At 48.8% G+C, this 72,089-nt stretch overlaps 1 protein-coding gene and 1 pseudogene across 1 annotated transcript; both read left to right on the forward strand.

Annotated features, from left to right (window-relative positions):
* Nucleotides 1–387: 387 nt before the first annotated feature.
* On the forward strand, nucleotides 388–52,406 carry ankrd2 (ankyrin repeat domain 2 (stretch responsive muscle)). The gene is made up of 9 exons (XM_070874942.1): nucleotides 388–523; nucleotides 5,389–5,493; nucleotides 14,253–14,402; nucleotides 17,699–17,806; nucleotides 23,258–23,356; nucleotides 27,229–27,327; nucleotides 35,822–35,920; nucleotides 38,127–38,225; nucleotides 51,585–52,406. Exons 1-9 carry the CDS (start codon nucleotides 446–448, stop codon nucleotides 51,657–51,659), a joined length of 912 nt encoding a protein of 303 aa, XP_070731043.1. The 5' UTR covers nucleotides 388–445; the 3' UTR covers nucleotides 51,660–52,406.
* LOC139260608 (U2 spliceosomal RNA) lies at nucleotides 18,656–18,893 on the forward strand (annotated as a pseudogene).
* Nucleotides 52,407–72,089: the final 19,683 nt, after the last annotated feature.

Here is a 72,089-nt window from a genome sequence, read left to right on the forward strand (position 1 = left end):
CAAGCAGTCATTGTGTGTGTCCTTTTATTCCATAACCGCACTACCTTGCTATGGCAATGCAACGAGCTTGTTGAATGACCTCAAAGTCATTGCATTTCCCGCACGCCAGGGCTGGTTTCCAAAGTTGTGCCAAGGCAGCAGTGCCCCACCCCCCTCCCCCTGCCTCTGCACCCCCCCCCCCTCCCCCGACCTAACCCAACCAGCAGCGGCCAGAGCCAGCCTGGGCATGTGTCCATTCGCAGAGCACACCTGTCGGCCAGTGTGACTGCCAGGCAAACCACGCCCCCACCAAACCTCCCTCCACCCCCAGTGTTAGCACTCCAGCCAGTCAGCAGCTATAAAAGTCTTAGTGGGGCCCCGTGTCTTGTAGCACAAGGGCTCGCTCGCTGCACAGCCCACAGAGCAGTTTTTGGTCTCTCTCTCCGTCCAGCGACTCGGGAAAGGCATGGACGTCGACGTGGAAATCAGCACGCTGATTGACAAGGTGGACTTGAAGGAGAGTTTGGAGAGAGCGGAGCAGGATGTACGTATTATTGAACGCAGATATACAACTGAAAACCTCTGGGAGTTGGATGTATACTTGGAAAGGAAAGAATTTGCAGGGCGATGGGGAAAGAGCTGGGGAGGGGGGCTGATTGGATCATTCTTTCAAAGAGCCGGTACAGGCACAATGAAAGAGAGAAAGACTTGCATTTATATCGCGACTTTCAGGACCAGCGGATGTCCCAAAGCGCTTTATAGCCAATGATGTACATTTGGAAGTGTAGTCATTGTTGTAATAATGTGGGAAACGCGGCAGCCAATTTGTGCACAGCAAACTCCCACAAACAGCAACGTGATAATGACTAGGTCATCTGTTTTTTTGTGATGTTGATTGAGGGATAAATATTGGCCCCAGGACACCGGGGATAAGTCCCCTGCTCTTCTTCGAAATAGCAGCATGGGACTTTTTATGTCCACCTGAGAGAGCAGACGGTGCTTCGGTTTAACGTCTCTTCTGAATGACGGCACCTCCGACAGTGCGGTGCTCCCTCAGCACTGCATTGGGAGTGTCAGCCTGGATTGTGGGCTCAAGTCCCTGGAGTGGGACTTGAACCCATGACCTTCTGACTCAGAGGCGAGGCGAGAGCACTACCCACTGAGACAGGACTGATGCAGCTGATGATGGACCGAATGGCGGCCTCTTGTGCCGTAAACTGCTATGAAACTTCTAAAATTATTCTTAATAGATGGACGGAGGACGTGAAATATATTCTATAAGGTGCACCGTGCGCCGTAGTGAACTTCCAGCTGTCGACTTCCTAACTTTGGCTAATGGGCTGGAGAATCCCGGGAAAGTGCTACTGACAGCGACCCCCGCCCCCCCCCCCACCCCACCGCCTCCCACCCACCGACCCTGGCTCTTCCGCCAAGGTTACCAAAGGCGAGCAGGAGAACGCCCCCCCACCCCCCCCTCCCCCCCACCAACCCTGAGCCTGTCGAAGTGTGAGTACTGCATGCTTAAGCGCAGAAAAGAAGGCTGGGAGACAGGAGATATTAGTCAAGCTTTCAAGGTCCCTTGAGGGAATCAATATAAACCGAGCCCCGATATTACATCTGGGATTGGTAGCAGGGGTAACGCGGGGCCCGAGCTCGGCACCACACACAGTTGTAGATATCACAGCGTTACATGGAAGGTGGGGCATGTGCAGAATGGATGGCCTAGTGAGACGGATGTTGAGGGAGCTTTTAAGGATTGAAAAGATGTGTGAGGGCGAGGATGGACGATTGAAGGTGTACTGTATTGGCTAACCTTGGTACGTTGCAGCAGTTCGCCGATGGTGATGATTGGGACGCCTTTGTGAAGAGGCTCGACCATTTCTTCACAGCGGGTGACAATCCGGCCACACTGGCTGATAAGCGCAGAGCTATCCTGCTAACCAGTTGTGGGCCCACTGTCTATGGCCTCGTCAGGGACTTGCTGGCACCAGCAAAGACAATGACCAAGATGTACAAGGAGCTTGTAACGCTGATCTAAACAACTCAAGCCCAAAGAGAGCATCCTCACAGCCAGACGTCGGTTTTATACACACCGGCAACCCGAAGGCCAGGAAATCGCGAAATATGCTGCAGACCTCAGGAGGCTGGCAGCACCGTGTGATTTCAGCGACCACCTCACCGAAGCGCTGCGGGATCTCTTTGTTTTCGGAATCGGCCATGAGGGCCTTCTTCATAAGCTACTATCTGTGGATACCACAGTCACACTGCAGAAGGCCATCTCTGTGAGCCATGCATTCATGACCTTGACTTGATGCTCTAGGCGGATGACTCATCCTCAGGACTCAAACCCGGCAAGTACTGTGCACAGAGTGGCGCCTTTTAGAGGCTGGACTGTAGAATGTGAATCTTCTCAGGAGAGAGAGAACAGGCCACCGAGTCCCTTAACTCAGAGTCCGCCGAGGGGACTAATCGAGTAGCTCCATGCTGGCGTTGTGGAGGGAATCACAGGGTTCACCAGTGCCATTTTAAAGGCTATGTATGTAAAGGCTGCAGCACAAAGGGCCACCTCCAGCGAATGTGTAGAAGAAATATGACTCAGTGTGTTGATGAAGTGTCTGCAGAGGGCCATGAATCCAGCGCGGATTATGAAACGATAGTCAGAGTGGTAGCTCAGCCCCACGATGAGGTATATGGCATGTTTACCTGCACCACCGAATGTTCTCTGTTGAGGATGGAAGTCGAGATAAATCGTGTTCCAGTCTTCATGGAAGTGGACACGGGGGCGAGCCAGTCAGTAATGAATCAAGTCAAGTCTATGCGAGGCTATGGGACAATCAGGCTGAACGACCCAAGTTGCTCCTGGTTCACCTATACTAATGAATTTATCCCGGTCGTTGGTAGTGCGGATGTAAAGGTACTCCATGATGGCGCAGTGCACAGGTTACCCCTGTGGGTCGTTGCAGGCGCTGGACCAACGCTACTCGGAAGAAGGTGGATGGAGAAGATCCATTGCAGTTGGGAAGATTTCATCCCTCCAGCTATCGATGTCCTCCGCGCTCAGAGGCAAAGCAAACCCTCACCTGAGGTTGGATCCGGCACCAGAGAGCAGGCCAGCACAGCACCCGAGGCACAGACCACCCAGCACGACTGTGTGGAGATGATCCAGCTGGGACGACCCGAACGCACCTTCCCGGCTCCAGTGGCAGGACTCCAGAGGAAGAAAATCTGACCCAGAGGCGACTTCCCAGCTTCGGTGGCAGAACCCGGGGAGAAGAGGATCACAGCAGTTGACATCGTGGATGGAAGAAAGATGGCGCCCAAACCACGAGGTGATGCGCTGAAGAAAAAGATGCCAGCGGCCAGACCACGAGGTGCAGCGCTGATGGGGCCACACGTGGCACCAAACGAAGAAGAGGATTGGGGTAAAGATAGCAAGGCTCTCTTAAAGGAGACCTGCAACTCAACACACTTAAAGGGACAGTTCCACACTCTCAATCAATGTCATAGCAACTGTGAGTTAGATGTAAAATGTGTAATTGATGATCAGAGTTGTGTACATGCAATAAGTAAAGAAAAAGTCGCGCGATTGCGATTGGAGATGCAGATTATTCACAATAAGTAATGAAACGTTGTGCAATGTAGGATTTCAACTGCATACAGTCAATGCAGCGGGAAAACACCCATTGGGAGCACACAGGTCCAGCGAGCTACCCAATGCTGTAGCCTGCGTCCCTGACCAGAGTGATGCATGACAGAGTGCGGCCACAAGCAACTAACATATACAAGCTGCAGAGCAAGCGATCTCAGGAGGGCAACGGCACCGGTATCGATACCCTGCCCCCGATCGGCTCCATCTCTCAGGCACCCGATGGCACCAACCGCCACGAGCCTGAAAGAGCAAACTGTGCTAAGGCGCAGCCCCCAGACCCTATCGCCACCAAGGCCACACCCGGGAACGAAGGGTCACCCGCAACGGTTCTCCCAAATGGGACTGGGACCAGCCAGGATCCCAAACCAAATAACACCCAGGCAAGCGAGTCAGCAGTTCCCTGTGCACTGGTAGACGACTGCTCCTCAGGGAGCAGCAGCTACCCGGGGCACAAGGAGAGGACAGGGAGGTCACAGGCATCTGTGAACCTGCCCGACGCTAGGAGCAACGGCAAAAGCCCCGAGAGCAGGCAACTTGAGCCAACCGGGTTCCCACTGCCAGCACTGGGCACCGCGCCGCCACCAGACAACCTGGTCACCATCCAACAGTTCTGGTACTAGTTTGTCCTCACACACCGGTGCTGACCCCAGCACTGACTCCAAGTATGTTCCAAGAATGTACCTCACCATTCAAATGTATTTACCTCACTACGGTACCACGAATGTAAGACTGTAAATGCAAATTTTTTTGGGGGACTTGGATGTATATGAATTTAATGAGCCAACTGCATAATCTGTATGTGGGGGCGGGGGGGGGGGGGAGGGGAGGGGGAGAGAATGGAGTGGTCATGGACGCACGAACAGAAACCACCAGCACCTCTATTGTCAACAAAACACCACCTACTCACCCAAGATGGAACCGATCCTCCAAGGGTCAACCAGATAGAGCTAAGCCCAGAGCACAGTCAATGCAAAGGCGATTTGTACTAAGGACTTGGGGGAGAGTGATGTCATGTATCCTACATGGTTACTGTTTGTACTATTACAAGGTGTGCCACCAGAGGGCACTGCAGTGGGAGACTTGTAGGTTACCTGTACAGGTGTGCCAGGCCTAGTATAAAAGGCAGGTTACCATGCGTGATCCTCACTCTGGAGTTACATTAAATGGACTAAGGTCACTACAGTCCAAGCACAACACATTGTCTCATGGAGTCATTATTAGAGCATCTGAAGGTATAACAGTTTGCATAATATTCCTCTGTGTGCTTCTAAAATGTAATCCTTAATTTCGTGCTTTAAGACAGACAAAAATTGACATCAGCCCAAAGGAAAAAGACTTGCATTTCTATAGCGCCTTTTCAAAACCTCAGGATGTCCCAAGGCGCTTTACAGCCAATGAAATACTTTTTGAAGCGTAGTCACTGTTGTAATGCAGGGACAGCGCCAGCCAACATACGCACAGCAAGCTCCCACAAACAGCAATGTGATAATAACCAGATCACCCATAATTTCTTCTTATGTGGCTCGGTATCAAATGTATCTGTTTTGTCTTAGAACACTGCTGTGAAGCGCCTCGGGACATTTTACTATGTTAAAGGTGCTATATAAATACAAGTTGTTGTTGTTAGCTGTTGCTTGGCACAGAGAGGAATGTCTGCAAAAAGGGGAGTGAGACTGAAGTGAAAACTCCACAAAGTAAAGGTGCGCACGTCCCAATAAAATACAAAAACTAAAACTCTTATTCTTTCCCCATTGTTGTAGAAGACCCGGTGTTTCAATGTGGCAAGCAGCGAAATGGACGCAGTGGATCTGGAAAAGGAGAAATACAGGGAGCCGGTGAAAAGCAGTAGGTTCCTGGCAGTAAAGGTAACTGTCACTCAGCCACACCACTGAGGCACATTAAACCCTCACTGGGATGTGAGTGTCACAGAATAAACACAGCAGTGAATCTCCTGTTACAGTATCATTGCAGAGAGGGTCAAGTGACACAGTATTGCTGCAATGTGGGTCATGTGATACAGTATCACTATAATGTGGGTCATGTGATACAGTATCACTGTAATGTGGGTCATGTGATACAGTATCACTGCAATGTGGGTCATGTGATACAGTATCGCTAGTGGATCATGTGATACAGTATCGCTGTAATGTGGGTCCTGTGATACAGTATCGCTAGTGGGTCATGTGATAAAGTATTAATGCATTATGGGTCACGTGACACAGTATCGCTGCAATGTGGGTTATGTGATACAGTATCACTGTAATGTGGGTCATGTGACACAGTATCCGGGACAGTATTGCCGCTAGCAAATAATGAATACTGATACAACAGACACCAGGAATAGCAGTGCCCTACACTGAGTCCAACACATCCCCTAAAGTCCCCCATGTGTGCACTGTCCCGGGAGATCAACTAGCAACCTTGGAAACAGTTATCAGGCCACGTCAGTATCTCCTCTTCTCCCCAAACGAGCATGTATGTTGCTTTAACAGTACGGTAGCTTTGTTCAACAGCTGTTTTAAGGCGCAGAGATTTATTCAGTGACCTTTGTTTTAATTTCACGCTGCCAATAACACTTGCACCTGCCGCTACACTCAGGTCTGGAACTAAGCGCGGGGGGGTGGGAGCGGGCGATGCAGTGCGTTACCATAAGGACTTGGGCATAAATCCAACCTCAACTCAAGGCATGAAAGTCTGCTAATCTCTCAGTAAGACTCTTACTTGGGAAGTCTCACCCAGCTCCCGTTGCCTGCAGAACCACTAGTCATAAGCACCACTATCCCGTCCACTGAATCATTTCCAGCACAGGCATGATGGGCCGAATGGCCCCCCTCTGCACTGTATGATTCTATCAGATCACTTTTAGGGTGAGCGGCGTGGGCAATGGGAAAAAGGGTCCACTTCTGAGGTTGGGATCGAGGCAGCTAGTTGGGTCAGAGTAACGATAATTTATCGTTTGCCTCACCCTGCGATAACCCTGGGAGCGCTGGGTTTAAAAAAATAATTCATTCTTGGGATGCGGGCATCTCTGGCAAGGCCGACATTTATCAGCCTAGTTTCCTGGAGAAGGTGGAGGTGCAGTGGGTCTTCTTAGAAATAGAAATAAGAAATAGGAGCAGGAGTAGGCTATACGGCCCCTCGTGCCTTGAACCGTTAGCTGGTTTGTTACAACTGAGGGGCTCGCTAGGCCACTTCAGAGGGCAGTTAAGTATCAGTGCATTGGTGTGGGACTAGAGTCACATGTAGGCCTAGACCGGGTAAGGACAGCAGGTTTCCTTCCCTAAAGGGACATTAGTGAACCAGTTTGGGTTTTTCACAACAATCCGACAGCTTCATGGTCACTTTTACTGATGTCAGCGTACCGACACTGGGTACCGGAAATGGCAAAGCTTCCCATTCCCCCCAGCACTGACATCTCTCACTTTGATTAGCATGACTTTCATAAGAATATAAGAAATAAGAGCAGGAGTAGGCCACGCGGCCCCTCGAGCCTGCTCCGCCATTCAATGAGATCATGGCTGATCTTCTACCTCAACTCCACTTTCTCGCCCTGTCCCCATTTAAAACTGAGATGAAGATGAATTTCTTCTCTCAGAGGGTTGTGAATCTTTGGAATTCTCTGCCCCAGAGAGCTGTGGTGGGTGGGTCATTGAATATATTTAAGGCGGAGATCGACAGATTTTTGAGCGATAATGGAGTCGAGGGTTATGGGGAGCAGGCAGGGAAGTGGAGCTGAGTCCATGATCAGATCAGCCATGATCTTATTGAATGGTGGAGCAGGCTCGAGGGGCCAAATGGCCTACTCCTGCTCCTATTTCTTATATTCTTATTCCCTTAGTGCCCAAAAATCTATCTATCGATCTCAGCATTGAATATACTCAACGACTGAGCCTCCACAGTCCTCTGGGGTAGAGAATTCGAAAGATTCACCACCCTCTGAGTGAAGAAACTTCTCCTCATCTCAGTCCTAAATGGCCGACCCCTTATTCTGAGACTGTGACCCCCTCCAACCCGGGGAAACAACCTCTGTTTTCCTTTATCAAAAATATATTGTTTCCAAAGAGAGGGAAAGATGAACCCTTCTCCCTTCAGCTAACACAATGAATCTGGGTCTATGCCAGGACCAGACAGAAGGCCCTTGAGATTTGGTTTTTGGCAGGCGTTACCAATCACGGAGTGTGGCATGTCAAAAACAGATTTTAAATAAACTCATGACGAGGGCAGTGGGGGTCGACAGTGCAGGATTAGAAGTGCAAATCGCCGCTATCACCACGGCCCCTGGTGATTAATCTGTCCGTGGTGACAATGATTTCAGTCAGCCTGAGGCAGCGCCGCACTACACTGTCCAAGAGCACAGATACTCGATCACGACACGGCCAATCCGATCTTCTCCCGCTAGTTTCTCCAATCGAGGATGTCAGTTCCGGAAAATGAAGCATCTCCCATTTCCTGACTGTGGTGTCAGCATTGAGTGCTCTCCCAGCACGGGTTAGATACAGCGTAAAGCTCCCTCTACACTGTCCCATCAAATACTCCTGTTTTTCTCTTTTCGCTTTGTTGCTTTTAGCGTCAAATTACCGCACACTCAGTTGTAGAAAAGGCAGGATCGGGGCTTTTATTTAAACATTCATACTAAACAAACCAAGTCTGAAAGTTACCGAGAACACTTCACAAAGGCAGCTTGCTTCGATTTCCGTGGCTGCTTGAGACACACACTTTCCGAATGTCCAGTGTCTCCACAGTCCATAAGAGTCTGTGTGACAAAAGCCAGTTCCATCTTTTATATCTAAAAAGCCTTTGAACTCTTATTCTTTGCATTTAGACAATCATGACTAACTGCTTTCTGAATCGTTTAACATACAGACTATCATTCCCACCGTAACAAGGTTCTCAAATAGTTAACATTGATTGTTAAACCTACAGGTGTCATTAAATAGTAACAAAGGTACAATCAAATACTTAACATACAGAATCGTTTCCTCGCATAGTAACAAAGTTACACTCAAATACTTAACATACAGACATCATCAAATTGTTTAGTCATGAATTTCCATTATTCCCACCGTAACAAGGTACTCAAATATTTAACATCCAGACATGACCAGTCACTCATCTCACTGGCTGGAAGGCCCCACATTGTCTAACAGTCTCTTTTCGATCCAAACTTCCAATCTTCTTGTTTTTTAATCCAAACTTCAATCTTCCTGTTTTCTTAATCCAAACTTCAGACCGCGGGCTGAAGCAAAGAGTTCAGAAATGCGGGACTGTGCTCCCACATTCCCCCACTTCTTCTCCTTGCCTCTCTACAGGTCTTCTCTGGGTAATATACATTTGCATGGTCTCTCGAGCTCGTTCAACAGCATCGTCCAGTTGTAGTCCTTGTTTGCGAACACGACATCCGCAGTAAATCAAAATGACCAGCACAATCAGCTGGAACAGCACCAGCATAAGGACAGGGTGTATCATAGTGTTCATCACTTCTGTTGCCATTGGGCTCCATCCGATCAATGAATCCCACAAGCTTACATGTCCAATCTGGTTCAAAGTTGTGCGAATGTTCTCGACTTACGCAGTGTGATGGTTAATGTCCACAACGATTGCTTGATTCAAACTCTGTAGCTGTTGAAATTTTGTATTCCATTTCTGCATTTCCTTCTTCCAAATAGCAGCGTGCTTAGGGTCAAAGTAGGGTTGTTGTAGATTCAAATTCTCAGGGTGTCATTTTAAAAGCCAACTTTCAATTTTTGATGTTTTCGACTGAATTTCATGCTGGTTACATTCAGAACTGTAAACTCGCAATCGGTGTCTTCGACCAAGACTGTTGCCCTCTGCACAGGTTTTAACAATTTTCTCTGCTTTGTGGGAGAAGTGTAACAGCATAGAGTAAAGGATGACGGAAATGCTGAATAGTCAGTCGAGAGACCCAGTCCTTCTCTCAGTTCACCCTTCGGAACTACTGTCATTTCCTCTCTCCACATTTGCAAAGCTCCAACTTCTATTTCATATCCTTTAAGATCATGTTTGTAACTCCCACATTTGAGCTTTTCACTGAACATCTCATCAGTTCTGAGACAGCCCATTCCTAAAGAAACTTTAAATGCTTCTGGACATTCTTTGAATGTTCAGTAAGTGCTCTTCGTACATCTGGGATTTTGGGGTACTGTCTCTGAAGAGGGGAATCCCCTTCCTCCAGAAGCACCTCAACCTTCATTTGTCCGGCAGACCCTGTGTCAATTACACAAGCCTCGATAAGGGTATGGCCACCCCTATCCTGAAGTAAGGGTCCGAAAGAGATGACATGCGTGGTTGAAGCGCGGCATCCCTATAGGGATCCTCCCTCACCTGCGGAATCAACCCCTGACCTCATCAACTGAACCGAGGTATCATTCCTGTCTGTGACTCTAGCTTCTCATTCCTGATTCTTCAACTTTTCTTTTAACTTTTCTAATTCTTTTGCCAGTCTATCTCTGTCCTCTATCAACTGATGGGTCAGTATCCAGGCACCACCTGGTCCTGCTGCTCTCATACGATTCATCCCGGGATTTATCCACTCAGGCCCTTCTGCCTTCCATCGCTGTAACCCCTGTCTCACTTCCAGACATCTACTTCCAGAACTACTGAAATGGGTAGGAGAGTCAAAATAATATGTGTATCATCTCCGTAATGACTGATAATCAATCCAATTACTTCCCAAACTTTTACACAACTGGAATATACGTTCCCCCACTTCCCTGGGTCCTTTCCCTGGTAATAATGCAAGCCGCTTTATTAACTGTGGTCTTGAGTGAGCACCAAAGATTGCAGCTATTATTCTACCAAGCAGGGACCTGGAAGTTGTTTCAAAACCTACTACCTTTCCCCGGTGATTCCCTAAAGCTTGCAGAATCATGTGAACCATCGGTTTCTCTGATATGTTCCCTGACTGCCACCATCCCAGAATATTACACCATCATTGGGCAAACTTATTAAGATCCTGAAGGGGTACAGGTCCCACTTCACTAAGGATAGCTCTCATGTCCTGTAACTTTACCCCTCCTTGCCCTCCTTGCTCATACCAGGAATCCCCAAAAACTACTTAAGGTAGTGTTCCCTTCATGAGCTCCATAGGGAGTAGAGGAATCATCCTGCTCTCGCCTTGTCTGCCTGAACGTGCTTCCCCCACTCTCCACATTACCGGAAGATCGTGTGTAATGTTGTGAAGTGTGAAGCGTCTGAGGAACCGAAGAGGCATCTAACTGCTCCACCTCAGTACCTAATGTTGTCACGTGAACCACACGGGTTCGAGGCTCCGAAGTCAGAGAAGACAAAGGAGCTGCAGTTGGGAATGGTGGGCATTCTCCCTGTCCCTTAATCCCCTTTTCAACTCTCAGACCTGGGGAATCCTCTGAAAAACACCTGGCTTTATCAATTGCTGTCTCCACTGGGCAACCGAATACCACCATCTACTGCAGCTTAGATATTCCTTTCTCTGGATCTTGATTACGATTCTGTTCATCAGCAAAATGCTGATCCAGCGTCAGAACAGTCCTGGCTGCCCCGAATGCTTGAAATCGCCAATTCTCTACTTCTTTACTCACTGCTGTTAGCTGCTCTCTGAGATCTGAGACTTCCCTATCTCTACCTCAACCTCTTCTCCTAACTTTTGAATCCCCAGCTTTAGACACTGCAACATTAACGCTTTTCTCTTTTTATCACTTTTTAACCCAAACACTTTAACCTTTTTTAACTGGACACTCTCCACTAAGGACTGCCGTGTCTCTCTCCATCCTCCTATCATTGTTTCCTGCCTTATCCCAAAAGGTCCCCCTTTCGACTCAATCCACTCATTAAGAAATGACCGGAACTCAACTGGAATATTCCCTGAGCCTCCCATTATTAACTGAAGATCCCTTTAAGTCACGACAACTAAGAGAATGCTCACCCCTCGAACTGATGTATGGGAAACACTTCTTCGAACAACTCAGCCAACGAACTTTTGAAAATCATGTCGGGATCTTCGAACAACTCAGCCAACTTTCTGCTTCACGTTGGGGTCTTCAATTAAGCCAACGAACTTTTGAAAAGCATGTCAGGGTCACCAAAATGTTGTAAGCCGCTGTCTTGCTCTTTTCGCTTTGTTGCTTTTAACGTCGAATTACCCGCACACACTCAGTTGTAGTAAAGGCAGAATCGGGTCTTTTATTTAAACATTCATACTAAACAAACCAAGTATGAAAGTTACTGAGAACACTTCACAAAGGCAGCTTGCTTCGATTTCCGTGGCTGCTTGAGACACACACTTTCCGAATGTCCAGTGTCGCCACAGTCCATAAGAGACTGTGTGACAAAAGCCAGTTCCATCTTTTATATCTAAAAAGCCTTTGAACTTTTATTCTTTGCATTTAGACAATCATGATTAACTGCTTTCTGAATCGTTTAACATACAGTTTTTTATTCCCACTGTAACAAGGTTCTCAAATACTTAACATTGCTTGTTTAACCTACAGATGTCATTAAATAGTAACAAAGGTACAATCAAATACTTAACATACAGAATTGTTTCCTCACATAGTAACAAAGTTATACTCAAATACTTAACATACAGACATCATCAAATCGTTTAGTCATGAATTTTCATTATTCCCATCGTAACAAGGTACTCAATTACTTAACATCCAGACATGACCAGTCACCCATCTCACTGGCTGGAAGGCCCCACATTGTCTAACAGTCTCTTTTCGATCCAAACTTCCAATCTTCTTGTTTTTTAATCCAAACTTCAATCTTCCTGTTTTCTTAATCCAAACTTCAGACCGCGTGCTGAAGCAAAGAGTTCAGAAATGCGGGACTGTGCTCCCACAACTCCCAGGGCAGGTAAGTACGGGTTAGATACAGAGTAAAACTCCCTCTACATTGTCCCATCAACACACCCAGAGCAGGTACAACACGTGTTAGCTACAGAGTAAAGCTCCCTCTACACTGTCCCATCAAACACTCCTAGGGCAGGTACAGCACGGGTTAGGTACAGAGTAAAGCTCCCTCTACATTGTCCCATCAAACACTCCCAGGGCAGGTACAGCTCGGGTTAGATACAGAGTAAAGCTCCCTCTACACTGTCCCATCAAACACTCCCAGGGCAGATACAGCACGGGGTTAGATACAGAGTAAAGCTCCCTCTACACTGTCCCATCAAATACTCCTAGGGCAGGTACAGACCGGGTTAGGTACAGAGTAAAGCTCCCTCTACATTGTCCCATCAAACACTCCCAGGGCAGGTACAGCTCGGGTTAGATACAGAGTAAAGCTCGTTCTACACTGTCCCATCAAGCACTCACAGGACAGGTACAGCACGGATTAGATACAGAGTAAGACTCCCTCTACACTGTCCCATCAAACTCTTCCAGGGCAGGTACAGCATGGGTTAGATACAGAGTAAACCTCCCTCTACAATGTCCCATCAAACACTCCCAGGGCAGGAACAACATGGGGTTAGGTACAGAGTAAAGCTCCCTCTACACTGTCCCCCAAGGATCTATCCTTGGCCCCCTCTTATTTCTTATCTACATGTTGCCCCTTGACGACATCATCCGAAAACACAGCGTGAGTTTCCCCATGTACGCTGATGACACCCAGCTCTACCTCACCACCACTTCTCTTGCCCCTTCCATGGTCTCTAAATTGTCAGACTGTTTATCCAACATCCAGTTCTGGATGAGCAGAAATTTTCTCCAGTTGAATGTTGGGAAGACCGAAGCCATTGTTTACAGTCCCCGCCAGAAACTCCGTTCCCTAGCCACTGACTCCATCCCTCTCCCCAACTCCTGTCTGAGGCTGAACCAGACTGTTTGCAACCTTGACCCTGAAATGAGCATTAACCACATATGTGCAGCCTAATTAGGACCGCCTATTTCCAGCTCTGTAATGCCGCCCATCTCCACCCTTGCCTCAGCTCATCCGCTGCTGAAAACCTCACCATGTCTTTGTTACCTCTCGACTTAACTATTCCAACGCACTCCTGGCTGGCCTCCCACATTCTACCCTATGTAAACTTGAGGTCTTCCAAAACTCGGCTGCCTCGTGTCCTAACTCGCACCAGGTCCCGCTAACCCATCACCCCCTGTGCTCGCCGACCTACATTGGCTCCCAGTTAAGCAACGCCTCAATTTCAAAAATCTCATCCTTGTCTTCAAATCCCTCCATGGCCTCGCCCCTCCCTATCTTTGTAATCTCCTCAGCTCCACAACCCTCCGAGATGTCTGCGCTCCTCTAATTCTGCCCTCTTGAACATCGCTGATTATAATCACTCCACCATTGGTGACCGGGCCTTCTTTTGCCTGGGCCCAAAGCTCTGGAACTCCCTCCTTAAACCTCTCCACCTCTCTACCTCTCTCTACTCCTTTAAGATGCTCCTTAAAACCTACCTCTTTGACCAAGCTTTTGGCCACCTGCCTTAATTTCTCCTTATTTGGCTCGGTGTAAAATATTTTGTCTTATAGCACTCCTGTGAAGCGCTTTGGGATGTTTTATTACGTTAAAGGCGCTATACAAATACATGTTGTTGTTGTTCTCTTTGTTTCCCGGCTAGTTACAGAAACCCAGAGATAATCATCGGGGTCACGCTGATCTTTATTTTGTTGTTATTAAGGGTGAAGAAAGAGTGAGGAAGAGCTCACGGGATCTGCGTCAAGAAATAATCAATCTGGGTGGAATCGAAAATTTAATCGAACTTCGAAAGAAGAGAAAAAGCAGGAAGAAGGTTCCAGCTCCTGAACCGGAGGCAGAGCCAGAGGAAATTGTAAGTGTACAGTTAAAAAATATACAAGGACAGCTATTACTGCTGCAACATTAGTGAATGATCTCTTTTAACACTGTGTGCGACATCCCTTCATTTTGTTTACGTGAAATGGGTTATCGCCCATGCTGGAGTAGGGTTAGATTTAGGATTAGGGTTAGGGTTAGATTTAGGATTAGGGTTAGGGTTGGCTTTAGGATTGGGATTAGGGTTGGCTTTAGGATTAGGATTAGGGTTAGCTTTAGGATCAGGGTTTGGGTTAGCTTTAAGGTTTGGGTTAGATTTAGGATTAGGGTTTGGGTTAGATTTAGGGTTAGGGTTAGATTTAGGGTTTGGGTTAGATTTAGGATTAGGGTTAGATTTAGGGTTTGGGTTAGATTTAGGATTAGGGTTAGATTTAGGGTTTGGGTTAGATTTAGGATTAGGGTTAGATTTAGTGTTTGGGTTAGATTTAGGATTAGAGTTCGGGTTAGATTTAGGATTAGAGTTAGATTTAGGATCATTGTTAGGGTTAGCTTTAGGATTAGGGTTAGGGTTACATTTAGGATTAGGGTTAGGGTTAGCTTTAGGATTAGGGTTAGCTTTAGGATTAGGATTAGGGTTAGCTTTAGGATTAGGGTTCGGGTTACATTTAGGATTAGGGTTAGGTTTAGCTTTAGGATTAGGGTCTCCTACTTTCGTATGGTAGTCGCAAAGCAAATCAAACGTCAATATCTAAGTTGGTTATCCAGACCAAAGCATCCGCTATTTCAGCGTGGATATCTTGTAGGCTGCCTGCGAATTCCCTCTGAGGGCAGTGCTCAGTGATAAGCTCCAGGGTCTGATTAGGTGCTCCACAGTCACATGATGGGGAGGCTTTAATCTTCCACCGATGGAGAAGGTGGCAGCATCGATCATGGCCTGGTCCTGAGGCGGTTGATGGTTGTCCACTGTTTGCGAGGAAGGTTTGATCCTTCAGGTTATACTGTGGGGTCCTCGATAGGAAATCCATTCTGTATGTCGCAGTTCTTCCAAGCATTTCGCCGTCGGTCATTGAGGCTGAGGGGAGATCGCTGAAGGGCTTCGGCAACGGTCAAAAATGGCCTTCTAGATTTGAGACGGGTTGGTGGTAGGTTGTTCAAGTTGGCCTGGATTGGCATTAAGGTTCGGGTTTGGATTAGTTTTAGGATTAGGGTTAGGGTTACATTTAGGGTTAGGGTTAAGGCTAGCTTCAGGGTTAGGGTTAGATTTCGGATTAGGGTTAGGGTTAGCTTTAGGGTTAGGGTTAGATTTAGGATTAGTGTTAGGCTTAGATTTAGGGTTAGGGTTAGGCTTAGGGTTATATTTAGGGTTAGGATTAGATTTTGGTTTAGGGTTAGGATGAGTGTTATATTTAGGGTTAGGGTTAGGGTTAGGGTTAGGCTTTGGGTTATATTTAGGATTAGGGTTAGATTTAGGATTTGGGTTCGGGTTAGATTTAGGGAATGGTGTTAAACACAATGCGCTAATGTCAGCTGTCATCATTTCTCGTCTCTAAAGGAGGGAGGGGGGGCAGAATTTGCTATTCCTACCTTGCCCCCAATCCCACTTAAATTAACATAGGATCAACAGATTTTTAAAAAAAAATCAAAGAATGAAAGAATTTGTTGGGATTCAAATCAAGGCCATCAGGCCCCGAGCCCAACATTGAACCAGGTGAAGGGATGAGTGTCTTTCGTTCTCGAATGGGGAACTGGCTACTGCAGTGGGTTCGATCGTTGTGCCGCCATTTCTAAGACCAATGCAGTGAAGTTTGGGAACTCTCACTCCAGATCCCGCTGGGCATAAGTCCTGAACCTTGGTACAATCTCATTGGAAAAGATAGTGGCCCAGAAATTGCGGTCGGAGGCTTCCCGCGGGTAATTGCTTCCGACCTGAAACATTTCTACGTGGGATACGTGCTCCTGTCCTCCAGGTTCCCACGCAGAAGGTGCAGTCACGTGGGACTGTTCAACCAATCAGGTGCAGTATTCCACAACCTTCTCATTAATAGCAAAAGGAACATGGGCAGGGTTTTTAACAATAAAATATGTTTTTAAAATTTAATTTAATTATGTTTTTGTATGTTTTTAAACTCATACGCCTGTAAAAGTAGGCTCTGCGCCTGCTTTGGTCAGGCGCAAGGGTTTTGAGGACATTTGCTGGGCAAGATATGGATAAATACCCCAATCTTGCCCTTGCAAATGTCCTTGCTCCCGAGATGCAGAGGATCTGTCGAGTTCCAGCTTGACAGATCGGAAAAGCCAGTTTTCAGCGCATGCGCATTGTGTGCTGAAAACCGGCTTTTGCGATGCTTTCCCAGGCCCGTACACACTCCGTACGGACCCGGGGAGGCCGGGATTCCCTGAGGAAGAAAAACGAGGTAAGTCATTAGGTGCATTTTGGTTCTACCAGTGTGTTGTACTGAGAGTCCCAAGAATTCACTGCCTGCTTGAGAGTTCTAATGGTGAGACTCACTCTTTGGGAGGGATTCTCACGGTGAAACTCTATCTTTGAAAAAAGAAAGACCTGCATTTCTATAGCGCCTTTCACAACCACCGGACATGTCAAAGTGCTTTATAGCCAATGAATTACTTTTGGTGTGTAGTCACTGTTGTAATGTGGGAAACGCGGCAGCCAATTTCAGCACAGCAAGCTCCCACAAACAGTAATGCGATAATGACCAGTTATTGTTTTTTTGTTGTTGTTATGTGTTTGTTGTTATGTTGTTTGAGGGATAAATATTGGCCCCAGGACACCAGAGATAACTCTCCTGTTCTTCTTTGAAATAGTTCCATGGTATCTTTTATGTCCACCTGAAAGAGCAGATGGGGCCTCGGTTTAACGTCTCATCCGAAAGACGGCACCTCCGACAGTGCATCGTTCCCTCAGCACTGCACTTGTCTGTCAACCTAGATTTATGTGCTCAAGTTCCTGGAGTGGGACCTGAACCCATAACCTTCTGACTCAGAGGTGAGTGTGCTACCCACTGAGTCACAGCTGACAATTATATCGTGACTTTTGTGACCACTGGACATCTCAAAGCGCTTCATAGTCAATGAAGTACTTTTGGAGTGTAGTCACTGTTGTAATGTGATGAGAGCATTTCTGGTGGCGAGTCTCTCTATGAGAGGGAATCTGAAGGTGGGACTCACTATGAGAGGATTTCTGAGGATGAGTCACTCTATGAGAGGGTTTCTGAGGATAAGTCACTCTATGAAAGGGTTTCTGATGGCGAGTCACTCTATGGGAGGGTTTCTGAGGTTGTGACTCACTCGATGAGAATTATTTTCTGTTTCCAGGCTGGACCAGTTGAGGTCTCAGTGTTTCTGAGTGCTGCGGTCCGGGGAAAGATTAAAATCATCGAGAGATATCTGGCAGATGGAGGAAGTCCTGACGCCTGTGATGAGGTGAGTGCAGAATTTCTACCTCTGGGAGGTATTGTCTCCCCCCGATGGAGCTGTCCTGTTCTCTCTGATCCCACCTTTCTGCCAGAGCAGCGCTATCACTGTCCTCCACTCAGTACCGTGCCGACATGGTCTCAGCTCATCTGAGCAACGAGAGGGGAAAAACACCCTCTGCTCATCACTTATCAGCTGGGCGAAAAACAACTTGCATTTATATAGCACCTTTAACATAGTCAAAACGTCCCAAGGCGCTTCACAGGAGTGTTATCAAACAAAATTTGACACCGAGTCAATAAGGAGATATTAGGACAGGTGACAAAAACCTTGGTCAAAGAGATAGGTTTTAACGAAATAAAGAAAGACTTACATTTATATAGCGCCTTTCACGACCACCGGACGTCTCAAAGTGCTTTACAACCAATGAAGTATTTTTTGAAGTGTAGTCACTGTTGCAATGTGGGAAACACGGCAGCCAATTTGCGCAATTTACCACAAACAGCAATGTGATAATGACCAGATCATCTGTTTTTGTAATGTTGATTGAGGGATAAATATTGGCCAGCACACATCTTAAAGGAGCAGAGAGAGGTGGAGAGGTTTAGGGAGGATATTCATCTAGGGCCCAGGCAGTTGAAGGTACCGCCGCCAATGGTGGAGCGATGGAAATCGGGGATTCACAGCAGGCTAGAATTGGAAGAGCGCAGAGATCTCGGAGTGATGTAGGGCCGGAAGAAGTTAGAGAGATAGGGAGGGAGTGAGGCCATGTACATTGTAAAGGTGTTGAGTAACTACAGAGCCGGTTTTGGTTGTGACACCCCTCTCCTCTGACTCAACAATAACTTACATTTATGCATCGCTTCTCGCCTTTTGGCTAAGATCATGCGTAACTGACCTGACAGGGGAGTAACCACCATAACCCCAAGGTGGTTCTCCCTGGATCAGGAAGGTATATGCTTGCTTTTTTGGAAATAGGAGGTGGGTGGGGTGGCTTGACCCATCCACCTCCATGGAGGTGTATGGGGGACCTGACCCATCCACCTCCATGGCACGAACCTGGTATTGCAGTACTTCCAGGAACGGTGCAGTGGCTCTAGGCCTTTTGGCTAAGAGCATTGGCGCAGAGTGATCCTTGAATGGGCCCAAGGTGACCTCTGGCGTTTGTGATTTGACAAAGAATTGGAACGATTGGCTACGAATTTTAAAAAAAAAAACAATAACTTACCTTCACTCTCAAAAACATCCATGATTAACATTAAATCTGCCGGTTGTGGTGTTTCCGCCTCCGGTGTGGGCAACGGCAACTGGCTCAAAGCATTGGCACGATTCTCTGTGCAGGTCTGTGGTGAATGACATGATCGTAGGCAGATAATGTCAGCGCCCACCTTTGGATGGGGGATGAAGTATTGGTATTGATACCTTTGTTCTCAGAAAACAACAAAATGAGCGGCTTGTGATCAGTCTCTAATTCAAACCTCAGACCGAACAGGTATTGATGCATCTTTTTACCACCGTACACACACGCTAAAGCTTCTTTTTCTACAATACTGTAGGCTCTTTCTACTTTAGACAAACTTTTGGATGCATACGGGACAGGTTGAAGTTTCCCCGACTCATTGGCTTGTTGTAACACGCAACCAATTCCATATGACGATGCAAAACTAAACGTTTACATGGGTCATAATGTACAAGCAGCTTGTTCGAGCAAAGCAGATTGGTGGCTTTCTCGAAAGCTCTGTCTTGCAATGCGCCCCACACCCAGTTGTTGCCTTTTCTCAATAACATGTGCAGTGGTTCAAGTAAGGTGCTCAAGTTAGGTAGGAAGTTACCAAAGTAGTTGAGTAGACCCAGGAACGAACGCAGCTCCATGACATTCTGCGGCTTGGGTGCATTTTTGATGGCCTTGGTTTTCACATCAGTAGGTCTGATGCCACCAGCGGCGATTTTCCTCCCGAGGAATTCCACCTCCGGTGCCATGAAGATGCACTTCGAGCATTTAAGTCTGAGTCCCACTCTGTCCAAACGCAGTAGAACCTTATCCAGGTTGTTCAGATGTTCCTTGGAGTCACGACCGGTGATGAGGATATCATCTTGGAACACGACGGTTCTGGGAACGGACTTCAGTAGACTTTCCATATTCCTCTGGAATATTGCTGCAGCCAAGCGAATTCCAAACGGGCACCTGTGGTAAATAAACAGTCCTTTGTGCATGTTAATGCACATAAGTCTCTTCGATGTCGCGACCAACTCCTGTGTCATATAGGCCGACGTCAAGTCCAGTTTTGTGAACGACTTCCCTCCGGCTAGCGTCGCAAACAAGTCATCAGCCTTCAGTAACGGATACTGATCTTGTTTCGAAACCTTGTTGATCGTAGCCTTGTAGTCTCCATAGATTCTGACTGAGTGTGCCATCACTTTTCAGTACAGGAACAATGGAGCCGGCCCATTCATTAAATTCGACTGATGATATGATCCCTTCATGCTGGAGTCTGTCTAGTTCAATTTCGACCTTCTCCCTCATCATGTACGGCACTGCCCGAGCTTTATGATGGACGGGTCTTGCATCTGAGTCCACGTGGATCTGCACCTTGGCTCCCGTGAAGTTGCCGATACCCGGTTCGAACAGCGAGGGGAACTTGCTCAATACTTGGGCACATGTATCTTGCTCCAATGACAACGCCTTTATGTCGTTCCAGTTGTATCTGATTTTCTCCAACCAGCTCCTGCGGAGCAGTGTTGGGCCATTGCCTGGAACAATCCACAGCGGTAACTCGTGAACTGCACCGTTATACGACACATTAATTTGTGCACGACCAATCACCTTTATCAGTTCTTTGGTGTATGTGCACATCTTGGCGTTAACAGGGCTCAGCCTGGGCCTCACAATCTTAGTATCCCACAGCTTATAAAAAGCCCTCTCGTTCATGATCGATTGACTCGCCCCTGTGTCCAGTTCCATCGATGCCAGTATCCCGTTAAACTTCACATTAATCAAAATTGGTTTACTCTTGGTTATGAAAGAATACAGTCCATACACTTCCTTCTCTGGCATCTTGGGTTGCGTATCTGGATCCGCGCTAGTCTGACTCTCATCCTCCACGTGGTGTGTTGCAGCTCGCTTGCTCATCTGCGGACACTTGCGCTGGAGATGTCCCACTGTCAGACAGCCTTTGCAACTATATTGCTTAAATCAGCACTGCTGGTGCCGGTGATTTCCCCCACAACGCCAACACGGAGAAGTTGGATATATTGCCGCTGGCAGACTTTGGGCAGCCACAGGTTTCGCGAACGCAGCCGGATAGGCCCTGCCATGTGCTGCTCTGCCGAACACCGAATCAATCTTTTTACAATACTCGCGAGGTTCGGTTCTTCATCGATATTTACTTTAAACTCCTGTCCGTTGTCATACATGATTGAGCGTACTGGATGGCCCTTTTTAAATCCAACTCCTCCACCACCAGAAGTTTGCGCAGGATCACCTCATGGTTGATACCGATAACAAAAAAGTCCCGCAGCATGTCTGGCAACACCGTCCCGAACTTGCACGGCCCCACTAGACGTCTCAGGTCGGCAACGAATTCTGCCGCACTCTGGCCCTCCGATCGAACGTGTGTATAAAACCTGTATCTGGAGATGATGATGCTGTCATCTGGCTTGAGGTGCTCCCGTACCAATGTACACAACTCCTTGTACGTTTTCTCTGTTGGATCACTAGGCATGAGTAGATTCTTTATCAGACCGTAGGTCTTTGAACCCACACACAGTGAGGAACACGGCCCGGCGCCAATCTGCATCGTCGACCACCTTCATTTTGTTGGCCACAAAGTACTGGTTCAAACGGCTCACAAAGTCTGCCCAATCTTCTCCCTCCACGAATCGCTCTAAAAATCCAATCGTGCTCATTTTGCAAACAAAGGTTCTTGTAATCTCGTCGCCAAATGTTATGTATGCAATAAAGGTTCAAACTGAGTACTGTTTAACTAAGCAAGGTACAACCTTGCTTCTGCTTTATTTGGTCCCAAAATGCCTGACTCACAAAATGTCTGGCCTTTTATACCAGAACAGCACCATGTGCATGCTGCTCAGTGGCCTCCAACAATGACACCATCTGGTGGCTACAAACAGCATATACATACATGACAAGTTGTTACAAGTATCATCTGCAAACTTCTTAATCATGCCCCCTGCATTCAAGTCTAAATCATTGATATATACCAGAAAAGCAAGAGACCCAGTACTGAGCCCTGCGGAACACCACTGGAAACAGCCTTCCATCACAAAAACACCCATCAACCATTACCCTTTGCTTCCTGCCTCTGAGCCAATTTTGGGTCCAACTTGCTACTTTGCCCTGGATCCCATGGGCTTTTACTTTCGTGACCAGGGTAATGTAGGGAACACGGCAGCCAATTTATGCACAGCAAGCTCCCATAAACAGCAATGTGATAATGAGCAGATCATCTGTTTTTTTAGTGATGTGGATTGAGGGATTGGCCAAATCTGTTTAACATCTCATCTGACAGATGGCACCTCCAACAGTGCAGCATTCCCTCAGCACTATACTGGGAGTGTCGGCCTGGAGTGGGGCTTGAACCCACGACCTACTGACTCAGAGGCGAGAGAGTGCTACCCACTGAGCCATGGCTCACACACAAATGGGATGGGAAATGAATGCAGCCGATGTTGCCCGCTCGCTGAAATCAAATAATAAAATAGACATGAACCACTCTCCCATACATTGATGCTTGAACACGTTGAAATTTGCTATATTCTCATGTTACCTCCATAATATTGTCCGTCTCTGCCACTGCCTCAGCTCATCTGCTGCTGAAGCCCTCATCCACGCCTTTGTTACCTCCAGACTTGACTATTCCAACGCACTCCTGGCTGGCCTCCCACATTCTACCCTATGTAAACTAGAGCTGATCCAAAACTCAGCTACCCATGTCCTAACTCGCACCAAGTCCCGTTCACCCATCACCCCTGTGCTCGCTCACCCACATTGGCTCCTGGTTAAGCAAAGCTTCGATTTCAAAATTTTCGTCCTTATTTACAAATCCCTCCATGGCCTCGCCCCTCCCTATCTCTGTAATCTCCTCCAGCCTCACAACCCCCCCTCACAACCCCCCTAAGATGTCTGCACTCTTCTAATTCTGCCCTCTTGAGCATCCCTGATTATAATCGCTCAACCATTGGTGGCCGTGCCTTCAGTTGCCTGGACCCCAAGCTCTGGAACTCCCTCCCTAAACCTCTCCACCTCACTACCTCTCTACCTCTCACTCCTGTGAAGTGCCTTGGGACGTTTTACTACCTTAAAGGTGTTATATAAAAACAAGTTATCGTTGTTGTTGTGGGTCATGATCATGAACCTCGATAACAGAGGGAGCTAATTATACTGAATGTCCAGTCTCAATGTTCTTATCTGACTGTGGTTCTTTCATTTGTTTTGGTCCATAGTTTAAGCGGACGGCCCTGCACAGAGCCTCTCTGGAAGGTCACACAGACATTGTGACCAAGCTTCTGGAAGGAGGAGCCACTGTTGACTTTAGAGACCGGGTGAGTGTCCCATTTCCCAACTTTTCTACCGTCCACTCACGAAAGAAAGACTTGCATTTCTATAGTACCTTTCACTACCTCAGGATATCCTCAAATGCTTCACAGCCAAGTGAAGTGTAGTCACTGTTGTAATGTGGGAAATGCTGCAGCCAATTTGCGCACAGCAAGCTCCCACAAACAGCAATGTGATCATTGTAATCTATTTGCTTCATGGGTTCTTTGCTTAAGAATTCATAGCAACACATCGCTGTTAAGAACGAGTTGGTTTATTAGCGGCACACCACTTCAAGGCACAGCGCGAGCTGGTGCAGGAGGGCGATGGTAGTGAAGTGTGACATCATCAAGATCCAGGTCGGTGATTGGCGCATAGGCAGGTACAGCAGGAGCGGCGAGGTCGGGGGGGAAGGAGCGGAAAGAGATTGTAGAGGGATGTGATTGGGACCCGGGGGAGGCGAGAGTTCGGGGCCCAGAAGAGGCGAGGGCCCAGGGGCAGCACGGGCCAGGCCACACTGGAATATGTGCGCGCACTAGGCCCGTGCAGCAGAGCAGGTCTCCAGTTGTCTTGGGTAGTCCTTGCCACTGGACCAAGAGCTTGCTCTGTCAAGTCCGTGTGGTGGCTGGTGTGCAACGGCCACCCCATGTTAAAAAAATCCTCACACAGGTATCTTCCACCCTTCAACATGTAGTTCGGGATCTGGAATATTAGGTCCTTCATTGAAACACCTGTGAACTCATCCCTTTTTGGCGTGGAAGCAAATCATCCTCATCTCGAGGGACTGCCTAGGATGATAATTATTAGCAAAGGTTTAACAATCACACTACACATTACCGGTTCATCCACCAGGCTCACAATCATCTGCTTCATCGTGGATCCCCCGAACCCAACTGGCTGGGGTTTTATTGAGCCTTGTGAACATCACGTGACTGGCTAAGCCACTCCCAGCTCAACAGCTCTACAAACCTGTGAGCATGCTCACGGGTGTGTACATTACAACTCCCAATCCCATGAGCCCTAATTTTGTGTGATAACCTCTTGTGCAGCACCTTATGGAATATTTTTTTGAAAATCTAAATACACTACATCCATTGCTTCCCCCTTACTTACCCTGCTAGTTACATCCTTATCTGGACCGGAGGCATTAGTTGAGACTTCCTTCTCCTTACAGCAGAGAAACATAGAAACATAGAAAATAGGTGCAGGAGTAGGCCATTCGGCCCTTCAAACCTGCACCGCCATTCAATGAGTTCATGGCTGAACATGCCACTTCAGTACCCCATTCCTGCTTTCTCGCCATACCCCTTGATCCCCCTAGTAGTAAGGACTACATCTAACTCCTTTTTGAATATATTTAGTGAATTGGCCTCAACAACTTTCTGTGGTAGAGAATTCCACAGATTCACCACTCTCTGGGTGAAGAAGTTTCTCCTCACCTCGGTCCTAAATGGCTTACCCCTTATCCTTAGACTGTGATCCCTGATTCTGGACTTCCCCAACATTGGGAACATTCTTCCTGCATCTAACCTGTCTAAACCAGTCAGAATTTTAAACGTTTCTATGAGATCCCCTCTCATTCTTCTGAACTCCAGTGAATACAAGCCCAGTTGATCCAATCTTTCTTGATTTGTCAGTCCCGCCATCCCGGGAATCTGTCTGGTGAACCTTCGCTGCACACCCTCAATAGCAAGAATGTCCTTCCTCAAGTTAGGAGACCAAAACTGTACATAATACTCCAGGTGTGGCCTCACCAAGGCCCCGTACAACTGTAGTAACACCTCCCTGCCCCTGTACTCAAATCCCCTCGCTATGAAGGCCAACATGCCATTTGCTTTCTTAACCGCCTGCTGTACCTGCATGCCAACCTTTAATGACTGATGTACCATGACACCCAGGTCTCGTTGCACCTCCCCTTTTCCTAATCTGTCACCATTCAGATAATAGTCTGTCTCTCTGTTTTTACCACCTCACATTTATCCACATTATACTTCATCTGCCATGCATTTGCCCACTCACCTAACCTATCCAAGTCACTCTGCAGCCTCATAGCATCCTCCTCACAGCTCACACTGCCTCTCCAAGAAGGTTAAGGGGTGATATAATAGAGGTGTTCAAAATTATGAAGGGTTTTGATAAAGGGATAAACTGTTTCCAGTGATGGGAGGGTCGGACACAGATTTAAGATCATTGGCAAAAGAGCCAGAGGGGAGATAAGGAGATATTATTTTAACGATAGCGAGTTGTTGTGATCTGGAACGCGCTGCCTGAAAGGGCGGTGGGAGCAGATTCAATAGTAACTTTCAAAAGGGAATTGGATGTATACGTGAAGACGAATGAAAATTTCAGGGCTGTGGGGAAAAGGCAGTGGGCGGGACCAGGACTGATCGGATCGCTCTTTCAAAAGCATGACAGTGAATCTGCCCCCTCCTGTGCTGTACGTTTTATGTGCATATCCGCATGCATTTTGTGCCAGGTCAGGACACGGGTTCGGGTACAGGTCAAGTCCTGGTAGAATCTATTCAGGACAAACATGTTGCACGGGATCCTTTTGAGCTCGGGAGGGCCAGGGATTCGGATGACATTGGGTGTCGCATGAGATGGGCTGCCTCTCCAATAAGGTTAGGCCCATTTCCTCAGCGTTGGACCTGTGAAACACCTGTGAACTCATCCTTTTTTTGGTGTGGAAGCAAGTCATCCTCGTCTTGAAGGACTGCCTATGATGATAATGATGATATAGATTGTGAATAGCTGAGGCCCAAGCACCGATCCTTGCGGTACCCCACTAGTTACAGCCCGCCAACCTGAAAATGACCCATTTATTCCTACTCTCTGTTTTCTGTCATTAACCAATCCTCAATAAATGCTAATATATTACCCCCAATCCCACGAGCCCTAATTTTGTGTATTTTTGTGTGGCACCTTATCGAATGCTTTTTGAAAATCTAAATACATCTCATCCACTGGTTTCTCTTTATCTACCCTGCTAATTACGTCCTCAAAAAACTCCAATAGATTTGTCAAACACAATTTCCCTTTCACAAATCCGTGCTTACTCTACACAATCATTTTATGATTTTATAAATGCCAGTATAATAGTAGGCTGCCCACATTCAACTCTACGTAAACTAGAGGTGATCCAAAATTCGGCTGCCCGTGTCTTAACTCGCAACAAGTCCCGCTCACCCATAACCCCTGTGCTCGCTGACCTACATTGGCTCTCGGTTAAGCAGCTCCTTGATTTCAAAATTCTCACCCTTATTTTCAGATCCCTATCTCTATAATCTCCTCCAGCCCCACAACTCCCCGAGATGTCTGCACTCCTCTAATTTTGCCCTCTTGAGCATCCCTGATTATAATCGCTCAACCATTGGTGGCCGTGACTCCAGTTGCCTGGGCCCCAAGCTCTGGAACTCCCTGCCTAAACCTCTTCATCTCTCTACCTCTCTTTCTTCCTTCAAGACGCTCCTTAAAACCGACCTCTCTGACCAAGCCATGCCCTAAATTTTCCTTATGCGGCTCGGTGTCAAACTTTTAAAAATCACAAAACACTCCTGAGAAGCGCCTTGTTAAAGACGCTATATAAATACAAGTTTTTGTTTTGTTGTTGTAGTGACCTCTTGTGTGGCACCTAATCGAATGCATTTAAAAAAATCTAAATACATCACATCCACTGGTTCCCCTTTATCTACCCTGCTAATTACATCCTCAAAAAACAGATTTGTCAAACACGATTTCCCTTTCACAAATCCGTGTTGACTCCACCCAATCATGTTATGATTTTCTAAGTGCTGGCATGGCAGTAGGCTGGATGTTTGAGATTCTTTGATCCGAAGAGGTGCTCCCCTGATTGATGGTCCGTCTCCTTCTCTCCTTCCAGCTCGACTGCACTGCTGTTCACTGGGCCTGCCGTGGTGGGAGGCTGGAGGTGCTGAAGATCCTGCAGGGCAATGGAGCCACTGTGAACATGAATGACAAGGTGAGCGGTACGTCGCCGTGCGCCCCGGCTGATTCCGGCGGAAGAGGTGAGCGCGGTGCCCTAAGGTCGAACGCCATGCACTGAGCGAGCCCATCTCAACCGGGGAAAGTACTGGTCATGACACAACTGGCCTTGGCAGCCTGGTGTGAGGAGGTGCAAAAGCTAATCAGTCCTGCTCCCGATCACCATCCAATGGCCTGTGCTGGCAAGTGCATGTGTGTTAGGGGTTGCCAACCCTGCAGTGTTGCTTCCAATCAGGCGAGTGCGCCACACTTTAGAGCAGAAAAAGTGCCTTCTACAGTGTGCTATCACATAAAACCATCATGGGCCACCCCAGCCTGCGAGTGACTGGTGAATGTTTGGTGCGGAGGTGCAACGGGAGATCGTGGCGGAGTTGCAGCAAGTGTTTGTGGCGGAGGAGTAGCGAATGTTTGTGGTGAAGGAGCGGCGAGTGTTTGTGGCGGAGGAGCGGTGAATGTTTGTGGCGGAGGAGCGGTGAGAGATCGTGGCGGAGGTGTGGCAAATGAGGGTACGGGGCACAGAAGAATAGAGGGCCCAGGGGCAGCACGGGCCAGCCCACACTGCGATATGCGCGTGCACTAGGTCCGTGCAGCAGAGCTGGTCTCCAGTCGTCTTGGTTAACCCTTGCCATTGGACAAAGGCTGCGTTCTGTCAAGCCCGTGTGGTGACTGCTGTGCAACGGTCACCGCACGTTAAAAAAGTCCACGCACAGGCATCTTCCACCCCCTCAATCAGGACTGGAACATCGGGTCCTTCATTGAAACTGTTGTGTATCTGTAAAGCATGCACTCCCATGTTCCGCCACCAGGGAGCCATCCCCTGAAGTCCCAAGGGATCCCAGCATGTTCCTGATGTTGGGGAGGTCCAGAACCAGGGGACATAGTCTAGGGATGGCGGGTAGGCCATTTGGGACTGAGATGGGGAGGGACTTCTTCACTCGGGGAGTTATTGGCCTGTGAGGTTCCCTTCCGCAGAGAGTTGTTGATGCCAGTTCATTGGATATGTTCGGGAGGGAGTTGGATATGGCCCTTGCGGCTGGGGGGGTCGGGGGGTGTGGAGGGAGAGCGGGAGGGGGGCACTGAGGTGAATGATCAGCCATGATCTTATTGAATGGTGGTGCAGGCTCAAAGGGCCGAATGGCCGACTCCTGCACCTATTTTCTATGTTTCTATGTGCCAGCAATCTGAAGGTCAGGAAGTGGCGAGCTACATCGCCAAGCTAAGGCGACTTGCAGGACAATGTGAGTTTGATGGCTACCTGGAGCAGATGCTCAGAGACTTTTTTGTACTGGGCATTGGCCACGAGACCATCCTACGAAAACTTTTGACTGTAGAGACACCGACCCTTAGTAAGGCCATTGCGATAGCACAGGCGTTTATGTCCACCAGTGATAACACCAAACAAATCTCTCAGCACACAAGTGCTAGCAATGTTCATAAATTAACTGGAACTGTGTTTGCGAGCAGAAATGTACAGGGCAGAAACCACGAGTCTGCAACTGTCAGCAGGCCTCAGGTGACCCAGATGACTCACAGTCCGCAACAAAGGATGAATGCAAGGCAATTCACACCTTGTTGGTGTTGTGGAGGCTTCTATTCAGCCTATTCAGGCCACTTCAAAGGGTGTGTTTGCAAGAGCTGTGGAACAATGGGGCACCTCCAACGAGCTTGCAGACGAGCTGCAAACTCTGCAAAATCTGCTAACCATCACGTGGCAGAGGAAGATCGGTCCATGGTGGATCAAAGCAATTTCGAGCCTCAGAGAGAGGAGGCAGATGCTGAAGTACACGGGGTGAACACATTTTCGACGAAATGTCCACCTATAATGCTAAACGTAAAATTTAATGGCTTACCCATAGCCATGGAACTGGACACTGGTGCCAGCCAATCCATCATGAGTAAAAAGATGTTTGAGAGACTGTGGTGCAACAAGGCATTCAGACCAGCCCTGAGCCACATCCACACGAAACTGAGAACGTACACCAAAGAGCTTATCACTGTCCTGGGCAGCGGCATGGTCAAGGCCACCTACGAGGGCACGGTGCACAAACTGCCACTCTGGATTGTCCCGGGCGATGGCCCCACACTGCTTGGAAGGGGCTGGCTGGGCAAAATCCGCTGGAACCGGGATGACACCCGAGCGTTATCACATGTCGATGAGGCCTCATGTATCCAGGTTCTGAACAAATTTCCTTCCCTTTTTGAGCTAGGCATTGGAAATTTTTCTGGGGCGAAGGTCCCAGAGGCACGACCCATTCACCACAAGGCCCGAGCGGTACCTCACATGATGAGGGAGAGAGTGGAAATCGAGCTGGACAGGCTGCAACATGGGGACATAATTTCCCCAGTGGAATTCAGCGAGTGGGCCAGCCCGATTGTTCCAGTACTCAAAAGTGATGGCACGGTCAGGATTTGCGGCGATTATAAAGTAACTATTAATCGTTTCTCGCTACAGGACCATTACCCGCTACCTAAGGCAGACGACCTATTTGCGACGCTGGCAGGAGGCAAGACGTTCACCAAGCTCGACCTGACTTCAGCCTACATGACGCAGGAGCTAGAGGAGTCTTCGAAGGACTTCACCTGCATCAACACGCACAAGGGACTGTTCATCTGCAACAGATGCCCGTTTGGAATTCGGTCAGCTGCAGCGATCTTCCAGAGAAACATGGAGAGCCTACTCAAGTTGGTACCACGCACGGTGGTTTTTCAGGACGACATATTGGTCATGAGTCGGGACACTGTCGAGCACCTACAAAACCTGGAGGAGGTCCTCCAGCGACTGGATCGCGTAGGGCTGCAGCTGAAGAGGTCGAAATGCGTCTTCATGGCAATAGAAGTGGAGTTTTCGGGGAGAAAATTCGCGGCGGACGGCATTCGGCCCACAGACGCCAAGACAGAGGCTATCAGGAGCATGCCCAGGCCACAGAACGTCACGGAGCTGCGGTCGTTCCCGGGACTCCTCAACAATTTTTGGTAACAATTTAAGCACCCTCTTAGAGCCCCTACATGTGTTATTGCGTAAAGGTGAGAAATGCACACGAGGCCCATACTTGAGAGAAGGTCACTCTGTGACCAGTAACCTTTATTAGCCAGCACTGAAGTGAAGAAGGTGGGTGGAGCTACCCCTTTTATACCTGAAAGTCCAGGTTAGGAGTGTCTCCCACAAGTTCACCACCTAATGGTCAGTGTACAACTTAGGTCAGTTTATACATGGGTTACAATGACAGTTGAATACATGACATCACCTCCCCCCCAAAGTCTTATTGGGATCACAGGTTAAGTCTCTCTGGTGGTTTACGCTCCCTTGTAGAGTGCCTGAGTTGGGGCTGTGGTTGTTGGGCGCTGACTTGAGTGTCTACTGTTTGCGGTGCCTCAGGCCTGTTGAAATGCAAGAGCCAATCAAGCCGTTCCAGCGGCGAAAGGACGAGCTGTCCATTCAGGCAGACTGCCTGTTGTGGGGTAACCGTGTAGTGCTACCCAAAAAGGGCAGGGAGACGTTCATCTCGGATCTCCACAGCACACACCCGGGTATAGTAATGATGAAAGCGATAGCCAAATCCCACGTGTGGTGGCCCGGTATCAACTCTGACTTAGAGTCCTGTGTACGGCAATGCAGCTCAGTTGAGCAACGCGCCCAGAGAGGCACCACTAAGTTTGTGGTCCTGGCCCTCCAGACCATGGTCGAGGATCCATGTCGACTATGCGGGCCCGTTTCTCGGTAAAATGTTCCTGGTGGTGGTGGACGCTTTTTCAAAATGGATTGAATGTGAAATAATGTCAGGAAGCACCGCCACCGCCACCATTGAAAGCCTGAGGGCCATGTTTGCCACCCACGGCCGGCCTGACATACTGGTCAGTGACAACGGGCCATGTTTCACCAGTGCCGAATTTAAAGAATTCATGACCTGCAATGGGATCAAACATGTCACCTCGGCCCCGTTTAAACCAGCCTCCAATGGGCAGGCAGAGCGGGCAGTACAAACCATCAAACAGAGCCTTAAACGGGTCAAAGAAGGCTCACTTCAAACCCGCCTGCCCCGAGTACTGCTCAGCTACCGCACGAGACCCCACTCGCTCACAGGGGTGCCTCCGGCTGAGCTACTCATGAAAAGGACACTTAAAACCAGACTCTCGCTGGTTCTCCCAACCTGCATGATCAGGTAGAGAGCAGGCGTCAGCAACAAAATGTAAACGATGGTCGTGCCACTATGTCACGGGAAATTGATCTGAATGACCCTGTGTATGTGCTAAACTATGGACATGATCCTAAGTGGATCGCGGGCACGGTGATAGCTAAAGAATGGAGTAGGGTGTTTGTAGTCAAACTAGACAATGGACAAATTTGCAGAAAGCACCTGGACCAAACGAGGCTGTGGTTCACAGACTGCCCTGAACAACCCACAGCAGACACCACCTTTCTCGAGCCCACAACACACACCCAAAGGATCAACGACACCACCCCGGACCAGGAAATCGAACCCATCACGCCCAACAGCCCAGCAAGGCCAGGCTCACCCAGCAGCCCTGCAGGGCCAACAACACGCCAGCCCAGCGGGGGCACAGCCAACACACCAGAACAGATATTTGTACCGAGGCGGTCCACCAGGGAAAGAAAGGCTCCCGACCGCCTCACCTTGTAAATAGTTTTCACTTTGACTTTGAGGTGGAGTGATGTTGTGTATCTGTAAAGCATGCACTCCCATGTTCCACCACCAGGGAGCTCATCCCCTGAAGTCCCAAGAGATCCCAACAACCCTTGGGAGCACTGTATATAAGCCGACCCCCTAAGGCCTGTTCCTCACTCTGGAGTGTCTTATTAAAGACTGAGGTCACTGTTACTTTAACCTCCCTGTGTGCAGTCTCATCTGTGTTAGGAACACAATAGAAACATCTGTGAACTCATGTGGAAGCGAGTCATCCTCGTTCGAGGGACCGCCTATGATGATGGGTTACCCTGGGGTCTCCAGGAATTGACGATTAATCGCGAGGACACGGCTGCGAGCAAAATCCCAGGAGAAAAATCATCGGGACAGTAAAAAAAAAAATTGGGCTGGATTTTCGGTTGTCTAACGCCAGAGGGGGCATCAATGCGAGCGTTGGAGTTTAACGATCGAGCGTGCAGCTTTTAGCGCCCCAACGGAAAATTCACCGGGAACGCAAACCACTAGCGCCCGGCTGCTGACCATCACTCTGATCCTGACGTCAGTTCTGTTGCAATGCCCACGCTTACGCCCCGGTCGGTAAATTTGGTGCGGCCACCTCATTGAGCGCCCGCCAAATACAACGTCTGGAAAAAACAGTCGGTCCAGGCTTGCAGAGTCGTTAACTGACGGCTACTTAAAGGGATGAGGAAGCGCTTCCCTCGGGAGGTTACAGTCAGTGCAACGTTTACACACAGCACGGTGCATGAGCCTCCGAGTTTACATAATAGTACAAGTTGAAAACAAGAGATTTTGAAAACTTTAATTTAAGACTCGGCTTTTCCCGGGATCTGATTCTGAGTTCCGCGCATGCGCAATGGGACCGCAAAATGTACCCACCAAGCTTTCATTATCGCCCACCCCCCCAGCTCTGGTGTGTAACAACTGATCTAGTGCCCCTGTCAGCTCTTCGATCGATTCTGACGAATTTCTGGGCAGGAGGCACGAACCTTTTTCAAGGCGCTAAAAGTTCCGCTCCACCTGGATTAACGCTATAACAGAGGCACGGCCGAATTTCTCCCCCTTTGTGTTTTTATTCATTTTGTTTATTAGTTCTAAAAATATCAGAGAATGGATGGGAGGGGAAGGCTGTTTGGCAGTTAAATTCATCCAATCGGGCAGTGAAAAGTCAATCAGGAAGTGGCGATTAAGTGACGCCAAGCTCGTGTTTTTAAAAGCCTGATTATTGCAGAAGGAAGCGAACAACAAAAGATATAAAGAAAGACCTGGATTTATATAGCGCCTTACATGGTCACCGGACGTCCCAAAGCGCTTTACAGCCAATGAAGTACTTTTTGGAGTGTAGTCACTGTTGTAATGTGGGAAACGCGGCAACCAATTTGCGCACAGCAAGCTCCCACAGACAGCAATGTGATAATGATCAGATAATCTGTTCTTGTTATGTTGGTGGAGGGATAAATATTGACCCCAGGACACCCGGGGATAACTCCCCTGCTCTTCTTCAAAAGATCTTTTACATCCACTTGAGAGAGCAGATGGGGCCTCGGTTTAACATCTCATCTGAAAGACGGCACCTCCGACAGTGCAGCGCTCCCTCAGCACTGCACTGAGAGTGTCAACCTAGAATTGTGTGCTCAAAACTCGAGTGGGATTTGAACCCACAATCTTCTGCCCCAGGGTTGAGAGAGTGCTGCCCACTGAGCCACGGCTGACACAGGCATGCACTTCGCAAGAGGGGTTGGAGGACAATCAGGAGTGGGAACATTGAATGGCCCTTTCTGAGCCAAGGGGTTGTATTGCCCATTAACTGCCCCTGCACAAACAACAACAACAACAACTTGTACTTACTTATGTAGTACCTTTAATGTAGTGAATTGTCCCAAGGCGCATCACAGGAGAATTAAAAGATAAAAAATTTGACAACGAGTCACAGAAGTAGAAATTTGCGTAGATGACCAAAAGCATGGTCAAAGAAGTAGGTTTTATGGAGCTTTTCGAAGGAGGAAAGAGAGGTAAAGAGGCGGGGAGTTTTAGGCAGGGAGTTCCAGAGTTTGGGCCTAGGCAACAAGGCACGGCTGGCAGGGATGCTCAAGAGGGCAGAATTAGAGGAACGCAGACATCTCAGGGGGGTTGTGGGGCTGGAGGAGATTACAGAGATAGGGAGGGGCGAGGCCATGGAGGGATTTGTAAACAAAGTGAGAATTTCGAAATCGATGGCGTTGCTTAACCGGGAGCCAATGTAGGTCAGTGAGCACAGGGATGATGGGTGAGCGGGACTTGGTGCAAGTTAGGACACAGACAGCTGCGATTTAGATCACCTCTAGTTTACGTAGCCAGGAGTGCGTTGGAATAGTCAAGTCTGGAGGTAACAAAGGCGTGGATGAGGGTTTCAGCAGCGGAAGAGCTGAGGCAAGGGGCGGGGAAGGGCGATGTTACGGAGATGGAAATAGGCGGTTTTAGTTATGCTGCGGATATGTGGCCGAAAGCTCATTTCAGCAAGAATTAAAGCGTGGACCAGCTGATCAATACTGCTCTACCAGGCGATGCTTGGACCCAATAGATTTCAAGTAATTTGGCAAAAGAACCAGAGGGGGAGATGAGGAAAATTATTTTTTACACAGCGAGTTGTTGTGATCTTGAATGCACTTCCTGAGAGGGCGGTGGACGCAGATTCAACAGTAACTTTCAAAAGAGAATTGGATAAATAGTTGAAGGGAAACAAATTGCAGAGCTGTGGGGAAAGAGCGGGGGGGGGGAGTGGGACTAATTGGATCGCTCTTTGAAAGAGCCAGGACAGGCACGATGGGCCGAATGGCCTCCTTCTGTGCTGTACGATTCTAATGGGGAATGGGTGGTCTGCTGGTTAGGATGATATTCGAGGGGATCTGCAAAGGGATATAGACAGGCTAAGTGAATGGGCAAAAATTTTGCAGATGGAGTAAAATGTGGGAAAATGTGTGGTTATCCACTTTGGCAGAAATAATGGAGAAGCAAATTATAATTTAAATGGAGAAAAATTGCAAAGTGCTGCAATACAGAGGGACCTGGGGGTCCTTGTGCATGAAACACAAAAAGTTAGTATGCAGGTACAGCAAGTAATCAGGAAGGCAAATGGAATGTTGGTCTTTATTGCAAAGGGGATAGCGTATAAAAGTAGGAAAGTCCTGCTACAACTGTACAGGGTATTGGTGAGGCCACACATGGAGTACTGCGTATACTTTTGGTCTCCGTATTTAAGGAAGGTCATACTTGCATTGGAGGCTGTTCAGAGAAGGTTCACCAGATTGATTCCGAAGATGAGGGGGTTGACTTATGAAGATAGGTTGAGTAGGTTAGGCCTATACACATTGGAGTTCAGAAGAATGAGAGGTGAACTAATTGAAACTTATAAGATAATGAGGGGGCTTGACAAGGTGAATGCAGAGAGGATGTTTCCACTTATGGGGAAATTAAAACTAGGGGACATAGTCTTAGAATAAGGGGCCGCCCATTTAAAACTGAGACGAGGAGAAATTTCTTCTCTCAGAGTGTTGTAAATCTGTGGAATTCTCTGCTCCAGAGAGCTGTGGAGGTTGGATCATTGAATATATTTAAGGTGGAGATGGACAGATTTTTGAGCGATAAGGGAGTAAAGGGTTCTGGGGAGCGGGCAGGAAAGTGGAGCTGAGTCCATGATCAGATCAGCCATGATCTTATTGAATGGCGGAGCAGGCTCGAGGGGCCAAATGGCCGACTTCTGTTCCTATTTCTTATGTTCTTAAGTTATTCATTTGACCACTGTATGCTTACTGACCCTTCCTTGGATTGCAGCTGCTGAGTACACCTTTGCACGTTGCCACCAGGACAGGACATGTCGAATGTGTAGAGCACCTCCTAGCTTGTGGCATCAAGATCAACGTCAAGGACCGGGTAAAGTTGACTCATTTTCTCCCTTCTTCAACAGCACCTCCCAAACCCGCGACCTATACCGCCTAGAAGGACAAGGGCAGCAGGCGCATGGGAACACCACCACCTCAAAGATCCCCTCCAAGTCACACACCATCCTGACTTTAACAAAGAAAGACTTGCATTTATATAGCGCCTTTCACGACCACCGGAGGTCTCAAAGCATTTTACAGCCAATGAAGTACTTTTGAAGTGTAGTCACTGTTGTAATGTAGGAAATGCAGCAGCCAATTTGCACACACAAGCTCCTACAAGCTCCTGAGAGAGCAGACGGGTTAACGTCTCATCCGAAAGACAGCATCTCCGACAGTGCAGCACTCCCTCAGCACTGCACTGGGAGAGTCAGCCTAGATTTATATGCTCAAGTTTCTGGAGTGGGACTTGAATCCACAACCTTCTGACTCAGAGGCGAGTGTGCTACCCACTGAGCCACAGCTGACACTTGGAAATATATCGGCCGTTCCTTCATCGTCGCTGGGTCAAAATCCTGGAACTCTCTCCCTAACAGCACTGTGGGAACACCTTCACCACACAGATTGCAGCGGTTCAAGAAGGCAGCTCACCACCACCTTCTCAAGGGCAATTAGGGATGGGCAATAAATGCCGGCCTTGCCAGCGATGTCCACATCCCAAGAATGAATTTTTAAAAAAGATCACACACTTCTTGTCGCCGCATAATCGACTCTCAGGACTCTGATGACACCACTCTCATACGGACCTTCAAAGAGGCTCAGTATAGTATCAATTCTGTCGTCCGACCCCTCACTGATCCTAGCCCCTGGGACTGCCCCTAAAGAGTGGGCTGCTCCTCTCGTAGCTCAGCTGGTCAAGGCATTGAACCACATGGTCAAGGAAGATCCACAGGTTGGTGCTGAGGTAGTGGATCTCAGCCCATACAGTGGTAAGATCCAATTAACACCAACAACTTATATTTTTTAGTGCCTTTAATAAAAGATCCCTAGGTGCCCCACAGAAACATTCTGGAAAAACAATATTGATACCAAGTCACATATTAAGACAGGTAACCAAAAGCTAGGTCAAAGAGATAGGTTTTATGGAGCATCTTAAAGGAGGCAGAGAGGCGGAGAGGTTTAGGGAAGGAATCCCAGAGTCTGGGGCCCAGGCAGCTGAAGGCATGGCCACCAATGGCGGAGCGATGGAATTGGGGGATGATCAAAAGAGCAGTACTAGAGAATGCAGAGCTGTAGTGGGGTTGTAGCACTGCAGGAGATTACAGAGATAGGGAGGGGCAAGGCCATGGAGGAATTTGAAAAAAAGGATGAGAATTTTAAAATCGAGGCAATACTTAACTGGGAGCAGGTAAAAGCGAAGAATCGAGTCGCAGAAAGAACTACATCGAATTTACCGCCGGAAACAGGCCCAACTGATCTATTCCAGTGTTTATGCTCCACATGAGCCTCCTCGCTCTAATTACCTCTGCAGCTTCACCAGCCTTATCAACCCCTCCCCCCCTCCCCCAATACCCTCCACTCCACTCCCATCCTTTGGATGAGTAAACCGAGGCCCTGTCTGCTCTCTCAGGTGGGCATAAAAGATACCATGGCCATTATTTCGAAGAAGAGCAGCAGAGTTATCCCCAATGTCCTGGGGCCAATATTTATCCCTCAATCAACATAACAAAAACAGATAATCTGGTCATTATCACATTGCTGTTTGTGGGAGCTTGCTGTGCGTAAATTGGCTGCCGCGTTTCCCACATTACAACAGTGACTACACTTTGAAAGTACTTAATTGGCTGTAAAGCGCTTTGGGATGTCTGGTGGTCGTGAAAGGCGCTGTAGAAATGCAAGTCTTTCTTATTCCTACCCTGCCCCCACATTCCTGTAGTCCCTTCTCCCTCAGGTGTGCATCGAACCTCCCGTTAAATGACATTGATGCTCTCCGCTTCAATCACCCCATGTGGCAGCGAGTTCCAAAAAAATGAGTCTAATTGACAGTAAAAGTTTTTTTGAAATAATGTTAGGTATCGGCTGGATGATGTATGTAGAGATTGTCTCAGTCAAGCAAAGTAATGGTGTTAGGAAGAAAAAAGGGTGATTAAAAGGTCGAGCACATGCATTTGAAAAATGGAGGGGTGAAAACAGGTTGGAAATGGCAGGAATTGAGTTACAAATAAGGTGCTGACTGCCTTTTATTGTCTGTTCTACAGGAGGGTGACACAGCATTGCATGACGCAGTCCGCCTTAACCGGTACAAGATAACAAAACTGCTCATTTTGCAGGGAGCCAATTTGAGGGCCAAAAATGCGGTAAGTATTGCCGTCGGGATCTTTCAAATTGAGGAAGTTCGAGGTCCAAAATCAGGGTGCAGGTTGACTATTCCAACGCACTTCTGGCTGGCCTCCCATGTTCTACCGTACGTAAACTAGAGGTCATCCAAAACTCGACTGCCCCCGTGTCCTAACTCGCACCAAGTCCCGCTCACCCATCACCCCGCTGTGCTCGCTGACCTACATTGGCTTCGGGTTAAGCAACGCCTCGATTTCAAAATTCTCATCCTTGATTTTAAATCCCTCCATGGCCCTCGCCCCTTCCTATCTCTGTAATCTCCTCCAGCCCCAAACCCACCGAGATGCCTGCACTCTACTAATTCTGCCCTCCTGAGCATCTCTGATTATAATCGCTCAACCATTGATGGCCGTGCCTTCTGTTGCCTGGGCCCCAAGCTTTGGAACTCCCTGCCTAAACCTCTCCACCTCTCTACCTCTCTTCCTCGTTCAAGATGTTCCTTAAAACCTACCTCTTTGACCAAGCTTTTGGTCACCTGCACTAATTTCTCCTTATGCAGCTCGGTGTCAAATTTTTTGTCTCATAACACTCCTGTGTCCTGTGAAGCGCCTCGGGACATTTTACTACATTAAAGCTGCTATATAAATACAAGTTGTTGTTGTTGAATCACCAAGAGCTGGGGAGGAGTTGGTGTCAATGAAGAATAAGTGGCTGGGTGAGGCCGAGTTTAGGTTTTGTGGATTGTAAGAGGAGGACTGAGGGAGGAAAAGACCACACTTCTGAGACCCTGGATGGAGGAGTTGGAGATGGTGTTGAGTGTCTTTCTCTCAACGTACCGGGGATGCTGGGAGCAGGCAGAGGATGTAGTACAGATTGGCTGTGGAAGGTTTGGGTTCCCGATCCTCCACTGCAAAGGCAGCAAGTCCAATGCCTCCCCGTGCCCACCCCAAATCTGGGGGCCAGGGTAATTCGCATACGGAGGGGCTGCCCACACCATTTGCGGTGTTACTGGGGCAGTAGTGCGGACACACGTCCGCCGGGATCTGGTCTCCGCACACTGGGGGCAGTTGAGAGCGAACCAGTTGGAATTTCTGATGGACGACGTCAACCTGTCATTCACACATTTTCTGGCAACCCTCAATAGATCCAGCCACAGCTCACATGACTCACGAGGAAGCATCTTTCTGGAGATCAGAGTGTGAAAGGTTGGAGATCAGAGTGCAAAAGGTTGGAGGTTGTAATGAATGCACCTCCGAGTATGCTCACAGGTTTGTAGAGCTGTTGCATTGTAAGTGGTTCAGCCAGTCATCTTGTTGTGTGTAGAAGAGCTCCACGAGGCTGAGTACTGTGAGCTAAACTTAGTGCGACCTTAGTCTTCTTTATTACAACTCCAGAGTGCCTAAACAACATGGCAGACAACATTTTATACTGGCCCTGCACTTGTATGCAGGTGACCATTAGGACTCCAACAGTCGCGCCCTCTGGTGGCAAGTATTACATAGTTACATACATAACATCACTCCTCCCCACCCCCCCAAGTTATTTACAAGTTGAGACGACCCGGAGCCCTGGTTGATCATAGAAACATAGAAACATAGAAAATAGGTGCAGGAGCAGGCCATTCAGCCCTTCTAGCCTGCACCGCCATTCAATGAGTTCATGGCTGAACATGAAACTTCAGTACCCACTTCCTGCTTTCACGCCATACCCCTTGATCCCCCGAGTAGTAAGGACTTCATCTAACTCCCTTTTGAATATATTTAGTGAATTGGCCTCAACTACTTCCTGTGGTAGAGAATTCCACAGGTTCACCACTCTCTGGGTGAAGAAGTTTCTCCTTATCTCGGTCCTAAATGGCTTACCCCTTATCCTTAGACTGTGACCCCTGGTTCTGGACTTCCCCAACATTGGGAACATTCTTCCTGCATCCAACCTGTCCAAACCCGTCAGAATTTTAAATGTTTCTATGAGGTCCCCTCTCACTCTTCTGAACTCCAGTGAATACAAGCCCAGTTGATCCAGTCTTTCTTGATAGGTCAGTCCCACCATCCCGGGAATCAGTCTGGTGAATCTTCGCTGCACTCCCTCAATAGCAAGAATGTCCTTCCTCAAGTTAGGAGACCAAAACTGGACACAATACTCCAGGTGTGGCCTCACCAAGGCCCTGTACAACTGTAGCAACACCTCCCTGCCACTGTACTCAAATCCCCTCGCTATGAAGGCCAACATGCCATTTGCTTTCTTAACCGCCTGCTGTACCTGCATGCCAACCTTCAATGACTGATGTACCATGACACCCAGGTCTCGTTGCACCTTCCCTTTTCCTAATCTGTCACCATTCAGATAATAGTCTGTCTCTCTGTTTTTACCACCAAAGTGGATAACCTCACATTTATCCACATTATACTTCATCTGCCACGCATTTGCCCACTCACCTAACCTATCCAAGTCACTCTGTAGCCTCATAGCATCCTCCTCGCAGCTCACACTGCCACCCAACTTAGTGTCATCCGCAAATTTGGAGATACTACATTTAATCCCCTCGTCTAAATCATTAATGTACAATGTAAACAGCTGGGGCCCCAGCACAGAACCCTGCGGTACCCCACTAGTCACTGCCTGCCATTCCGAAAAGTACCCATTTACTCCTACTCTTTGTTTCCTGTCTGACAACCAGTTCTCAATCCACGTCAGCACACTACCCCCAATCCCATGTGCTTTAACTTTGCACATTAATCTCCTGTGCGGGACCTTGTCGAAAGTCTTCTGAAAGTCCAAATATACCACATCAACTGGTACTCCTTTGTCCACTTTATTGGAAACATCCTCAAAAAATTCCAGAAGATTTGTCAAGCATGATCTCCCTTTCACAAATCCATGCTGACTTGGACCTATCATGTCACCATTTTCCAAATGCGCTGCTATGACATCCTTAATAATTGATTCCATCATTTTACCCACTACTGAGGTCAGGCTGACCGGTCTATAATTCCCTGCTTTCTCTCTCCCTCCTTTTTTAAAAAGTGGGGTTACATTGGCTACCCTCCACTCGATAGGAACTGATCCAGAGTCAATGGAATGTTGGAAAATGACTGTCAATGCATCCGCTATTTCCAAGGCCACCTCCTTAAGTACTCTGGGATGCAGTCCATCAGGCCCTGGGGATTTATCGGCCTTCAATCCCATCAATTTCCCCAACACAATTTCCCGACTAATAAAGATTTCCCTCAGTTCCTCCTCCTTAATAGACCCTCTGACCACTTTTATATCCGGAAGGTTGTTTGTGTCCTCCTTAGTGAATACTGAACCAAAGTACTTGTTCAATTGGTCTGCCATTTCTTTGTTCCCCGTTATGACTTCCCCTGATTCTGACTGCAGGGGACCTACGTTTGTCTTTACTAACCTTTTTCTCTTTACATACCTATAGAAACTTTTGCAATCCGCCTTAATTTTCCCTGCAAGCTTCTTCTCGTACTCCATTTTCCCTGCCCTAATCAAACCCTTTGTCCTCCTCTGCTGAGTTCTAAATTTCTCCCAGTCCCCAGGTTCGCTGCTATTTCTGGCCAATTTGTATGCCATTTCCTTGGCTTTAATACTATCCCTGATTTCCCTAGATAGCCACGGTTGAGCCACCTTCCCTTTTTTATTTTTACGCCAGACAGGAATGTACAATTGTTGTAATTCATCCATGCGGTCTCTAAATGTCTGCCATTGCCCATCCACAGTCAACCCCTTAAGTATCATTAGCCAATCTATCTTAGCCAATTCATGCCTCATACCTTCAAAGTTACCCTTCTTTAAGTTCTGGACCATGGTCTCTGAATTAACTGTTTCATTCTCCATCCTAATGCTGAATTCCACCATATTATGGTCACTCTTCCCCAAGGGGCCTCGCACAATGAGATTGCTAATTAATCCTCTCTCATTACACAACACCCAGTCTAAGATGGCCTCCCCCCTAGTTGGTTCCTCGACATATTGGTCTAGAAAACCATCCCTTATGCATTCCAGGAAATCCTCCTCCACCGTATTGCTTCCAGTTTGGCTAGCCCAATCTATGTGCATATTAAAGTCACCCATTATAACTGCTGCACCTTTATTGCATGCACTCCTAATTTCCTGTTTGATGCCCTCCCCAACATCACTACTACTGTTTGGAGGTCTGTACACAACTCCCACTAACGATTTTTGCCCTTTAGTGTTCTGCAGCTCTACCCATATAGATTCCACATCATCCAAGCTAATGTCTTTCCTAACTATTGCATTAATCTCCTCTTTAACCAGCAATGCTACCCCACCTCCTTTTCCTTTTATTCTATCCTTCCTGAATGTTGAATACCCCTGGATGTTGAGTTCCCAGCCCTGATCATCCTGGAGCCACGTCTCCGTAATCCCAATCACATCATATTTGTTAACATCTATTTGCACAGTTAATTCATCCACCTTATTGCGGATACTCCTTGCATTAAGACACAAAGCCTTCAGGCTTGCTTTTTTAACACCCTTTGTCCTTCTAGAATTTTGCTGTACAGTGGCCCTTTTTGTTCTTTGCCTTGGGTTTCTCTGCCCTCCACTTTTCCTCATCTCCTTTCTGTCTTTTGCTTTTGCCTCATTTTTGTCTCCCTCTGTCTCCCTGCATAGGTTCCCATCCCCCTGCAATATTAGTTTAACTCCTCCCCAACAGCACTAGCAAACACTCCCCCTAGGACATTGGTTCCGGACCTGCCCAGGTGCAGACCGTCCGGTTTGTACTGGTTCCACCTCCCCCAGAACCGGTTCCAATGCCCCAAGAATTTGAATCCCTCCCTGCTGCACCACTGCTCAAGCCATGTATTCATGTACGCTATCCTGCGATTCCTACTCTGACTAACACGTGGCACTGGTAGCAATCCCGAGATTACTACTTTTGAGGTCCTACTTTTTAATTTAGCTCCTAGCTCCTTAAATTCTTTTCGTAGGACCTCATCCCTTTTTTTACCTATGTCGTTGGTACCAATGTGCACCACGACAACTGGCTGTTCTCCCTCCCATTTCAGAATGTCCTGCACCCGCTCCGAGACATCCTTGACCCTTGCACCAGGGAGGCAACATAAGATCCTGGAGTCTCGGTTGCGTCCGCAGAAACGCCTATCTATTCCCCTCACCATCGAATCCCCTATCACTATCGCGCTCCCAATCTTTTTCCTGCCCTCCTTTGCAGCAGAGCCACCTACGGTGCCATGAACTTGGCTGCTGCTGCCCTCCCCTGATGAGTCATCCTCCCCAACAGTACTCAAAGCAGTGTATCTGTTTTGCAGGGGGATGACCACAGGGGACCCCTGCACTATCTTTCTTGCACTGCTCTTCCTGCTGGTCTTCCATTCCCTATCTGGCTGTGGACCCTTCTCCTGCGGTAAGACCAACTCACTACACGTGATACTCACGTCATTCTCAGCATCGTGGATGCTCCAGAGTGAATCCACCCTCAGCTCCAATTCCGCAACGCGGACCGTCAAGAGCTCGAGGCGGATACACTTCCCACACACGTAGCGCCCAGGGACACCGGAAGTGTCCCCGAGTTCCCACATGGTACAGGAGGAGCATATCACGTGACCGAGCTCTCCTGCCATGCCTTAACCTTAGATACACTTAAATTGGTAATAACAATGTTGCAGTTCACTTACTGATATAAAAAAGAAAAGAAAAGCTACTCACCAATCACCAGCCAATCACTTACCACATTGGCTGTGACGTCACTTTTTGATTACTTTCTACTTCTATTTTGCTTTCTCTCCCGCTGTAGCTGCACCGGTAAGCCTTTTATAGGCCGCTCCCCTCTCACCAACTGCTGCTGGCTCTCGATCTCCCGCTGGGCCTTTTATAGGCCGCTCCCCTCTCACCAACTGCTGCTGGCTCTCGATCTCCCGCTGGGCCTTTTATAGGCCGCTCCCCTCTCACCAACTGCTGCTGGCTCTCGATCTCCCGCTGGGCCTTTTATAGGCCGCTCCCCTCTCACCAACTGCTGCTGGCTCTCGATCTCCCGCTGGGCCTTTTATAGGCCGCTCCCCTCTCACCAACTGCTGCTGGCTCTCGATCTCCCGCTGGGCCTTTTATAGGCCGCTCCCCTCTCACCAACTGCTGCTGGCTCTCGATCTCCCGCTGGGCCTTTTATAGGCCGCTCCCCTCTCACCAACTGCTGCTGGCTCTCGATCTCCCGCTGGGTCTTTTATAGGCCGCTCCCCTCTCACCAACTGCTGCTGGCTCTCGATCTCCCGCTGGGCCTTTTATAGGCCGCTCCCCTCTCACCAACTGCTGCTGGCTCTCGATCTCCCACTGGGCCTTTTATAGGTCGCTCCCCTCTCACCAACTGCCGCTGGCTCTCGATCTCCCGCTGGGCTTTTGATAGGTCGCTCCCCTCTCACCAACTGCCGCTGGCTCTCGATCTCCCGCTGGGCCTTTTATAGGCCGCTCCCCTCTCACCAACTGCCGCTGGCTCTCGATCTCCCGCTGGGCCTTTTATAGGTCGCTCCCCTCTCACCAACTGCCGCTGGCTCTCGATCTCCCGCTGGGCCTTTTATAGGCCGCTCCCCTCTCACCAACTGCTGCTGGCTCTCGATCTCCCGCTGGGCCTTTTATAGGCCGCTCCCCTCTCACCAACTGCTGCTGGCTCTCGATCTCCCGCTGGGCCTTTTATAGGTCGCTCCCCTCTCACCAACTGCCGCTGGCTCTCGATCTCCCGCTGGGCCTTTTATAGGCCGCTCCCCTCTCACCAACTGCTGCTGGCTCTCGATCTCCCGCTGGGCCTTTTATAGGCCGCTCCCCTCTCACCAACTGCTGCTGGCTCTCGATCTCCCGCTGGGCCTTTTATAGGCCGCTCCCCTCTCACCAACTGCTGCTGGCTCTCGATCTCCCACTGGGCCTTTTATAGGTCGCTCCCCTCTCACCAACTGCCGCTGGCTCTCGATCTCCCGCTGGGCCTTTTATAGGCCGCTCCCCTCTCACCAACTGCTGCTGGCTCTCGATCTCCCGCTGGGCCTTTTATAGGCCGCTCCCCTCTCACCAACTGCTGCTGGCTCTCGATCTCCCGCTGGGTCTTTTATAGGCCGCTCCCCTCTCACCAACTGCTGCTGGCTCTCGATCTCCCGCTGGGCCTTTTATAGGCCGCTCCCCTCTCACCAACTGCTGCTGGCTCTCGATCTCCCACTGGGCCTTTTATAGGTCGCTCCCCTCTCACCAACTGCCGCTGGCTCTCGATCTCCCGCTGGGCTTTTGATAGGTCGCTCCCCTCTCACCAACTGCCGCTGGCTCTCGATCTCCCGCTGGGCCTTTTATAGGCCGCTCCCCTCTCACCAACTGCCGCTGGCTCTCGATCTCCCGCTGGGCCTTTTATAGGTCGCTCCCCTCTCACCAACTGCCGCTGGCTCTCGATCTCCCGCTGGGCCTTTTATAGGCCGCTCCCCTCTCACCAACTGCTGCTGGCTCTCGATCTCCCGCTGGGCCTTTTATAGGCCGCTCCCCTCTCACCAACTGCTGCTGGCTCTCGATCTCCCGCTGGGCCTTTTATAGGCCGCTCCCCTCTCACCAACTGCTGCTGGCTCTCGATCTCCCACTGGGCCTTTTATAGGTCGCTCCCCTCTCACCAACTGCCGCTGGCTCTCGATCTCCCGCTGGGCTTTTGATAGGTCGCTCCCCTCTCACCAACTGCCGCTGGCTCTCGATCTCCCGCTGGGCTTTTGACAGGTCGCTCCCCTCTCACCAACTGCCGCTGGCTCTCGATCTCCCGCTGGGCTTTTGACAGGTCGCTCCCCTCTCACCAACTGCCGCCGGCTCTCGATCTCCCGCTGGGCTTTTGACAGGTCGCTCCCCTCTCACCAACTGCCGCCGGCTCTCGATCTCCCGCTGGGCTTTTGACAGGTCGCTCCCCTCTCACCAACTGCCGCTGGCTCTCGATCTCCCGCTGGGCTTTTGACAGGTCACTCCCCTCTCACCTACTGCCGCTGGCTCTCGATCTCCCGCTGGGCTTTTGACAGGTCGCTCCCCTCTCACCAACTGCCGCTGGCTCAGTCTAAGTTCAAACCATGGTGTGTGTGAGTTAGCCGGACCATTGCTGCACTGCACGGCGGCTGGTCTGACCAGACTGTCAGGAACGGTGGGTTCATCCTCGTGATTGACAGCGAGGTCGATTGCTGGTTGGGTGTGTGTTGGTGGATCGTCGATGGTGATGTCCTCTTCAAGTCATTCCTGGTTGTCAGTAAATCGCAATTTGGTCTGATCTAAATGCTTTCTGCACGTTTGGCCATTTAACAGTTTGATTATAAACACCCTATTTCCTTCCTTGGCCAAAACAGTGCCAGCAACCCACTTGGGACCATGAACGTAATTCAGGACAAACACAGGGTCGTTAACATCAATGTCACATGAAACAGCCGCGCGATCGTGTTACATGTTCTGCCAGTGTCATCGGCTTTCCACGTGATCATTAAGATGTGGGTAGACTAGGGAGAGCCTGGTTTTGAGGGCTCTCTTCATTAATAAGAATAAGAACATAAGAATTAGGAACAGGAGTAGGCCATCTAGCCCCTCGAGCCTGCTCCGCCATTCAACAAGATCATGGCTGATCTGGCCGTGGACTCAGCTCCACTTACCCGCCCGCTCCCCGTAACCCTTAATTCCCTTATTGGTTAAAAATCTATCTATCTGTGATTTGAATACATTCAATGAGCTAGCCTCAACTGCTTCCTTGGGCAGAGAATTCCACAGATTCACAACCCTCTGGGAGAAGAAATTCCTTCTCAACTCGGTTTTAAATTGGCTCCCCCGTATTTTGAGGCTGTGCCCCCTAGTTCTAGTCTCCCCGACCAGTGGAAACAACCTCTCTGCCTCTATCTTGTCTATCCCTTTCATTATTTTAAATGTTTCTATAAGATCACCCCTCATCCTTCTGAACTCCAACGAGTAAAGACCCAGTCTACTCAATCTATCATCATAAGGTAACCCCCTCATCTCCGGAATCAGCCTAGTGAATCGTCTCTGTACCCCCTAGTATATCCTTCCTTAAGTAAGGTGACCAAAACTGCACGCAGTACTCCAGGTGCGGCCTCACCAATACCCTGTACCGCTGCAGCAGGACCTCCAGGGGAATCCTGGTCAGAGAATGGGGTTGCGTCCGATAACTGAGCAGAATGCGAGACAAGCGGGTCTGCAGGGAGCCGTCCATCACACGTTTCATGCACTGCTTGATTGTTTGGACTGCCCGCTCTGCTTGACCGTTAGGCGCGGGCTTAAACAGAACAGACCTGACATGCTTGATGCCATTGCGGGTCATAAACTCATTGAATTCCGAGCTGGTGAAACACGATCCGTTGTTGCTGACAAGGACGTTGGGCAAGCCATGGGTGGCTTTCAATGGTGGCTGTGGACGTGCTGGATGACATGATTATGCATTCAATCCATTTGGAGTAAGCGTCCACAACTACTAAAAACATCTTTCCTAGAAAGCAGCTGGCAAAATCTACATGGATCCTGGACCACAGTTTGGAGGGCTTTGACCACAGACTCAGTGGAGCCTTCCTTGGTGCATTGCTCAGTTACGAGCAAGTGTTGCACTAATGCATGCATGACTCCAAGTCTGAGTCAATGCCGGGCCACCAAACATGCGACCTGGCAATTGCCTTCATCATGATAATGCCTGGGTGGGTATTGTATTGGTCGTGTATAAAGGTTTCCCTGCCTTTTTTTGGCAAAACCACACAATTACCCCATAAGAGACAATCCGACTGGATGGACATTTCATCTTTCCGATGGTGAAATGGCTTAATTTCATCTTGCATTTCCCCGGGAACGGCCAACCAGTTCCCATTTAGGATGCAACTCTTTACTAATGATAGCACAGGATCCTGGCTGGTCCAGGTCCTGATCTGGCGAGCTGTGACGGGTGACTCCTCGCTCTCAAAAGCATCCATGACCAGTAGCAAGTCTGCGGGCTGCACCATTTCAACCCCAGTGGTGGGTAATGGTAGCCGGCTGAGAGCATCGGCTGTTTTCAGTGCCTGGTCTATGGCGGATAACATAGTCATAAGCGGATGTTAGTGCCCATCTTTGGATGCGGGGCAAAGCATTGGTATTTATACCTTTGCTCTCTGAAAACAGCGAAATGAGCGGCTTGTGGTCAGTTTCAAGCTCAAACCGAAATCCAAATAGGTATGGGTGCATTTTCTTAACCCCATATACACATGCTAACGCCTCTTTCTCGACCATAATATAGGCTCTCTCAGCCTTAGACAGACGTCTAGATGCGTATGCAACCAGTTGGAGGTTGCCCGATACATTGGCTTGCTGTAACACACAGCTGACCCCGTACGATAAGACATCACAAGCTAGCACTAAACGTTTACATGGATCATAGTGTGCAAGTAACTTATTTGAACATAGCAGGTTCCTGGCCTTCTCAAAGGCTGTGTCTTAAGGTTTGCCCAACCCAGTTGTCACCCTTATGTAGCAACATGTGCAAAGGCTCTAACAACATGCTCAACCTGGGTAGAAAGTTACCAAAATAGTTGAGGAGACCCGTCACATTCTGTGGTCTGGGTGCATTCTTAATGGCCTCTGCCTTTGAGTCCGTGAGCCTGATGCCGTCTGCTGCAATCTTTCTCCCTCAAAATTCGACTTCTGGCGCCTGGAAAACATACTTGGAGCTATTTCAGCCTGAGTCCCACTCTGTCTAGGCGACTTAGAACCTCTTCCAGGTTGTATGGATGTTCGATGGTGTCACGACTAGTGATCGGGATGTCGTCTGAAACATAACGGTGCGCGGAACAGATTTCAGCAAACTGTCAACGTTTCTCTGAAAAATGGCTGCAGCCGAGTGAATCTCAAAAGGGCACCTATGGTATATAAACAGCCCTTTGTGTGTGTTGATGCACTTCAGTCTTTTCGAAGATTCAGCCAGCTCCTGTGTCATGTAGGTGGAGGTTAGGTCCAACTTGGTGAACGACTTCCCCGCGCTAACGTTGCGAACAGATCATCCGCTTTGGGCAGCAGGTACTGGTCCTGTAGTGAGACTCGGTTGATCGTTACCTTGTAGTCTCCGCAGATTCTGACCGTGCCATCGCTTTTCAACACCAGAACAATTGGACTGACCCACTCGTTGAACTCGACTGGCGATATGATTCCTTCGCATGGAGCCTGTCCAGTTCGATCTCGACTTTCTTCCTCATCATGTACGGAACCGCCCGAGCCTTGTGATGGACGGGCCGTGTATCGGGCCCTAGATGGATCTGTACCATGGCGCCTGTGAAGTTGCCGATGCCTGGTTCAAATAGCAAGGGAAACTTGCTCAGCACTTGAGCACACGAGGCGTCAATGAAGATAGTGCTTTGATGTCGTTCCAATTGCATCTAATCTTTTCTAGCCAGCTTCTGCCGAACTGCGTTGGGCCATTGCCTGGAACAATCCACAATGATAGGTCATGCACAGTTCCATCATATGATACCTTCACTGCCGCACTTCTAATGACAGGTATGAGCTCTTTGGTGTAGGTATGCAGCTTTGCATTAATCGGGCTCAGTTTGGGCCTTTGTGCTTTATTGCCCCACAATTTCTCGAAAGCCTTCTGGCTCATTATTGACTGATTCGCACCCGTGTCCAACTCCATGGATACTGGAACTCCATTAATTTGACTTTCAGCATTATAGGAGGGCTCTTGGTGGTGAAGGTATGTACCCCATACACTTCTTCCTCGGGTTGAGTTGCCTGTGCTGTGTGATCCGTGCCGGATCGATCATCCTCTGCCACGTGGTGTGTCGCAGCATGTTTGCACATTCGCTGGAGGTGCCCCATCATTACGCAGCCTTTGCACACGTAGTGCTTGAATTGACATTGATGGGCCCGATGATTACCCCCGCAGCGCCAACACGGTGCTAATGGATTCACATTCACCCCCGATGGCGGACTCTGAGTCATCACAGGTCTTGCAGCCGCAGACATATAGGCCCTGCCAATGCAGTTCAGCCTGCTAGCGACGTCATTTTCTGCACAGTACTTGCCGGTGAGCTTCGATGTTGAGAAGATATCTGTTTGGTGTTATCGTCCGTGGCCGTGCATGCCTGGGCAATCGCGATGGCCCTGCTCAGGTCTAGGGTTTCGGCAGCCAGCATAAAAAAGTCCCGCAGCATTTGCCCCAACGCAGCTTCAAAATCGCAAGGTCCCGCGAGGTGTCTCGGAGCGATGATGTTTGTAAAAACGATACCTGGCCATGAGGATACTCTCCTTCGGCTTGAGGTGGTCCCGAACCAGCGTGCACAACTCTGTATATTCCTTCTCCGTTGGTTTTGTCGGTGCGAGCAGATTCTTGATGAGGCCGTATATTTTAGGCCCACAGAAGGTGAGGAGAACCGCCCTGCGCTTGGCCGCATTAGTGTCTCCCTCCAGCTCGTTGGCCACGAAGTACTGGTCGAGATGCTCGACGAAGGCTTCCCAATCATCATCCTCTACCAATCTCTCTAATATTCCAACAGCAGCCATGGTTGTGTGAAGGTTCGTATTCTGTTACTCGTCGCCAATTGTTGTGTGTAGAAAAACTCCATGAGGCTGAGTACTGTGAGCTAAACTTAGTGTGACCTTAGTCTTCTTTATTACAACTCCAGAGTGCCTAAACAATATGCCAACCATTTATACTGGCCCTGCATGTGTGTGCAGGTGACCATTAGGACTCCAACAGTCGCGCCCTCTGGTGGCAAGTATTACATAGTTACATACATAACAACGTGATGTTCACAAGGCTCAATAAAACCCGTCAGTTGGGTCGAGGTCATCCACAATGAGGTTTGCAGTTGTGAGCTTAGTGGATGAACCTGTAATGTGGAGTGTGATTGTTCATCATCATAGGCAGTCCCTCGGAATCGAGGAAGACTTGCTTCCACTCTAAAAATGAGTCTTTAGGTGGCTGAACAGTCCAATATGAGAGCCACAGTCCCTGTCACAGGTGGGACACATAGTCGTTGAAGGAAAGGGTGGGTGGGACAGTTTGCCGCACGCTCTTTCCGCTGCCTGCATGCTCTTGGTGATGAGACTCGAGGTGCTCAGGTGATTGTTAAACCTTTGTTGATAAACCAACTAGTTCTTAATAGCAATGTGTTGCTATGAATTCTTCAGCAAAGAACCCATGAAGCAAATACATTGGAGGTCAGAGTGTGAAAGGTTGGAGGTCAGAGTGTCAAAGGTCGCTCTATGCAAATTGGCTGCCATGATAGCCTACATAAAAACAGTGGCTCCGTTTGAAAAGTGAATCATCGACTGTAAAGCGTTTTGAGACGCTTTGAGGATGCGCCTAGGTGACAGACAAATACAAGTTCTCTCCATTGCCCTCAGGCTTTCTGACCTCTGTTTTATCTTTAATTTAGGAGGGAAAGACTCCAATTGACCTGGTACAGCAGTGGCAGCTGGAAACCAAAGACGCGCTGGTCTGCGGAAATTAGCAGCTAGCCATCGCATCGGAAAACAGGATGAGCCTCGAGGATGACTGGAAATATTTTTGGGACTGTTTAGCCAGATACTTGGGTCACGTTTTGTCTTTTGTTTTCATCACTGGCCGCAGAGCGTACGTAACAAGCGGTTTTGTGTCAGACACTCGCCCGACATGGAGACCAATGTCGGTCAAAAGCCAAGTTGACCAGACATTTATTCAACGCTGACTGACATTGAGGTGTTTTTTGGAAAGGGTGGGGGCTTAGCAAAAGCAAATTCAAAAAGCAAAAACATATTCAAAAAGCAAGTTCAGCATAATTAATAATAATTAAAAAAAATATATATAATTATACACCCGTAGTGGATGGGTGGTTGCAACATCGCGAGCAATGATGCTGTGTGTGTTTCGATGAGTAGACGTCAGCAAGCAGTGGTGGGTGAGAAGCCAATTCACCAGTGGCTTAAAGAGTTACATAAGAACATAAGAAATAGGAGCAGGAGTCGACCATTTGGCCCCTTGAGCCTGCTCCGCCATTCAATAAGATCATGGCTGATCTGATCATGGACTCAACTCCGCTTCCCTGCCCGCTCACCACAACCCTCGACTCCCTTAAAAATTTAACTCCATTAAATTATGAGGCCAGGTTGCATAAACTTGGCTTCTATTCCCATGAGTTTAGCAGCTTTAGCTATGATCTAATTGAGGTGTTTCAAATGATTTGGTAGATTAGGTGTAGGGGAGAAGCTATTTCCTCTGGTGGGGGGTGGGGGAGGGAATCCAGAACTAGAGGGCACAATCTTAAAATTAAAGCCTGGCTGTTTTGGGGTGAACTCCGCGCGATGGGTGGGGGAACATCTGGAATTCATTTTCCCAAAAGGCTGAGGATGCTGGCGGTGGGGGGGGGGGGGGGCTTCAATGGGAGCTTTCAAGCCCGAGATCGATAGAACTTGTGTTGGGTAGGGGTATGGAGGGATGTGGAACATTGGTGGATCAATGCAGCTGAGGTACAGACCAGCCAAGATCTCATTGAATGGTGGAAGAGATTCAAGGGGCTGAATGGCCCCCTCCTGTCACTGTGTCCCTGTGAGTGTCGGGATGCTTGTTCCTGTATTTTCAGTGTTGGTATTCATAATGTGTGTCCAGTTAAGTAAATGTGGCGTATTGCTTTCTGCATTAAAAACATAGATTTTATTTGGTTGGTCAGTTTCCTCCCCCCCACACACACTAATTTCAGGACTATTTAGCAGTGCGGATTTATTGAAAAGAGGTTTGGGGATAAGAGAACATGTAGAAATACGTTGAATGAGAAATGGTCATTCGGGCCATCAAACCCATTGCTTGTCCGGAATAGGCACACCTGCAGGTAAAAGGGAGCTTGCCTTTACCCTACGTCACAGTGTTCGTGACTCCGGAAATTATAGACACACACAAACAGTGTCCGATTAACCATGAAGACTTTTATTTGTATAACTAAAATTAAATCTTACACAAAGGCAATGATTATAGATGCAGATGCGTGGATGCAGAGAGGATGTTTCCCCTCGTGGGGGAATCTAGAACTAGGGGGCACAGTTTCAGAATAAGGGGTCGCCCATTTACAACGGAGATGAGGAGGAATTTCTTCTCTCAGAGGGTCGTAATTCTGTGGAATTCTCTGCCCCAGAGAGCTGTGGAGGCTGGGTCATTGAATATATTTAAGGTGGAGATAGACAGATTTTTGAATAATAAGGGAATAAAGGTGTCATGTTTGTAACTACAATGTAACACCTGTATTACTGTATACACTCAACTTAGATGCACACCTTGACCACAGGGGGTGAAATTGTGGGAGACACTCCTTACCTGATCACACAGGTATATAAAGGGAGGCCCCACGCAGGGTCATCACTTCTGGAGTCCTGTAATAAAGAGTTAAGGTCACAGAGTGGCCTTGTCCCTGGAATGTGCCTCGTGTGGTTTCATGCTGTACAGTAAGGACTTTACATTGGCGACGAGAAACGGGAATTCACGACCCACAAGAATGGCCACCGGTAGCACAGAGGAACGGTACTGTGTTGGGGAAGACTGGGACGATTTTCTCGAGAGGCTTCAGCAAAGCTTCGTTACTAAAGACTGGCTGGGGGATGCAGCGGTGGACAAGCGACGGGCTCATCTCCTGACCAGCTGCGGGCCAAAGACTTATGCGCTCATGAAGGACTTACTGGCACCCGAAAAGCCGTCAGACAAAACCTTTGAAGAGCTTAGCAAATTAATCGGGGAGCACCTCAAACTGTCGAGCAGCATACACATGGCTCGACACAGATTCTACACCCACCGACGTCGTGAAGGACAGAGCATACCGGTCTTTGTAGCGGACCTCCGGCGTTTGGCCAGCCTCTGTAAGTTCACAGACGCCTGCAGGGGGAGATGCTAAGGGACGTCTTTATCGAGGGTATCGGTCATGTGGGAATTTTTCGCAAGCTAATTGAGACCAAGGACTTGACCTTGGAAGCGGCAGCGTGGTTAGCTCAAACTTTCATGGCGGGGGAGGAAGAGAAGAAAATGATTTATGCGTGCAATTCTACCTCTAACACGGCGATGGATCAGGAAGTCAACATCATCAATGCTACTCAGAGCTCCGCAGGCAGGCAGGGGCAGTCCAACATTTACCAGGCAGCAATAGACCCCAGAGCAGGACCTCTAACAGAGACAATGGCAGGTTGAACGGACATTCACGCAATCACAGTGGACAATGCGGCCCGGGATGGGGGCCATTGACACCCACTAATAGGGTACTTAAGAGCAGTCAAAGGGACAGTCAGCGCGGAATTTCTGGCCATAGACCCTTTGTTCCCAACAATGGAAACTTTAACTCCTGCTGGAGGTGTGGGGGAAAACACTCAGCCAGATCTTGCAGATTTCAAAAGTTTGTCTGCAGAAACTGCAATCTCAGTGGCCATTTAGCTCGAATGTGCAGAAAACCTGCAACCAGATTAATATATGAGGCAGATGGACCAGAAGAGGGTTCTGTGAGGAAGGATGACTTTTGGGGCAAATTGATGGAAGCCGAGGTTCAGCGGGTCCATGTGGCGATATATTCACAGTTCATACACCAGAACGCCACCAATGATGATGAGGGTTTTGTTGAACGGTATCTCAGTACGCATGGAGCTGGACACTGGGGCCAGCTAGTCACTCATGGTCGTTCAGCAATTTGAGAAGCTATGGCCACTCAAAGCCAGTAGACCCAAATTAGAAAGTATAAGTGCATAAGGGATGGTTTTTTAGACCAATATGTCGAGGAACCAACTAGGGGGGAGGCCATCTTAGACTGGGTGTTGTGTAATGAGAGAGGATTAATTAGCAATCTCGTTGTGCGAGGCCCCTTGGGGAAGAGTGACCATAATATGGTGGAATTCTGCATTAGGATGGAGAATGAAACAGTTAATTCAGAGACCATGGTCCAGAACTTAAAGAAGGGTAACTTTGAAGGTATGAGGCGTGAATTGGCTAGGATAGATTGGCGAATGATACTGAAGGGGTTGACTGTGGATGGGCAATGGCAGACATTTAGAGACCGCATTGTACATTCCTGTCTGGCGTAAAAATAAAAAAGGGAAGGTGGCTCAACCGTGGCTATCAAGGGAAATCAGGGATAGCATTAAAGCCAAGGAAGTGGCATACAAATTGGCCAGAAATAGCAGCGAACCCGGGGACTGGGAGAAATTTAGAACTCAGCAGAAGAGGACAAAGGGTTTGATTAGGGCAGGGAAAATGGAGTACGAGAAGAAGCTTGCAGGGAACATTAAGACGGATTGCAAAAGTTTCTATAGATATGTAAAGAGAAAAAGGTTAGTAAAGACAAACGTAGGTCCCCTGCAGTCAGAATCAGGGGAAGTCATAACGGGGAACAAAGAAATGGCGGACCAATTGAACAAGTACTTTGGTTCGGTATTCACTGAGGAGGACACAAACAACCTTCCGGATATAAAAGGGGTCGGAGGGTCTAGTAAGGAGGAGGAACTGAGGGAAATCCTTATTAGTCGGGAAATTGTGTTGGGGAAATTGATGGGATTGAAGGCCGATAAATCCCCAGGGCCTGATGGACTGCATCCCAGAGTACTTAAGGAGGTGGCCTTGGAAATAGTGGATGCATTGACAGTCATTTTCCAACATTCCATTGACTCTGGATCAGTTCCTATGGAGTGGAGGGTAGCCAATGTAACCCCACTTTTTAAAAAAGGAGGGAGAGAAAACAGGCAATTATAGATCGGTCAGCCTGACATCGGTAGTGGGTAAAATGATGGAATCAATTATTAAGGATGTCATAGCAGTGCATTTGGAAAGAGGTAATATGATAGGTCCAAGTCAGCATGGATTTGTGAAAGGGAAATCATGCTTGACAAATCTTCTGGAATTTTTTGAGGATGTTTCCAGTAGAGTGGACAAGGGAGAACCAGTTGATGTGGTATATTTGGACTTTCAGAAGGCTTTCGACAAGGTCCCACACAAGAGATTAATGTGCAAAGTTAAAGCACATGGGATTGGGGGTAGTGTGCTGACATGGATTGAGAACTGGTTGTCAGACAGGAAGCAAAGAGTAGGAGTAAATGGGGACTTTTCAGAATGGCAGGCAGTGACTAGTGGGGTACCGCAAGGTTCTGTGCTGGGGCCCCAGCTGTTTACACTGTATATTAATGATTTAGACGAGGGGATTAAATGTAGTATCTCCAAATTTGCGGATGACACTAAGTTGGGTGGCAGTGTGAGCTGCGAGGAGGATGCTATGAGGCTGCAGAGCGACTTGGATAGGTTAGGTGAGTGGGCAAATGCATGGCAGATGAAGTATAATGTGGATAAATGTGAGGTTATCCACTTTGGTGGTAAAAACAGAGAGACAGACTATTATCTGAATGGTGACAGATTAGGAAAAGGGGAGGTGCAAAGAGACCTGGGTGTCATGGTACATCAGTCATTGAAGGTTGGCATGCAGGTACAGCAGGCGGTTAAGAAAGCAAATGACATGTTGGCCTTCATAGCGAGGGGATTTGAGTACAAGGGCAGGGAGGTGTTGCTACAATTGTACAGGGCCTTGGTGAGGCCACACCTGGAGTATTGTGTACAGTTTTGGTCTCCTAACTTGAGGAAGGACATTCTTGCTATTGAGGGAGTGCAGCGAAGGTTCACCAGACTGATTCCCGGGATGGCGGGACTGACCTATCAAGAAAGACTGGATCAACTGGGCTTGTATTCACTGGAGTTCAGAAGAATGAGAGGGGACCTCATAGAAACGTTTAAAATTCTGACGGGGTTAGACAGGTTAGATGCAGGAAGAATGTTCCCAATGTTGGGGAAGTCCAGAACCAGGGGACACAGTCTAAGGATAAGGGGGAAGCCATTTAGGACCGAGATGAGGAGGAATTTCTTCACCCAGAGAGTGGTGAACCTGTGGAATTCTCTACCACAGAAAGTTGTTGAGGCCAATTCACTAAATATATTCAAAAAGGAGTTAGATGAAGTCCTTACTACTAGGGGAATCAAGGGGTATGGTGAGAAAGCAGGAATGGGGTACTGAAGTTGCATGTTCAGCCATGAACTCATTGAATGGCGGTGCAGGCTAGAAGGGCCAAATGGCCTACTCCTGCACCTATTTTCTATGTTTCTATGTTTCTATGTATTGAGACACAATTATGGACTTACAGCAAAGAAATCATTCTGGTGCTAGGCAGTGCAATGTTGGCTGTCACACACAATGGGTTAGTGAACCGGCTGCCACTCTGGATTGTCCCGGACAATGGTCCCGCACTGTTGGGGAGGAGCTGGTTAGCCGAGATGAACTGGAAATGGGGGGATGTCCATGCAATGTCCTCGGTGGAGCGAAGTTCGTGCTCACAAGTCCTACAACAATTCAAGTCACTATTCCAACCGGGCGTTGCGACTTTCAAAGGCACTAAAGAAGTAATACACATCACCCCGGACGCCAAGCCAGTGCACCACAAAGCCAGAGCGGTGCCGTATGTGATGTGGGGAAAAAATCGAGAGCGAATTGGACCGGCTGTTGCGGGGATTGGGCGCCCGCGCACGGAGCATGCCCTGAGGAGGTCAGATCGTTCCACAGGCGGATGGATGAGCTCTCCATCCAAGCCGACTGCCTACTATGAGGCAGCCAGGTAGTCATGCCCCAGAAGAGCAGGGAGGCATTCATCAGGGAACTCCACAGCGAGCACCCAGGCATTGTGATGATGAAGGCCATTGCCCGGTCACACGTTTGGTGGCCTGGAATTGACTCAGACCTGGAACACTGTGTTCGCAGGTGCACCACCTGTGCCCAGCTGGGTAATGCCCCCAAGGAGGCCCCGCTCAGCCCGTGGCCCTGGCCCATCAAGCCATGGTCATGCATTCACGTTGACTATGCGGGCCCGTTCATGGGGAAGATGTTCCTCATTGTAGTAGATGCGTACTCGAAATAGATCGACTGCATCATCCTGAATTCATGCACGTCATCCACCACCGTGGAAAGCCTACGTGCAATCTTTGCAACCCATGGCTTGCCGGACATCCTGGTTAGTGATAATGGCCCGTGTTTCACGAGCTATAAATTCCGGGAGTTTATGTCGGGCAATGGCATCAACCACGTCAGGACTACGCCGTTCAAGCTGGCCTCCAATGGCCAGGCGGAACGGGCAGTCCAAATCATTAAACAAGGTATGCTCAAGATTTTCAAGGACTGTCCCTACAATGCCGCCTATCACGCTTCCTGCTGGCCTATAGATCCCGCCCGCACTCGCTCATGGGGGTCCCGCCCGCAGAGCTACTCATGAAACGGACACTCAAAACTCGGTTGTCTCTCATCCACCCAGGCCTGAGCAACATAGTTGAGGGCAAGCGCAAGTCACAAAACGAGTACTATGACCGTAATTCAAGGGGGAGATGTATAGAAATAAATGATCCTGTATTCGTCCTCAATCACGCCATGCGGCCCAAATGGCTTGAGGGTACTGTAATTGACAAAGAGGGGAATAGGGTCATCGTGGTAAAACTCAACAATGGCCAGATATGCCATAAGCATCTGGACCAAGTAAAAAAAAGGTTCAGCATGGACACGGAGGAACCTGAAGAAGACCATGAGATGGTGCTCACACTACCACCAGCGAACGTGCAACAAGAGCAATCAGAAGAATGCACAGTCCCTGAGGTCAGCCCGGACAGGCCGGAATCACCACAGGTGACAGACACTCACGTCAATGTCCAACAACCAGAGCCCCGACTGCGGCGCCCCACGAAGTAGCATAGACCACCTGAAAGACTAAATCTATGATCCCAATAAGACTTTGGGGGGGGGGGTGCGAAGGTGATGTCATGTTTGTAACTACAATGTAACACCACTGTATTACTGTATACACTCAACTTAGATGCACACCTTGACCACAGGGGGTGAACTTGTGGGAGTCACTCCTTATCTGATCACACAGGTATATAAAGGGAGGTCCCATGCAGGGTCATCACTTCTGGAGTCCTGTAATAAAGAGTTAAGGTCATAGAGTGGCCTTGTCCCTGGAATGTGCCTCGTGTGGTTTCATGCTGTAGAGTAAGGACTTTACAAAAGAGTTATGGGAAGCGGGCAGGGAAGTGTAACCTAAGAACCTAAGAGCAGGAGTAGGCCACCTGGCCCCTCGAGTCTACTCCGCCATTTAATAAGATCATGGATGATCTGATCATGGGCTCTGCTCCATGAGAACATAAGAAATAGGAAAGGAGTAGGCCATACGACCCCTCGAGCCTGCTCCGCCAGTTAATACAATCATGGCTGTTCTGATCATGGACTCAGCTCCACTTCCCTGCCCGCTCCCCATAACCCCTTATTCCCTTATTGGTTAAGAAACTGTCTATCTCTGTCTTAAGTTTATTCAATGACCCAGCCTCCACAGCTCTCTGGGACAGCAAATTTACAACCCTCAAAGAGAAGAAATTCCTCCTCGTTTCAGTTTTAAATGGGCAGCCCCTTATTCTGAGACTATGACCCCTATGAGTGGAAATATCTTCTCTGCATCTATCTTATCTAGCCCAAAATCAGATCAGCCATGATCTTATTGAATGGTGGAGCAGGCTCGAGGGGCCAAATGGCCGACTCCTGCTCCTATTTCTTATGTTCTTACACTTAGCTCAACACATGCAGAGTAAATACTGTAAGGGCTGCCTTTTTATGCTCCCCAGACCCAAGTGCTGTTCAGGCTTACCTTGTCCTGTGGGCTTCAACCTCGGTGACCAAATCAAGGGCTCGTTCTTGACTGCAGTAAAAACATATCTCTCCCTACTCTCATCTTTATGTCCTGAATTACCAGGTGGTCAATGGTGTGTTAATCTCGCTTCAGCAATGGCCCCTCAGGCCAAAGACTGCTGGATTGTTTTTACAGAACATCTCAAGACACATCATTCCATTAATCAGTCCTCCTCCACACAGCAGTTTTAAGGGGTGTTGTGGCCTTGCATTGTCTAATTTAGGTTTTACGACCTTGTTTTTGCACGCTTCTTGGGGTTGAAGTTCGGTTGCAGACGCCGCCCGTTACTGTGTGTGGGAAACGGCAAATGGGCGGCAAAGGCAGACCGTCATCGGTAAGCGGCGTCGGCACCTCGTCATAAACTCAGTTGGCTCTTTGGCAGAGGCGGCAAGAGGCAACGCTGTGCCAGCTAACGCCACCCATGTGGTGACATCCAGTTTACACTGCCTCTTTGGTGTTTCTGTAGCGACATTTGCTCTGTACGCTGCCTTACCGACAGGCAGACCTACCGGCAGGAAAAAGTGGTGGTTAAAGAGCAGATCGCGGGCGGAATACCCAGAAAGGAAGGTAAGTTTTTCTCTTTATTTATTTCTGCGTGTTTTCATTAGGTTTAAGAGTGGGGCAGTGTGTGCGTGGATTGGAGAAGCTTTACTTCTTTTTTTTTCTTCCCGTTTTTTTTCCAGCACGGCGGCAGCCTCCGGTCGAGGAATTCCGTCGGCCTCCTGAGCTCCCGCCCGAGGATGAGTGTGCATCCCCAACTTTTAGTGCTGCTCTCTCATCTTTGGGCGTCAAAACCGAATTTAGGACTTTGAGGCTGTGCCTAATGCCTGGCTCTAAAATCAGCACTCAGGCGGTGACACCGTCCCAAAAACAGTGGGACCCAATTTCGACCCCAATCTTTTGCTTTTCTAAGCATCTTACATGTCCCAAATTACAGCAGCCACAGTTTCCCAGTGCAATAATTACAGCAGCCACCTTTCATACCTTCATCATCATCACAGGCAGTCCCTCGGAATCGAGGACGACTTGCTTCCACTCTTAAAATGAGTCCTTAGGTGGCTGAACAGTCCAATATGAGAGCCACAGTCCCTGTCACAGGTGGGACAGATAGTCGTTGAGGGAAGGGGTGGGTGGGACAGGTTTGCCGCACACTCTTTCCGCTGCCTGTGCTTGATTTCTGCATGTTCTCCGCGATGAGACTCGAGGTGCTCAGCGCCCTCCCAGATGCACTTCCTCTACTTAGGGCGGTATTTGGCCAGGGACTCCCAGGTGTCAGTGGGGATGGTGCACTTTATCAGGGAGGCTTTGAGGGTGTCCTTGTAACGTTTCCTCTGCCCACCTTTGGCTCGTTTGCCGTGAAGGAGTTCCGAGTAGAGCGCTTGCTTTGGGAGTCTCTTGTGTGCAACGGCCACCCCACGTTAAAGAACTCATGCACAGGCATCTTCCACTCCTCTTACTTACCTTACCCTACCATGGACTCTATCATTTCATCCCCCGGGGAAAATTCTGTATAGATAATCGCTGGTTCCCCCCAAGCTGATCAAACACATCTGCAGAATCCATCCATCCTTACATCTCCAATGGACATCTCTCCTACTCCTCGCTTCACCAGCGAGGGTCGTCAACCCTTCAGGATTGTCCGGGAGTCCCCAGGAATTGAAGACTCATCTCACTGCTATGTGTAATATCCTGGAGAACAATCACAGGGGGCATTAAAGAAAACCATTTTTTTTTCCATTTTCATTCTCTCATGTATTGATGAGGGGGTGCCACTGTCGGAGGTCATCGGGCTGTATGCACGCATGCGCAGGCCCTGGTATATAAGTGCTGGTACCATGTCTTGTGGTCACTTTGGGCGCGAATAAAGTGGACCAGGTTTACACCTGCGTGAGTTTACAGCAACAAGTCTTTTGAGTCATTATATACATAACATTTGGCGACGAGGTAACTTAAGAACCTTCGCATGCACAATGGGCACTATTGGAATTCTGGAGAGATTCGTGGATGTCGAGGATTGGGCGGATTGGGCGGATTTTATCGACCGCCTGGATCAGTATTTTGTGGCCAACAACATGGCGGGAGATGATGACGCAGTTAGGCGCCGGGCAGTTTTCCTCACTGTTTGTGCTTCAAGAATATATGGCCTCATGAAGAATGTGCTCTTGCCTGCACGTCCAATAGACAAAGAGTACAAGGATTTGTGTGCTTTGGTACGTGGCCATCTCAAGCCAAACGAGGGCATCACGCTATCGCTTCTACCCACATGTTCGTGCTGAGGGCCTGGATGTGTCGGGATTCGTTGCTGACCTGCAACGTCTTGCTGAGCCGTGTAAGTTCGGGACCATGTTGAAAGATATGCTGCGAGATTTCTTCGTGATAGGCATCAACCATGATGTGATTCTCCGGAAATTATTGGCTGCAGAGACATGGATTTGAGCAAGGCCTTAGTGACTGCCCAGGCATGCATGACGACCGATGATAACTTGAGGCAGATATCATCGAAAAGTTGGAGCTCCACGGCAAGTACTGTGTCGTTGTCTGACAGAGCTGCTTATGGCAGGGCCTACTCGACTGCTTATGTGAAACCTGTAGCTGCTCAAAGTCCGCCAACTGGTACGAATCCTATTTCACCCTGTTGGCATTGTGGGAGCAATCATCGGCCTCATCAATGTGGGTTTAGGCAGTACATCTGTAACGGCTGTTCCAAAGTGGGACATCTTCAGAGAATGCGCCCACAACTGAGCAAGCGTGCTGCCGCTCATCACATTGGTGATGATAACCAGTCAAATACTGGCCTGGATGCACAACCCGAGGAGGAAGTGTATGGTCTGTATTTGTTCTTGGGAAAGAGCCAGCCGATAATGGTTAACGTGAAACTGAATGGCGTGCCGGTATTGATGGAGCTGGACACAGGTGTGAGTCAGTCGATAATGAGCCAAAGGACATTCGATAAGCTGTGGGACACTGAGGCGGTGAAGGCTAAGCTGAGTCCAGTCAATGTCAAGTTGCGTACTGTCATGCATGTACATTCTGTTTGTAGCCACCAGATGGTGTCATTGTTGGAGGCCACTGAACAGCACGCATCTGGTGATGCTCAGGTATAAAAGGCCAGCCATTTTGAGAGTCAGGCACTTTGGGCCTAAAAAAAGCAGAGCCAAGGTTGTAACTTGCTTAGTTAAACAGTACTCAGTTTGAACCTTTATTGCATACATAACATTTGGCGACGAGAATACAGGAACCTTTGTTTGCAAAATGAGCACGATTGGATTTTTAGAGCGATTCGTGGAGGGAGAAGATTGGGCAGACTTTGTGATCCATTTGAACCAGTACTTTGTGGCCAACAAAATGAAGGGGGTCGACGATGCAGACCGGCGCCGGGCCGTGTTCCTTACTGTGTGTGGGTTCAAAGATCTATGGTCTGATAAAGAATCAACTCATGCCTAGTGATCCAACAGAGAAAACGTACGAGGAGTTGTGTACATTGGTACGGAAGCACCTCAAGCCAGACAATGGCATCATCATCTCGGGTGCAGGTTTTACACACATGGTCCATCGGAGGGCCAGAGTGCGGCGGAATTCGTGCCGACCTGAGACGTCTAGTGGGACCATGCAAGTTCGGGACGGTGTTGGCAGACATGCTGCAGGACTTCTTTGTTATTGGTATCAACCACAAGGTGATCCTGCACAAACTTCTGGCGGTGGAGGAGTTGGATTTAAAAAGGGCCATCCAGATCGTTCAATCATGTATGACGATGGACAGGAGTCTAAAGCAAATAGCAATGAAGAACCGAACCGTGGCAAGTAATGTAAATGCGATTGATTCTGTGTTCGGCAGAGCGGCACATGCAGTGCCGATTTAAGCAATATAATTGCAAAGGCTGTCTGAGAGTGGGGCACCTCCAGCGCAAGTGTCCGCAGATGAGCAAGTGAGCTGCGACACACCACGTGGAGGATGAGAGTCAGACTAGCGCGGATCCGGATACGCAATCTGAGATGCCAGAGGAGGAAGTGTGTGGACTGTACTCCTTCATAACCAAGAGTAAACCAATTTTGATTAATGTAAAGTTTAACGGGATACCAGTATCGATGAAACTGGACACGTGGGCGAGTCAATCGATCATGAACGAAATGGCTTTTAATAAGCTGTGGGATACTAAGACTGTGAGGCCCAGGCTGAGACCTGTTAACGCCAAGCTGCACACGTACACCAAAGAACTGATAAAGGTGATTGGCAGTACACAAATTAACGTGTCCTTTAACGGTGCGGTTCCAGGTAATGGCCCAACGCTGCTCGGCAGGAGCTGGTTGGAGAAAATCAGATGCAACTGGAACGACATAAAGGCATTGTCATCGGAGGAATATACATGTGCCCAAGTATTGAGTTTCCCTCGCTGTTCGAACTGGGTATCGGCAACTTCACGGGAGCCAAGGTGCAGATCCACATGGACTTAGATGCAAGACCTGTCCATCATAAAGCTCGGGCAGTGCTGTACACGATGAGGGAGAAGGTTGAAATTGAACTGGACAGACTCCAGCATGAAGGGATCATATCACTGGTCGAATTTAATGAATGGGCCAACCCCATTGTTCCTGTGCTGAAAAGTGATGGCACAGTCAGAATCTGTGGAGACTACAAGGCTACGATCAACAGGGTTTCGAAACAGGATCAGTACCCAATACGGAAGGCTGATGACTTGTTTACAATGCTAGCCGGAGGGAAGTCGTTCACAAAACTGGACTTGACGTCGGCCTATATGACACAGGAGTTGGTTGAAACATCGAAGAGACTTACCTGCATTAACACACACGAAGGACTGTTTATTTACCACAGATGCCTTTTCGGAATTCGCTCGGCTGCAGCAATATTCCAAAGGAATATGGAAAGTCTACTGAAGTCCGTTCCCAGAAACGTCCTGTTCCAAGATGACATCCTGATCACCGGTCGTGACTCCAAGGAACATCTGAACATCTGGAAGAAGTTCTACTGCGTTTGGATAGAGTGGGACTCAGACTGAAAGGCTCGAAGTGCGTCTTAATGGCACGGGAGGTCGAATTCCTCGGGAGGGAAATTACCGCTGATGGCATCAGACCTCCTGATGTGAAAACCAAGGCCATCCAGAATGCACCCAAGCCACAGAATGTGACGGAGCTGCACTCGTTCCTGGGTATACTCGACTACTTTGGTAACTGTTGTGCCTCTAGATGCTCTGATAATGACTCCACGAGGCAATGTGTTGTACTTGTTGCGAGTCATGAATTCCTTGAATTTAGCAGTGGTGAAGCACGGTCCACTGTCGCTGACTAGGACATCAGGCAAGCCGTGAATGGAAAACATGGCTCTTAGGCTTTCAATAGTAGCTTACAGACATTATCGCACATTCAATCCATTTTGAGTAAGCATCCACGACAACCAAAAACATTTTGCCTAGAAATGGGCCCGCATAGTCTACGTGGATCCTCGACCACGGTTTGGAGGGCCACGACCACAAATTTAGTGGTGCCTCTCTGGGTGCATTGCTCAGCTGAGAGCAAGTGTTGCACTGGCGCACGCATGACTCTAAATCTGAGTCAATGCCGGGCTACCACACATGGGATCTGGTTATGGTTTCATCATTACGATGCCTTGGTGACAACTGTGCAGTTCACATATGAACGTATCTTTGCCATTCTTGGGCAAGACTACGCGATTGCCCCACAATAGGCAGGCCGCCTGCAGGGACAACTCATCTTTGCGTCTGTGGAACGGCTTAATAGCCTCTGCATCTCCACTGGGACACCATACCAGCTCCCATGGAGGACACAGTTTTTTACCAAGGACAGTAAAGGATCCTGGCTGGTCCAGGTCCTGATCTGGCGGGCCGTAACGGGGAACTTCTCGTTCTCGAATGCCTCCATGACCATGAGCAAGTCCGCTGGCTGTGCCATTTCCACCCCGGTGGTGGGCAATGGCAGCCGACTGAGAGCATCTGCGCAGTTCTCTGTGCCCGGTCTGTGGCGGATTACATAGTTGTATGCCGACAGCGTGAGCGCCCATCTTTGGATGCGGGCAGAGGCATTGGTATTAATCCCTTTGCTCTCTGAGAACAGCGATATAAGCAGCTTGTGGTCAGTTTCAAGCTCAAACTTGAGGCCAAATATGTACTAGTGCATTTTTTTACCCCGTAGATGCACGCCAGAGCCTCATTTTCAATCATGCTGTAGGCCTTTTCGGCCTTGGATAAACTCCTGGACTCATAAGTGACCGGTTGTATCATGTATTCAACTATCACTGTAACCCATGTATAAGTAGACCTAAGTTGTACACCTTGAGAACATTGACCACAGGGGGCGAACTTGTGGGAGACACTCCTAAACTGGACTTTCAGGTATAAAAGGAGAGGCTCCACCCACCAGATCACTTGAGGTCTTGGTAATAAAGGTAACTGGTCACAGAGTGACCTTCTCTCAAGTATGGGCCTTGTATGCATTTATACTGTATAGCAAGGACATATCATTGGCGATGAGAAACTGGGATTTAAACCACGCGAGCATGGCCACTAGCAGCACAGAAGAGAGGTACTGTGTTGGTGATGATTGGGACGACTTTATTGAGAGACTACAGCAAAGTTTTGTCACTAAGGAATGGTTGGGACAGGATTCGGCCGACAAACGCAGGGCTCATCTCCTGACGGTTTGTGGATCCAGAATGTACTCCCTGATGAAGGACCTTCTAGCGCCAGAGAAGCCAGTGGACAAGACGTTGGAAGAGCTCAGTAAGTTGATCGGGGAATACCTTAAACCGGCGAGCAGCATGCACATGGTGAGACACTGGTTTTACACGCACTGACGGCAAGAAGGATAAAGCGTTCCAGACTTCGTGGCAGACCTCCGGTGACTGGCGAGCCTTTGTAAGTTCACAGATGCATGCAGAGCGGAGATGCTGCGAGACTTTTTTATTGAGGGCATCGGGCACACTGGGGTTTTCAGGAAACTGATTGAGACCAAAGACTTGACCTTGGAAGCGGCGGCTCTGATAGCCCAGACATTTATCTCAGGGGAGGAAGAGACCAGAATAATGTATGACAAAAATCTTGGCTCAAATGCGGCAAACGACTAGGGAGTCAATATTGTTAACGCGGCACACAATTCTCTCGGCAGACAAGGGCAATCGGACATGTCCCAGCACGTAGTCGAACCCAAAGGGGGAATTCAACAGAGACAATGGCTAGCTGAACGGTGATTCATGCCATCGCAATGGACAATGCGACCAGTAATAGGGCCATCAACACCTGTTAATGGTGCACTTAAGGACAGTTACAGACGATCGACTGGTAATGGACCTTTATGCACAACGGGGCCTCCAGCTCATGCTGGAGGTGTGGAGACAAACCCCCAGCCAGAGCTTGAAGGTATCAGCAATATACCTGCAGAAATGCAACGTCAGCAGTCACTTGGCGCGTATGTGCAGGAAGCCTGCAGCCAGGTTGATGTACAAGGAGGACGAACCCGATGTAAGCCCTACGAGGCCAAATGAATACTGGGGGAAATCGCTGGAAGCTGAAGTTCAGCGAGTTCATGTGGAGCACATATACAGTTCATATACCAGGACGCCACCGATAATGATGAAAGTGCTCCTCAATGGCATCCCAGTATTAATGGAGCTAGACACGGGGGCCAGCCAGTCCCTGATGAGTATCAAACAGTTCGAAAGGTTGTGGGTGTCCAAGGCCAGGAGGCCAAAATTATTGCCGTTTGACGCACTGCTACGGACATATACAAAGGAGATCATTCCGGTGCTAGGCAGCGCCACGGTAGTCGTGACCCACAAAGATTCGGAGAACAGGTTGCCACTCTGGATTGTCCCGGGGGATGGTCCCGCACTACTGGGGAGGAGGTGACTTGCTGTCATGAACTGGAAATGGGGCGATGTCAATGCAGTTTCTTCTGTGGAGCGAGTATCATGCTCACAGGTCCTGGACAAATTTGACTCATTTCAACCCGGCATCAGCACTTTCATGGGGACCAAGGTAGTGATTCACATAAACCCGGACGCCAGGCCAGTACACCACAAGGCCAGAGTGGTGCCGTACGTGATGTGGGAAAAGATAGAAGGCGAATTGGACCACCTGCTGAGGGAAGGCATCATCTCGCCAGTCGAATTCAGTGACTGGGCGAGCCCGATCGTGCCGGTGCTTAAGGCGGATGGGTCGATCAGGATATGTGGCGATTACAAGGCCACCATCAATCGGGTGTCACTCCAAGACCAGTATCTGCTACCGAGAGCGGAGGACCTCTTTGCGAAGCTATCAGGTAGCACACTTTTTTCAAAATTGGACCTGACCTCAGCTTACATGACCCAGGAGCTGGCAAATGAGTCAAAGAAGCTGACCACCATCACGACACACAACGGGTTGTTTGAGTATAACAGATGTCCGTTCGGGATTCGTTCGGCCGCCGCGATCTTTCAGCGAAATATGGAAAGCCTCCTCAAGTCGATTTCAAGGACGGTGGTTTTTCAAGACAACATCCTCATCACGGGTCGCGATACTGAAGAACACCTCCACAACCTGGAAGAGGTGCTACGCAGACTGGACCGGGTAGGGCTGTGACTGAAAAAGGCAAAGTGTGTCTTCTTAGCTCCAGAGGTAGAATTCCTGGGGAGGAGGGTAGCAGCAGACGGGATCAGACCTACTGCGTCCAAAACAGAAGCGATCCAGAGAGCACCCAGACCCCGTAACACGACGGAGCTGCGTTCGTTCCTGGGGCTCCTGAACTATTTTGGTAACTTTCTTCCCAAATTGAGCACGCTGTTAGAGCCGCTACTCGTGCTCCTACGCAAAGGTCGTGATTGGGTCTGGGGGACAGCCAGGAAAGGGCTTTTGATAGAGCACGCAATTTGTTATGCTCCAACAAACTGTTAACGTTATATGACCCATGTAAGAAAATTGTTTTAACGTGCGATGCATCGTCCTATGGGGTCAGGTGTGTTGCAGCATGTGAATGCCAAGGTTCAGTTACAGCCGATAGCTTATGCCTCCAGAAGTCTGTCCCAGGCAGAAAGGGGCTATGGGATGGTAGAAAAGGAAGCGCTCGCAAGTGTATATGCAGTAAAAAAAAATGCACCAGTACCTGTTTGGCAGGAAATTTGAGCTGGAGACAGATCACAAACCCCTTTTGGCCGACAACAAGGCCATAAATGCATCGGCCCGCATACAGAGGTGGGCACTTACGTTAGCCGCCTATGACTACACAATTCGCACAGACCGGGCACTGAAAACTGCGCTGATGCACTCAGCAGGCTCCCACTAGGGGGCAACTGAGCATGATGCTGAGATGGTCATGGCTGTTGAAGCTTTCGAAAGCGAAGGCTCACCTGTGACAGCCCGTTAGATTAAAGTCTGGACAAATAAAGACCCGGTACTGTTTTTAGTTAAGAAATGTGTCCTGAATGGGGACTGGGCAGCCACGTACGGGGCATGCCCTGAGGAATTTAAACCGTTTCATAGGCGCAAGGATGAACTCTCGATTCAGGCCAATTGCCTACTGTGGGGAAACCGAGTAGTCATGCCCCAGATGGGCAGAGAGGTGTTTATCAAAGAACTTCACAATGAGCACCCGAGCATTGTCATGATGAAGGCAATTGCCAGGTCACACGTTTGGTGACCAGAGATAGATGCAGACCTGGAACTTTGTGTTTGCAGGTGCAACACATGTGCTCAGCTGGGCAACGCACCCAGGGAAGCCCCCCTTAGCCCCTGGTCCTGGCCCGCCAAGCCATGTTCACGCATCCATGTGGACTATGCAGTTCCTTTCATGGGAAAAATGTTTTTGGTTGTAGTAGACACCTACTCCAAATGGATTGAGTGTGTCATTTTAAATTCAAGCACATCATCTGCAACGGTAGAAAGTCTACGGGCAATGTTCGCCGCCCATGGTCTACCGGACGTCTTGGTCAGCGACAATGGTCTGTGCTTCACAAGCACTGAATTCCAGGACTTCATGGCAGGCAATGGAATCAATCATGTCAGAACGGCACCGTTCAAGCCGGCCTCAAACGGCCAGGCGGAACGAGCAGTGCAGATAATCAAACAGGGGATGTTCAGAATCCAAGGAGGTTCTCTACAAAGCCGCTTATCACGCCTCCTGTTGGCCAAAAGATCCCGTCCACACTCACTCACAGGGGTTGCAAACGTTCAAAACCAGGTTATCCCTTATACACCCGACTATGAAAGAAATTGTTGAGAGCAGGCATCAATCACAATGTGACTACCATGACGGGAATGCGAGGGTGCGATGCATAGATGTCAATGACCCTGTTTTTGTCCTTAATTACGCTGCAGGGCCCAAATGGCTTGCAGGCACTGTGATTGCCAAAGAGGGGAATAGGGTTTTGGTAGTTAAACTCACCAATTGACAAATCTGCCGCAAACACGTGGATCAAACTAAAAGGAGGTTCAGCAACCCCATAGAAGACGCAGAGGAAGAACACGACGTAGAGTTTACTCCACCACAGGTGACCGAACATTGGAACCAAGTGGAGGAGAGCCCAGTCACTGTGGGCAGTCCGGACAGGCCTGAGGCACCGCAAACAGCAGACACTCAGGCAAGCGCCCAACAACCGGAGCCCCAACTCAGGCGCTCTACAAGGGAGCATAAACCACCAGAGAGTCTTAACCTGTGATCCCAATAAGACTTTGAGGGGGAGGTAATGGCATATATTCAACTATCATTGTAACCCATGTATAAGCTGACCTAAGTTGTACACCGTGAGAACATTGACCACTAGGTGGTGAACTTGTGGGAGACACTCCTAACCTGGACTTTCAGGTATAAAAGGGGAAGCTCCACCCATCAGATCATTTGAGGTCTTGGTAATAAAGGTAACTGGTTACAGAGTGACCTTCTCTCAAGTATGGGCCTCGTGTGCATTTATACTGTATAGCAAGGTCATATCAGGTTGCAAAAGCCCCGATTCATTAGCCTGTTGTAACACACACCCGACCCCATATGACGACGCATTGCAAGCTAGCACTAATCATTTACAAGGATTATACAGGACAAGCAGTTTGTTTGAAAGCAACAGATTTCTGGCTTTCTTAAAGGCAGCCTCTTGTGAATTCCCCCATACCCAGCCGTCTCCCTTGCGTAGTAGCGCATGTAGGGGTTCTAGCAGGGGGCTTAACCCAGGTAGGAAATTACCAAAATAGTTAAGGAGTCCCAGGAACGACCACAACTCCATCACGTTCTGTAGTCGCGGCGCGTTCTTGATGGCCTCTGTCTTGGTGTCGGTGGGTCTGATGCCGTCTGCTGCAATTCTTCTTCCCAAGAACTCGACATCCTGTGCCAGGAAAACACACTTCGAGCATTTCAACCTGAGCCCCACATGATCCAACCGACTAAGAACCTCTTCCAGATTCTTCAAGTGCTCCATGGTGTTCCGACCTGTAATCAATATGTTGTCCTGGAAAACCACTGTGCAACGAACCAACTTTAGCAGGCTCTCCATGTTCCGCTGGAAGATAGCCGCAGCCGACTGAATTCCGAAGGGGCCTCAGTTATAGATAAACAGACCTTTGTGCATGTTGATGCAGGTAAGGCCTTTTGAAGACTCCTCCAGCTCCTGCGTCATGTAGGCTGAGGTCAGGTCCAGCTTGGTGAACATCTTCCCTCCAGCCAGGGTCGCAAATAGGTTGTCTGCCTTGGGTAGTGGGTACTGGTCTTGCAGTGAAAAATGGTTAATCGTTACTTTATAGTCCCCACAAATTCTAACCGTGCCGTCCTCCTTAAGTACCAGGACAATCGGACTAGCCCACTCGTTGAATTCCACCGCTGCAATAATGCCTTCATGTTGCAGCCTGTCCAGCTCAATTTTCATTTTTTCATGCTTCATGTATGGTAACGCCCGTGCCTTGTGGTGGATAGGTCGTGAACCGGGAACCAAATGGATCTGCATTTTCGCCCCCGAGAAGCTTCCAATGCCTGGCTTGAACAGCGATGGGAACTTGCTCAGAATGTGGGTACATGAGGCATCGTTGACGGACGAAAGCGCTCGGATGTCGTCCCAGTTCCAGCTGATTTTTCGCAGCCAACTTCTGCCAAACAATGTGGGGCCATCCCCTGGCACAATCCACAGCGGGAGTTCTTGTACTGCTCCATCATAGGAGACTTTGACTTCTGCACTGCCAATTACAGGGATTAGTTCC

Source organism: Pristiophorus japonicus, chromosome 3, assembly GCF_044704955.1.
Source record: "Pristiophorus japonicus isolate sPriJap1 chromosome 3, sPriJap1.hap1, whole genome shotgun sequence".
Lineage (NCBI taxonomy): Eukaryota > Metazoa > Chordata > Chondrichthyes > Pristiophoridae > Pristiophorus > Pristiophorus japonicus.

What these genes read in the sequence shown, in the direction of transcription:
- ankrd2 (XM_070874942.1), top strand. Translation starts at nt 446, where the DNA reads ATGGACGTCGACGTGGAAATCAGCACGCTGATTGACAAGGTGGACTTG. An exon ending in CTGTGAACATGAATGACAAG is followed by an intron (nt 27,328 to 35,821) that starts GTGAGCGGTACG and finishes CTTGGATTGCAG; the next exon opens with CTGCTGAGTACACCTTTGCA. An exon ending in AGATCAACGTCAAGGACCGG is followed by an intron (nt 35,921 to 38,126) that starts GTAAAGTTGACT and finishes TCTGTTCTACAG; the next exon opens with GAGGGTGACACAGCATTGCA.